The 65,410-nt window shown below is 35.7% G+C and overlaps 2 protein-coding genes across 8 annotated transcripts in view; both read right to left on the reverse strand.

Annotated features, from left to right (window-relative positions):
- Positions 1–32,593: 32,593 nt before the first annotated feature.
- Positions 32,594–56,221, reverse strand: LOC110465913 (transcription intermediary factor 1-alpha-like). 6 transcript variants are annotated; one of them, XM_021522072.1, is made up of 10 exons: positions 55,920–56,221; positions 44,473–46,012; positions 43,958–44,065; positions 42,793–42,837; positions 42,424–42,438; positions 39,999–40,157; positions 38,941–38,967; positions 38,099–38,161; positions 36,236–36,310; positions 32,594–35,594 (listed from the first exon to the last, which is right to left on the reverse strand). In XM_021522072.1, exons 2-10 carry the CDS (start codon positions 45,995–45,997, stop codon positions 34,951–34,953), a joined length of 2,661 nt encoding a protein of 886 aa, XP_021377747.1. In that variant the 5' UTR covers positions 45,998–46,012; positions 55,920–56,221; the 3' UTR covers positions 32,594–34,950. The 6 variants fall into 6 exon arrangements, with proteins under 6 accessions (XP_021377747.1, XP_021377748.1, XP_021377749.1 ...); XM_021522073.1 differs by lacking the exon at positions 42,424–42,438; XM_021522074.1 differs by lacking the exon at positions 38,941–38,967.
- A 5,873-nt stretch (positions 56,222–62,094) lies between these two features.
- The window catches only part of LOC110465904 (cell division cycle protein 20 homolog), a 16,477-nt gene continuing 13,161 nt past the window's right edge, over positions 62,095–65,410 (reverse strand). For both annotated transcript variants that reach the window (XM_021522056.1, XM_021522054.1), the window contains exons 10-11: positions 63,891–64,008; positions 62,095–62,734 (exon numbers count right to left, since the gene is read on the reverse strand). In XM_021522056.1, the coding sequence (XP_021377731.1) occupies positions 62,556–62,734; positions 63,891–64,008 (297 nt within the window). In that variant the 3' untranslated portion in view covers positions 62,095–62,555. The remainder of the gene's footprint in view (positions 62,735–63,890; positions 64,009–65,410) is intronic.

Genomic DNA, 65,410 nt, shown 5'->3' on the forward strand with positions numbered 1-65,410 from the left:
ACATACGGTGGTGAACACATTGTTACACAAAAGGGAAGTAACTCCTCCAAAGCAGATTATATAACAGTGATGTGTACAGATAGTTACACTTTTAATTAAAGACTAATAATAAACAAGTTTGCAAAAACGATTTATTTAATTTAGCTATAGCTGCACTTTTTATTTATATATTATGGAAATATTCAAAACATATATATATATATTTGGTAGATTTGGCTTCATCTCCCAAAAAGATACAGGCCATACAAAGTCCATATGTCACATATTGGCCATCCACTAATGAAGTTCAAAAGCCAATTCCAGCATATAGATATCAAGTTTACCGGTAGGGTTACACCATCATCGCTTACATATTATGACTGTGTTTCAAAAGCAGAAATAACTTCATGTAGCTAATATGGTAATACCCCATCTGTGGTGACCAGAGGTAAGTACATATATGCATACTATGTTATTTATAACCTTTTTCATTACAATGTAATACAAGGTTAAGTTCGCTGTTACAATTAAAAATCAAAAAGTTGTAACGCTCTGGATGGTCCAACGAATGTGCTTACTTCCCTTTATACTAAAACTTATATGTCTGTCATCGCGATTTTTTTCTTTGTTTTTTTTATAAAAAAAAGTAATAGTAGTTTTGAATTTATCATTTTTTGTTTCAAGTTTCTGTATTTTATCTTACCGGACCAAAGCTTGCTCTCAATATAGTTAAGTTTGATATGCCTTTATTCGTGTATTATTCAATTGATTTTATTGTCATTCCTATCGTATCACCAGTTAACATTCTAAACTTTGTTACATTCGAGACAAAAACACAAAGTAAATCTTCCTCGTGTATGGGAGCAATCAATTTGAATCACCGGTTATAACGTGTAGTATTACCTTATTTATTAAACTAGTCTCAAAATCGTATGCCTAGAATTGACTATTTTACACAAAATATAGCACTTCATGAACCTCATTTTAATCAAAACTTTCTTAAGTAGACACATGTTTGAAAGATGCGAGTTAGCGTTATTAAACCAATAAGATAGACAAGCATTAATTTAAGAAACAGTTATTCAGACAAAGTGTTTTTTTATTATATTTTTAGGTCTTTTCAATAATAATAATATAGTGTTTAAATTTGGGTTTGATGCCTGCCTATTTAACAGAGAGGTGTCATACACTTACGATTTTCGTCGTGTTCGAGTTCGACGTTTACGTTCACGAGTGAGATTAAATCGTTAGGGTTGGAGGTAAAACTAGAATCGATCGGGGTACCTGAAACATACAACCATATGACCTTTTCCAGAGTCAACTGTGAACACTGAACAAACAAATGATGTTCCCACATACTTGACCTTGTATGTAGTCCTAAAAACTCCATTCTTGACATACGATTTTGCTCGAGCAAACATCTCCTTTAGTCGATTTTAATTTCATTTATTTCATATAATCATCCCTAACTTATATAGTCTCTTTTGTTGGGAATTTGATATCTTTATCTATATCTATATCTATTCCTAAAACATTTGTTTGGGTATTGCGAGACGAAACTATACCAGAAAACACTGAAGATGTTTATAAACAATTTAGTAAATATAGCAGAAACAATGATGCAAAAACTGAGAGTCGCCAAAACGAAGGCCAAGCACAATCAAACAAATTCAAGTGGAAGTGTACAATCCACTAGGATTTATAAACTTCAATAAACAATGTCCTGAACTGGTTTCTGCCCAAGAAGACGACGAAATAATATCCTATGTTTTAAATGATTTCTTCAACAACACTATTGATGAATATTTATAAATATGACTCGCAGTGTTCCACACTAAAGGTCCTGTGTACGCTAGTCAGACATTTCCACTCAAGGTCTTGACGGACGCAATTCTCCCCCAGTATATACATGCTAATAGCAGGTATTCCTAAGGCAGATATGTAATGATGCATAGTTTAGTAAACACAACAAATCATAAATTTTCTTTTGTATAGCAAATGAATAAAAAAAAACATTAGATTAAATATTTTGTAAGTAGACATGGTATTTAAAATGTGAAGGCGGGTATTGCGAGAGGGGGGAGTCTTGTATATGACTGAATGAATTGCACTGCAATTAATAATATTTTAAGAAAACTTGTAGAGCAAATTTCCGTCTCGGTATAGGTGACATTTACTTGTTTCCATGACAATCTTTTACCTTGTAGAACTCTCAAACGTCTGCGACTACCTTCCATTTCATAAGAGGAATACGTTATATCCTTTTGTTGAACTGCTGTAAAATATTCCAAAATTTACATTTTCACATTTATTTTCGGTATTAATGCACGAAAACAAATGAATTTCGTCAATGTCAGTAGTCACTTTTTAACACAAAAGAGCAAATCAATAAGGTACTTGTCTCAGTTGTTATGAATCGAGAAGACCCACCTACATGCCACGCATGTGACAATCCATTTATTAGAATGTTCTGATTTCAGACACATTCGTGATAATTACTTTCGAGTCCCGGATATGAAAACCCTTTTCACTTCCGTGGACTCTCAGGCCTTATTTAACGTTTTGAAGGACATATGTCTATTTTATAGACTTTGATGTCTTTTAACCCACCTTACCCTCTTTGGCGTTATCTATGCATCACATTTTCTATATTATCTATTCATCATCTCTATAACTTTTATTATTTTAACTCATTTCATATTTAAATATTCACACATACCATGCTAATGTTTTTAAAACATTTTCTTTTATCTAATTTTATCTACGCTTCTCGCATCATGTCTGTTTAGCAAACGCCATGGCCCTAAATGACCGCAGTTGTCGATGGGCCGTGAAACACAAACAAATAAACAAACAAATGTAATGAATCAGGCAGCCTGACACACATCAGATAAAAAGGAAACGTTACGACTTTATACTCAAATAATTCAAGTTATAACAGGAAGAATAATATGAGCTACAAAACATCTTTCCTTGCTTTAACTAAGGACGCGTAGTGTCAGAGCACACTAGCATTTATTTACAGTTCGTGCATTTTCTTCGAAGCAAGAAGTTAGGCTTTCACCGGCAGTACTATCATAGAAGATGACATTATTACCTTCACCATGATTTCTGCCCAGAAAGAAAATGCAAAACAGATGAACCTATATCACCGCGGATAAACCTTCTGATTGGGAAAATAGATCAAGGTGTTTAACCTGCGGTTCAGGTAATACCATCGATTTTCAAAATATTGGAGGATAAAGATGTTGAACAAATTCCTAATATTGTCTTGCAGGGGTAAAATGAGCCGTTGGTCCAGGCACTGGCCCGTAGCTAGTGTTTTCTGGGTGGACCAGTAGGTTTTTCAACAAGCTATCCCGTCGGGCAAGTTGATATATTGTAAAATCTAAATTTTCAGCAGGTTTGAAAAGCTCTATTTTAAACCCAGAATGTACCACAGAGCTTCTAGATTTCAAAATTTCTGGTGAGGGGTCAGAAGAGTATCAAGTTCCTTTGGTGCTCACTTGTTCCTACAGCCCTCGTCATCTGAACCAGTACACTTCAAACAGAACGAGTTTTTATTTAAACTGGTCCTTGGGACCAGTGACATTTTCTTTTTCAAATTCCACCCCTGGTTTTGTTTGCAATATTTTATCATATGAATTACACATAGCTATTCACAAAAACCTACACGAATGTAGAACGTATAAACTAGCCTCTATATCGGCTACAACTGAGGCGGTATCGAAAACGTCATAAAGTCGACAGGTTTTTAATCCATCCTCCGAGTTGGTCACGGTGAAGGACACACAAGTCGAACTGCCCACGCAGTAAGTGGCACATTTCCGTAAAGTTGTACTGTTTTTCTGGTCCAGGTGGTTGATGCTACTTGCCAACACATGATCTGTTATTCTGCTAAAATGAGTGTCATTTCTGTGTTTATGTGCCGTCGTGCATACGACTGGGGGTGGTGGAGCTGGAGTAGTAGGGAGTTGTGAGTCAGCTACAAAGATAAATATGCTATATTATATATATGTAAAAAAAACAATATAATAAAACGAAAACATGTACCAAGAAACACCGAAGCAGTAGGTAAACCATCACTAGGAAAACGGAGAAGGAAGCACATATATGAAGATGAAGTATGTCAATTTAGAAAAACAAAAAGGTTATTTTTTGGTGGACATTTGGTCGATACGTCTTAAAAGACCTTAATTGTGTAACTAGAGGTCAAGTGAATTAAAAGTCGCACCTAAAGTCTTAGGTTTTTGAAGAAGTACAGCGCAAAGGGGGAATGGTGCCAATAACAGCATATATATAACGTAACAAATACAAATGGGAGACTTGATCATCCATACCCATACATTACCCTCCATTCCCCTATAGAAGCTTGTTCGAGATGAACTTCAGTTTCCTGGTTATTGTGAAGTATTTGCACCAAGCAACAGATTCAAAGAATATTGACATTTACTAATATTTACTGAGGGTGGTTATTTGGAACAGAGAACATGAATTTATGAAACTACAATTGATACATAAACACGTAATCAGGATACAAATCTACTTAGTCCTATAGCTGAGTAAAGTCATCAAAAAATGATGAGATTACTTTTATCCAAACAAAATGTAGAAAACAATTGGAAAAGCAAAAGATTAGATTTCAATGCATATCACATTTAGTTTTAGTTGTTATTTTCCCTGAAAAGAGAACAACGAAAATATCCCTACAGGGGCTCTCTAAAGGTCGCCTCAAACGATCATGTACTTTGATGAAGCATGTCAATTCATTAAATGCAATGAAAATAAAAAAGCAAAGACTTGATGAGAAAAGAAACTTTTTAAACAAACAAGCTTGTTGAACAAGTGGAAAACACCTACACCAAATAGGTATCGGTACATTTATTTCTTTAAAATACTTCGATAAATGCAAGTACTTCACGCACTGGTGACAGTACCATTAACATTTGATAACAGATTAAGTCAGCCAAAAAGTAATTACACTGCACCATACAGCTGTTTCGTCCTTCTAGGACTTGTCGGTGAGGCTGAGGGCCAAAACGTTTGAAATCTAAATTAGTTTATGAATAACCAATATATGGTCCTACGTGTGTTAACTAAGGAACAAAAACATTAAATATTAATATTGCAGCTACTCACTAAGATCAATAAACGAAGAGTTCATAAATTTTACAGCAGATGCCGGTTTTCTTTACCTGGAAAAGACACCCCTTCACATGAGTTCAAGCTATCGCCATAATCTGCAGAAGAAAATTCAGAGTCGTACATGGCTAGACAAATCATTTGACCTTTAAATCTTTTCTCTGTTGACACAGCCGAACCAGTGCCGTCAAATTGGCTTCCTATCCGTATCGTTCCCGGAAGTATTAAGGTTGACGGTACGCCGCTTCCTGCTTTTTCCCAGTGGCTAATGCCGTTTGAGAGGAGTATCTTAACAGCTGTTGCAGAGTCGTATATTATAAAGGAGATGAGACACCATACGTTGACTGTCAGGGCCACAGCGTCCGTCCTTACCTTCATGTTAAAGGTGTCGGTGTTGTATGTCACGACGGCATGTCCGTTTTCTACGAATATGATCATGTTTTGTTGTCCATCATCTGACCTATAATGTAAAACTGTTCCAGTGGTAGTAGACGCCTTTATAAAGACACAAAACGACAACTTATCGAATTGATTAGCATTGTTGACAGGCAGATCCATGTGAGTGTACGTTGTGCCATCAAAGTTGATTGGATCGCAGGGTATGGAGGGGTGGGGCCCTATGAATTGGTAATCAATGGCGTTGATATGAGGGTGTGTCTGTCCGCCATCCTGGAGCTCAAAGTTGAATGACTTGCTACAGACAGGCCACACGTACTTCGGTGAACTCCCTCCGGTCACGGCCTGGACAACTGTAATGACAGATATTAGGATGTGATTATAAAAAAAAAGAATACAAAAAATGTGGCAACGTTTTTCAGAAAATAGTATTTTTTTCCTTTTTTCCCCTTTTTTTTTTATATATACATTTTGGTAATAAAGACTTTGTTATTGGAAATTAATGACAGCAGTATAATAAATAATGTATGAAAAGCGCTTGTAAATAAGAGGGGAAGATATCTTTTTTTTAATTAAGTTTCGATTTATCCTTAAATGTAGGTTTGTAAACCCCACATTCAGAGACCATCTTCGTGTTGTTTTAATTTCATATTATCACTTAACCAAATTGATAGGATTTGTCTGTATATGCAGATGGTATAGATGTCTTTTGATCATATTTTACTCGTCTTGCCATAATTAATGCCGTTTACATATTCATACAAAGTAGGACCTTCAGTCCACGAAAAGTGCCAGCCACCTTGTCACGTAAAATAATCACTGAAAATACGAAACTAGGTGAAAAAAATTCACTGAAAAAATACGAAACTAGGTAAAATAATCACTGAAAATTTGAAACTAGGTAAAATAATCACTGAAAATACGAAACTAGGTGAAATATACGAAACTAGGTAAAATAAGTACTGAAGAATCTAGGTAAAAAAATCCGTGAAAATATGAAACAAAATGCTTTATTGTTTTATATAAAAAATATTAAAAATACATACGTCATTTACGAGACAATGATCGTGCTATATATTATGTAAATATTCAGACTTTTTCATAACATTTTGGAAGTTAAGGTATGCTCCCAGATAGAACAATTTCGACAGTAATTTATGTATTTAGGGAATATTAATACCCTTGAAAACACTGAAATGAATTATTGTATTTTTTAGTATCATATATACAAATGATTTCAACCGATTTTTTTTCTCAACATGAAACAATTCTATTTAAAAGACATAATTCTGCTCTGTATTTTAAAGAAATGGACTTGTATTTGGATAAACGATATGATTTAATATTTACACCGTATATTTAGATTTGCGACTATATGATGCTTGGTTTGAAAAAAAAAGTGCCTGTTTAATTAATTTTTTTTACCTTAAATTAAATTTTAACGAGTTTAAGCGCAAAATATAGCATTATTAGGAGAAGTTGACGAGGTGTAAAACACATAATAAGAAATGAATATTAAAACAATTGATGTTATCGAAAAGATACATTCGCGATTAAAATCTAAATAAATAATGTATTTAAATCACATTTTGCAATCTGTAGTCATGTAAGATATTATCTCAGTAGACAAAAATACTTCAACCGTAGCCGAACAGTATTTCGAATTCATCATCGATTAAAGTAGGACAAAATACAAACAAGAATTTTATGGAGAAATCCTTGAAAAAGAACAAAAGGATTCAAACAAAGTGTTTTCAATATGTAATAGTACAATAATGAGCATAATTTAAAAAACCCCAGCAATATTCACATCGCAAAAGGAAATATAATGTGTTCCTAATTTAATTGTGATAGCATAGCTATGGGAGAAAATAGTCGCCACGGAAACTGGACCATCACCTGTCTGTGTTACTTTCATCGTTATACACACGTTACAGAAGTATGTTTTATCGATTAACAAGAATCACTGTACAAATTTAAACTGATCACTATATCTATGGGGTAAGACAGAAAAATCCCAACCGTCGGAGTTAGATTCCCAATATCTAGCCCGAGGCTTTGTCGAGGATCTTACAAGTCGTAATTTTATGAAATGCAAACGTTGACTTCATAATTGCCGTCAGATCGGAGTTATCTTCCGTGATCTGCTTTTGCTGACGTGACCTAATGCAATTGTTATGACATGGAATTCCCCCGGTCTTTACCCTGGGATAAAACAGAGATATTTTCCATGACCGGAAGTGTCTAATAGAGAAGAAAAGAATACCCAACATTTTCCTGTTCTTACTCAACCGCTCCAACATATTCCTGGATATGGCAACATTGATAAATGTCATATTTTATTGACTTATCGGATACAAAAAAACTATAATATCGCGTCATGCAGATCAATTTTGATATTTTAAAAGTCATATATTCTAACGTCATGTATGAATAGTAAATGAGTGAAGTCGGCGATACGGTGGCTTTTTATGTCAGATATTCTAACAGCTATTCCAGCCTGGATGTTTTTTAACCGAACGGTTCTTTTCTTGATGAAAGCTAGAGATTTAAACATAGAGTTAAGAGATTATTACAAAATGAATGAGGGTGTGCTATGAATACAAAGAAAATAGAAAGTGGTACGACAAAGATCTAGTTCAGGTGGGTCAAAGAGGTATGGTATGTTAGGTACGCCGAACACCTCGTTCAGGTGGGTCAAAGACGTATGTTGGGTTAGGTACGTTGGACACTCGTTCAGGTCGATCAGGATGGTTTGTTAGGTAAACTGAACACCTCGTTCAGGTCGATCAGGATGGTTTGCGCGTTAGGGACACTGAACACCTCTTTCAGGTAGGTCAGGGTGGTTTGTGCGGTAGGTACACTGAACACTTCGTTCAGGTCGATCAGGATGGTTTGTACGTTAGGTACACTGAATACTTCTATCAGGTCGATCAGGATGGTTTGTGCTTAGGTACACTGAATACTTCTATCAGGTCGATCAGGATGGTTTGCGCGTTAGGTACACTGAACACTTCTTTTAGGTCGATCAGGATGGTTTGTGCGTTAGGTACACTGAATACTTCTATCAGGTCGATCAGAATGGTTAATGCGTTTGGTACACCGAATACTTCTATCAGGTCGATCAGGATGGTTTGTGCGTTAGGTACACTGAACACTTCTTTTAGGTCGATCAGAATGGTTTGTGCGTTGGGTACACTGAACACTCCTTTTAGGTCGATCAGGATGGTTTGTGCGTTAGGTACACTGGATACTTCTATCAGGTCGATCAGGATGGTTTGCGCGTTAGGTACACTGATCACCTCGTTCAGGTCGATCAGGATGGTTTGTGCGTTAGGTACACTGAATACTTATATCAGGTCGATCAGAATGGTTTGTGCGTTAGGTACACTGATCAACTCGTCCAGGTCGGTCAAGATGGTTTGTGCTTAGGTACACTGAATACTTCTATCAGGTCGATCAGGATGGTTTGTGCTTAGGTACACTGAATACTTCTATCAGGTCGATCAGGATGGTTTGTGCGTTAGGTACACTGAATACTTCTATCAGGTCGATCAGGATGGTTTGTGCGTTAGGTACACTGAATACTTCTATCAGGTCGATCAGGATGGTTTGTGCGTTAGGTACACTGAATACTTCTATCAGGTCGATCAGGATGGTTTGTGCGTTAGGTACACTGAATACTTCTATCAGGTCGATCAGGATGGTTTGTGCGTTAGGTACACTGAATACTTCTATCAGGTCGATCAGGATGGTTTGTGCGTTAGGTACACTGAATACTTCTATCAGGTCGATCAGGATGGTTTGTGCGTTAGGTACACTGAATACTTCTATCAGGTCGATCAGGATGGTTTGTGCGTTAGGTACACTGAATACTTCTATCAGGTCGATCAGGATGGTTTGTGCGTTAGGTACACTGAATACTTCTATCAGGTCGATCAGGATGGTTTGTGCGTTAGGTACACTGAATACTTCTATCAGGTCGATCAGGATGGTTTGTGCGTTAGGTACACTGAATACTTCTATCAGGTCGATCAGGATGGTTTGTGCGTTAGGTACACTGAATACTTCTATCAGGTCGATCAGGATGGTTTGTGCGTTAGGTACACTGAATACTTCTATCAGGTCGATCAGGATGGTTTGTGCGTTAGGTACACTGAATACTTCTATCAGGTCGATCAGGATGGTTTGTGCGTTAGGTACACTGAATACTTCTATCAGGTCGATCAGGATGGTTTGTGCGTTAGGTACACTGAATACTTCTATCAGGTCGATCAGGATGGTTTGTGCGTTAGGTACACTGAATACTTCTATCAGGTCGATCAGGATGGTTTGTGCGTTAGGTACACTGAATACTTCTATCAGGTCGATCAGGATGGTTTGTGCGTTAGGTACACTGAATACTTCTATCAGGTCGATCAGGATGGTTTGTGCGTTAGGTACACTGAATACTTCTATCAGGTCGATCAGGATGGTTTGTGCGTTAGGTACACTGAATACTTCTATCAGGTCGATCAGGATGGTTTGTGCGTTAGGTACACTGAATACTTCTATCAGGTCGATCAGGATGGTTTGTGCGTTAGGTACACTGAATACTTCTATCAGGTCGATCAGGATGGTTTGTGCGTTAGGTACACTGAATACTTCTATCAGGTCGATCAGGATGGTTTGTGCGTTAGGTACACTGAATACTTCTATCAGGTCGATCAGGATGGTTTGTGCGTTAGGTACACTGAATACTTCTATCAGGTCGATCAGGATGGTTTGTGCGTTAGGTACACTGAATACTTCTATCAGGTCGATCAGGATGGTTTGTGCGTTAGGTACACTGAATACTTCTATCAGGTCGATCAGGATGGTTTGTGCGTTAGGTACACTGAATACTTCTATCAGGTCGATCAGGATGGTTTGTGCGTTAGGTACACTGAATACTTCTATCAGGTCGATCAGGATGGTTTGTGCGTTAGGTACACTGAATACTTCTATCAGGTCGATCAGGATGGTTTGTGCGTTAGGTACACTGAATACTTCTATCAGGTCGATCAGGATGGTTTGTGCGTTAGGTACACTGAATACTTCTATCAGGTCGATCAGGATGGTTTGTGCGTTAGGTACACTGAATACTTCTATCAGGTCGATCAGGATGGTTTGTGCGTTAGGTACACTGAATACTTCTATCAGGTCGATCAGGATGGTTTGTGCCTTAGGTACACTGAATACTTCTATCAGGTCGATCAGGATGGTTTGTGCGTTAGGTACACTGAATACTTCTATCAGGTCGATCAGGATGGTTTGTGCGTTAGGTACACTGAATACTTCTATCAGGTCGATCAGGATGGTTTGTGCGTTAGGTACACTGAATACTTCTATCAGGTCGATCAGGATGGTTTGTGCGTTAGGTACACTGAATACTTCTATCAGGTCGATCAGGATGGTTTGTGCGTTAGGTACACTGAATACTTCTATCAGGTCGATCAGGATGGTTTGTGCGTTAGGTACACTGGATACTTCTATCAGGTCGATCAGGATGGTTTGTGCGTTAGGTACACTGAATACTTCTATCAGGTCGATCAGGATGGTTTGTGCGTTAGGTACACTGAGCACCTCTTTCAGGTAGGTCAGGATGGCTTGTGCGTTAGGTACACTGAACACCTCGTTCAGGTCGATCAGGATGGTTTGTGCGTTAGGTACACTGAACACCTCGTTCAGGTCGATCAGGATGGTTTGCGCGTTAGGTACACTGAACACTTCTTTCATGTAGGTCAAAGACCAGTTCAAATGGTCAAATGGTGATTGACATATATGATGGAAAAAGTCGTTTTCCTGTCGTGTTATGTGCAAAAAACGGCTGTAAAAGCCATTTGCTTTCATTGCAATGGCCTTATTCAATACATTAACATCTAGCTTGTTCAGGCATAATTGAAAGTAATGCGACTATATATGCAATAAGGTCACAAATTTAGCCGGAAAACCGGATTTATAAGGGACATAATATTTATTGTATCGCAATACACAAGTTCCGCAGACACGGAAAATATTAAAGAATTTTACTGTGTATGGACATTAAGATGTACTACATTTATCTTTATCTACCGAAATAGCAAATATAATTTTTGATTTTAGTGTTGATCACGTTTAGGTCGAAAAAGGCTCAAGTGCGCTATACCTCTGTGTAGAGTAGCAAAGAGAAAAAAAATGAGATTCAAAAATGAAAGTCCGAAGTAATGATATAACCGTTTGTGATGGTTTTGCATGTATGCTAACCATTGGGAAATTCTGTGATTGAATCGTATCAATAATTGCCTCAGTTGATGTAACAGCGATTTTGTACTTCATTTTCTTATTTTCTTGATAAGGCATTTAATTATATTTACGTAGAAGAATGTCGATCATTATCGAAAATCAGTGCAATGATATGTAAGCATCACATCAATATCGTTATGTGTCTTTGTTCAATTCATAGCGTTCAGTGGAAACACATTGCTTCTTGTTCATGTCTTGCAGAGCTTATCAAAATGATGTCAAGGGACACTGAAACGTATTTATCGTTTATATCAAACACAATGGCTGACGCCTATTTTGATTGAGATTACTTTTTTTGTCAAAACGTTACATTTTTTGTTTGTAATGTGTACAGTATCGCTTAAAATCTGAGAGAAAAAATATGTAATTTTTATAATATAGTTCGAGCGTCGTTATGTATCTAACAAGCTAATCAATAACTTCAATGAATGTTGTATGTGTTTTCAATGCAATTCTGTCACACAAACGTTATCAAATATTGAACTCGCACCCTAATAGATTTTTTTACCAAATTTGTAATACTAATAATACAAAATGCAAAAACTCATGTGTAGTATTGTTGTTAATATAAGCTTGGAGCTTGAACAAAATAACATGCCATTCAACAATATCGTACTAGACCTACCTTGGAGGAATATAAAATATTGACACCACATCACAGACGTTCCCAGGAGCTGGCCTTTACAGTCTGTTGCGATGTTGTATTATTGGATGGGAAGTACCTAATGACTGCCTCGCTGATGACCAAACATATATATATGCAGTAAGATATAGTCCATCGCTCCATTTACATACCTGGGTTTCAGATACTACCCTGATTATTTAATAATAATCACACCAAATGCCATTTGAAGACAATAAGAACAAAATAATGGCAATATTTAGAGAGTGAAATTTTAGTCTCTTAGCGGTTATTTCATTTCGAGTGTTTTATTTAGTTAGTGGGCGTAGGAACGGTAAAGTGTTCTGTAGAGTGAATCCAGAAAGGAACGTACCTAAATGTTAGAGGTATGCTGATTAACAATGTTTTTAACAACTCGTTAGAAAAAAATATATAGATATGTTATAGATTTGCGTCTTTGCAATGTTTAAGGCAAATATTGAAACAGATTTCACAGATTATGGGCCCATGATATGTCATCTTTGGAGTTCCTTCTCACTTAAATGTCATACGATGGACAAAAATAATGGCACCAAACCAAATTACATTAATAACGGGCTGACCATATACAGATATATTGATAGATGTCTAGAGACAGAAGAAGGAAAACGTCGACCTTGGCTAGAGGTACCATGTGTTGCATTTGGGGCAACAGGTAATGTTGGTGACTTTGGGATCAGAGTTCAAAATGAAACTCCGGTTCTGCAGAAAGTCCTATACATTGGTCGCCTGAATCAGAATAATCTTTCAATATGGGGGCGACTATTTGAGAAATCAAAATTATCATTGTTTAAAACCTAGTGAATCTTATAAAATCAGAAACAGGATAGGTTTAGACAGTTAAAATAGTGCAAGGTTGGTAAAATATCAACATTTAGTTAAAAATACCATGTAAAGATTGAAATGGAAAGAGATGATGTATAGTGCCGTAACGAGTGTGATGAAGGTTAATGAAATCAATTGCTATTGAACAGACCAATGTCTTTTATATAATTTAATAATGTCTCTAAATTTACGGAAGTGAAACGGATTTTCATGTCCGAGACATTTAAGTATTTATCACGAATGTATCCAAAATCGAAACATTTTATTAAAATGTACTCTATGTAAATGGATAGTCACACGCGTGGCATGTAGTTTGGTCTCCCCTTTAAGCAGATAAGCAGTACGAGGGCGAGTGAGGACAACCTCCTTGATATATCAATATGCAGATACCTGATCAAGCGATCTATTGACACGTCACGTGTAATGTGGAGAAATATTTGCATTTTCTCTGTTGACACTGTCATGCTGTATGCACGCTACATACATATGGAGGCGTTTGTTACCGGTGGAAGCATACTGTTCAATAAGTCCATATCAAGATAAAATGTTTGAATAGGGGTTGGTATTTTTTCGTAAATGTCTGTCTCATTGTAACTATTATTTCCATTTAATCTGATGTTACATTTTAAATTTGGAATATTCGGTATGCGGGATAAATATATCTGTGTTGCATGCTGTATTTTCTCTATCAGATATCTATTGAGAGAGACTTTGCTGGGTGTCACTTTTAGTAAGGAAAAGCTGACAATCACAGAAAACTTTCTTAAGTCACCATTTCATTGCGAATAAGAAAGTTGACACTTATAGAACACCTGCTTTAGTCACCATTTTTTATAGAACACCTGCTTTAGTCACCATTTTTTTTTATAGAACACCTGCTTTAGTCGCCATTTTTTATAGAACACCTGATTTATTGACAATTTTTTTAGAACTCTTGCTTCAGTCACGATTTTATTGTGATAAGGAAAAGCCTACACTTATATAACACCTACTCCAGCTGACAATTACAGAACACTCGCTTTAGTCACCATTCCATTGCGATAAAGAAAGTTGACACTTACAAAAAACCTGCTCAGTCACCATTTTAGAGTCCATTAACAGAGAATTTTCAATGTTCGTAAAAATTCTTGTTACATCACTGTGTATGAAATCGTTTCAAAGTGGGAATTAAAAAAAGCGGGAACTGCGAGTAAAGGTATTGGTTAATTATGGTGTTCCATTATCTAAATTACTGCAGAGCTCTGTCTGTATCTTCCTGTTGTGGTTATTTTGACTGCTGTCTGTTTACTTTTGTGTAATAACGACTGTGTATGGATTTATCAACACACTACAAAGGTAGGGCCTACCGCACGACAAGTTGCCCTATACGGCGATTAACAATCGTCATAATGGCATCTCCGGCAATATATTACAGTGTGTACCAGGATTCATTGTATCTCGTTAGGACGTTAATAACTTTTCTTGATTTGGCAGGAAGCTTAATGACGGTTTTATTACGTGGAACAAGAACAGTTCCCCCTGTGATATTAAGGAGGGTTCATTAAGTATTACTCGTTTGGTGAACTGTTCCAAATCTGAGGTCGGTGCACAGGTTTCCCCCTACAGTTTCATTTCGGGCTTTATGTTGTTTCTCCTTTTATTTTGGTTTCTCATCGGTTCCTGTTATTGTCTATTCGTAGCAACCTTGAGGATTTTGCAGTATTTTTGTTGTTGACGGTCTGGTAATTTGGTTTGTGTTACCTGTAACACTCCTCCCGTTTGAGATACCTTTGTCGCCTGCCATTGGAGCACGTCCGTGCTCCACTACAAAAGATTTTACAACGATGGAATGATAATGTAAAACACACTTTTAGAACTCTTATGAAATATTTAATGATAATAAAGACACTTATCTCCCTTGAAATCTTGAATCTAAAGTAGCTTTGAGTAGTTTTAAAAACACATCTTCACGATATTAAACAACCTAATCAACTGTTTCAACGCATGAACTCCTTTTGTTGATTAATTAATGTCTTATATCTACATATCTTATCTTTTCATTAAACCTTCAATACATGTGTGCCTATTTTTTTTGTATATACTATTAGTGCTTGTGTTTGATTATTTTGATTATTTTTATAATCATTTGAATCACAGATATTTTATTGATTATCTGAAAAAGTGATCCTTTAATGTCTCTCAGTACTTGTATCTTGTTTAGAATTCACACAACATGATATTATATTTAAGTTTAATTAAGTTTTCAGTGTAAGTTGATGCGCGACACCCAAAACGTTAATAATTTGGTTGTGCCAAGAAATTTGGCGAAATCGCATGGCAAGTTCTTTTTTTTTTATCATATAGTAAAATCAGATATCAGATTGATATAATAGCTCGTTTCGAGTGCAGTGCCAATAGATCGTATGTATAAGCGTGGCGAGAAGCGAAGAGGCAAAATAGTACCACATGGAATGGTAAACAAGTCAAACTTCAAACTAACTGGAATCAGACAATTAAATTGATTTTGTCCATATAACATCCAAGTTAAAAAGAAAACAAATATACAACATTTTTTGTGTAATTGTTTTATTTTTCCAAATAAATCATCAGTATTAAAGCATTCAACACCATCATACACTTCCAATATTATAATAAACATCATCTTCATCTATTCTTCATCTTCATCATTAGCATATCTCTCTCTCTCTCTCTCTCTCTCTCTCTCTATATATATATATATATATATATATATTCATATTTCTCATCATAAAACCATCGCCATCAGTCATCTTCATCATCATCATCATCATCATCATCATTGTCATATAAAATTCATCATTCACATCAATATCATTCATTGGTCGCATCATAATACTCATCAATCAACTTTCAACATTCATCATCATCATCATATCATCATCATAATATCATCATCATCATCATCATCATCATCATCATCATATCATCATCATAATATCATCATCATAATATCATATCATCATCATAATATCATCATCATGATATCATCATCATCATATCATCATCAACATCATCAACAAGTTTCCTCATCAACTTTTCCTATCATTATCAATCACGTCAATCAAGCAATGATTACATCATAAATTTCAACAATTAATTTTCAGCATTCCTAATCATTTTAAAACTATCATCAGCATGATGATGAATATGATTCATTCATCTACGCCATTATCATTATAATCAATCCTTGTCAACAATAATACATCATCATCCTCATCAATTATAAAATCATCATCAACATTATCATTGCTGACCTAAATTTCATGATCACCAACAACATCCTCAGTTTTTATCAATAATACCCTCATTAATTATCAAATCCAATTACATATATTACTGCTGACAATTTATACATATCTTTCACCATTCCGCACACATACTCAACCAAACAGCCGCACATACTTACCCACACAGCCGCACATACGCACACACAAACAGAGAGAGAGAGAGAGAGAGAGAGAGAGAGAGAGAGGGAGAGAGAGAGCCGTTTTATATCACTTGTATAACTTGAGGTTACAGTGAAATTACATAAACAACAAATTGATTAACATTCATGAAAATATCGTCTCAAAAAGTATCATAGATTATTCTTAATAAACAACATTATGATAAATGATCAATATAGAAAAACAATATACGACAATATCAACATTAATTAACAGAATAGAAAACCAATATACCACTGTCTCAACATGAAAGATCAAAATAGAAAAAACACCGATATACCACAATACATGTATCACCGCAAAAGATCAAAATAGAAAAACAGTATACCTAAATATCAACACAAAAGATCGCAAAAGAAAAACAATTAATGATTTCACTGTACTTATGAAACCTAATTCTACTACTGGGCAGTTTTCTCTAAATAATCACATCCTACAGTCATTACTTTATAGAATGTACAGGATTTAGGACAGAATTTCTTTTTACAAAAAAACCCAATTATATTTGATAAACCTTCTACAACAAACATTTACATGGGTTTACTAGAGTACAAAAACTTTTTACAATACATCTCGAGCACACACACAGGCATACACACATATAGAGATATAAGCCAGGTGGCATAGGACTAGTAGTTAGCGCCTGATGAGGCAGCTCCTGCGAATTCCTCACAAATTGTATTGATTAATGCATATGCTAATTGTATTGAACGTATACATTGTATATATTTGTACTGTAAAGCACTTTAGTGTGTATTATTCTACCTACGTAGATAGGGCCCTATATCAAATGTTGTATTTTTTATTTTTTTTTACATATGAACATTCATACACCACAAACAGGCTGTTGTTAGTGTTGGAGATGGCAAACAACACCACCAAAACTGTCTTATGATTAATATTGATTTGGATCAAGGATCAGTAAAACCTCGGTATAATGCCCACCTTTAATTTGCCATCCCGTTTACCGCCAATATGTTTCAATGTCTTTCTTTCCTGTTTTCTCAAAAATTCCTTTTTATATTTCCCTAAATTTATCGACAAACGCCTTGATAACGCCAACAAATCTAAAAACATAACGAAGTTTTACTGTAATATATTACAATGTACTTGATGGTTAAATGTCGGTCAGTCGGGTCCATCAAATAGAGTTTTAGATGTTAAATCTACCTATTCAAGTTAGACCCATCACAAACAGGCTGTTAACAGTGCCCTGCTAGATGACAAACCATGACCACTTCAGATTCCTGCCCATCAAAGTCCACACCGCATAATTATTCAATTATATGTAACACGTCATAGTTAATGCGCCTAATAAATAAATGATAATAATTAATGAATCAATCAGCATTAGACGTTTCCAATTATCGACATACATTGATAACGTACAAGTTGGTATCAAAGTTGGTCGTGACGTAGGCAGTGCTGTAGACAGAATAAAGACTGCATGTTTTGTACTCTTCCTCAGATTTGGTGACGGTGAAGTACACGCATCCGGGATAACTCACACAGTGGACTGCGCACTTCCGCAGGGAGGTATTCTCTATCTGACGCAAGTGATTTACGCTGGAGAGGAGCGCTCTGTCTTCATGGACCCGTGTGAAGAGAATGTCGTCCCTGTCATATCGTGAACAAATAGTCGGAGTGGTAGTGGTTATGACTGGAGCTGGAAATCACAAAGACAATTTGTCGTTGAATTAATTTACACAGGAAAATGGTCACAAATAATGTTGTTGTTTTTTGTTAAATAAATAAAAAAAAAAGTTGAAGAAAGCATAAACAAGCAACCTAGAAACAATACAAAACCACAAAGCGACCAATTCTGCAGGTTATCATGGACAAAGGCGGAACTTTTATTTTCGAAAAAGACGGGTTGGCACATTATTTTTGACGTCGACTTGGTACATTTTGCATCCAGTCCTTCTTTCTTTACTTCGAGTTTCTTAAGCTATCGTTTGTAACTCAAGTGTTCTAATCACGGTTTAACCTCGACTATTTTTACACATTCGGTACATTGATTGTTGATTTTATTTTGTATATTTCATCTTTTTCATAAATGATTTATCAAAAAGATAGTCATGCGTGAAGAACAATTACCAATGCATAGTAACATATTTTGGCAGTAGTACGAGGATCATCAAAGAAAATCGAGATTATTTCATCTCCTATCCCGCTTTGTGTACCTCGCTTTGGACGAACGCACTCACGCACCCATACACGCAACACTCCCGAGCATGCATGAAAGCGTGTATTACTTTGCGCATCGCTGTGAGTTACTAAGCTTGATTAATAAGTGGGTATCCAAGCAAATTGAGGAAATGCTTTATCCCATGCCTATCTTTGGACACACACACACACACAACCACGCAAGCCGATGTATTGCTTTTTTTTGCGCTTTGTTGTTACAAAATTTGATGATGAAATGAGGTATTGAAGTAAATCGAGGTACTTTTATCACCATGCCACGCTTTGTGACGTCCCTCGCTTTGGACGCAAGAATTCACGTTTCCACACACACCAACACACACAATTATTAAAGCGAATTGATCTATTTTTATCCCTTGCCTCATAAACACTTACGTCATAATAATAATGATAATAATATTTCGAGGTTCTTATATACCGCTTTATCACAACCTGGTTCGTAGGTCGTCTCAAAGCGGTTCACATACTATTATCCATGGTTATAGGGCCTTTGCAACCAGGCAATATCTTTTTCAACTCCCTGGGGAGCATACAGCCGGTGCTGCCATTTTGCCGCTCACAGCTAGACAACACAGTGCCGTGACGTGACTCGAACCCGCAACCATTCGGTCACGAGGCCGGTATTCTACCACTAGACTACGTACAATCACACGCACAAACACAAAAATAAACATATAAACACACGCTTGCACGTATGTATATACACACTTGCGCTCTTATGGACAGAACCGTATGGACGCGGTGGATAGTTTAACTATGCAGAACCCACTGTTCTTTAAGAAACCGCGTTGCAGGAACATCATGATTTGCGTTGCGGGACGAAACATGTCGCTTTGAAGGTTGGGTACCTTTGTGTCTGTACCTGTAATTTTGTTCACAACACTTTAATCCATAAAAGCCGAGCGTAATGCATTGTAAAATGGTGATTCTTTACTGCGAGGACGATCTTTTTGACCATAAGAGCCTCTCTACCTCATATTTTTTAGCGACGAAAGCAATAAGAGGCCGATATTTGGACTTTTGCTTTTGTTCATGCGATTCACTTTGACCAAAAGACATTCTATATATATCAAACCACAATATCAGATTGTAGTATATTACTGTTCAAACTGGCGTCATAGTGTAAAACCAATAAAAATTCATCCTGAAATAAAAACAAAACACCCAGCTTTTAAATGTGATGTTCTGCGTTGCATGAGGTGTTCCAAGTTGAAGGACCAAATACGGTACTAGGAATAAGATGTAATAGCCTCTATTGATCACTGAAAGTCCTTACTTATGGGCGTTTTTATTTCAGGTCGACTCGTTCAATGTCAAAGTACTGACGTCGTCCATTCTATATTGTTGTTTCACTGTTATTTTAAGATTTATATGGGGTTTTACATGGGTTAATTAAAAGGACTTCTGTGATACTGAAGATGATAAGAAATTGGCATGAACAAATTAAACTGACCGAAGCAAAGCAGAGGTTAATAGAATGATTTTGGACACCAAAATGAATAATTACTGCGGCATCTATCCACTCTAGGTGCTGCTTTTGTTTAAAAGGATGGTGAGGTGAGACGTGGTCAGTCCCACTTGGATCGGTTTTTTTTCTCTCGTTCGGTCGTATTGGTAGATGAAATAGCTTACGATTTCTTTTATCGCGCATCATGTTTTCGAAAGTTCTGACCGGTAGCTCTAGTGCTAGCTATTGTGCTGTTCCTGTTACTCTGGTTGGTGTATTGGTCGAGGCCAGGTATCTTTTACATATTCTATTATATCTTGAAATGTTAATGTGATGAGGCTGTATAATCAATGGAGTCTAGATGCAGCAAAGAGCGGTAAGTCGAAATGAAGGAAAAGTTATTGTCATTGACGGAATTATCGAGCGAAGTGACGTAACGAGTTTATCCTAGAGGCACACATAATAGTGAAAGGCACTGGGTTCGAGTTAGGTCTAACATCAATGTCTGTTTGTTGCACTCTTTGTTAGGGGAGGAGTTAAAAGAACATCTGAATTCTGATTTTGGTTTCCCCAATGGTTATGAGGGGCGGTTGGTGGAGGGCCATAAACGCAATAAAAACCATAAAGGGGCAATGGAATTGAAAAAAATATAGACAACAGAATATTTGACTGAAGTACTGCAAGGCAGGGTTATGGGTCCATTCATGAAGAATCCTTTTAAATCCCCTCAGTAGTTTCTCCATTAAACACCGTGTCTAAGTCTGCTTCGCTTGAGAGAAGGGTGATTCTTGAGCTCAGGGAGGACAAATAATGAAAACACTCCTAAAGATTGTTATTTCGGAAGGATATTTGACTTACCCAGGCATAGATAATTTAGTAAACATTTTTAAAGGTAAAGTGCATCTTAAATAAGCATATCGACCCTGGAGACTTACATTTGTTAGGTTTTAAGGTGGAAGGAGACTTTTTTGTGGCACATTTCCATCCTTGCGTTTAAAGTCTGCAGCACTAATGTGTACGCTACTTGCCATCTATTGTCACTTTTGTTTTTTTGGAAGAGGTCGTTTAAAGGTTTGAAAACATTTGACCCCCTGTGACCTTGAAAGTCGATCAAAGTCATTCATTTAATTAAATATAAATACTCCAGAGAATCTCCATTTTCAAAGAGAATGTTCGTTTCGGTTTATTATAGGTGTGTAAGTTTTTCTGTCTATTTATTTGTTTTATTATTATCATTATAAGCTTTCTAAAATCCTTGTGTCTCAAATAAAAATCAACCAGAAATATATAAAACAAATCTTCTAACTCATAAATAAATAACTCATAAATAAAAATTTCTACTTCTAGCAAAACAGGACATAACTGGGTTTTTTTCATTTCAGGGTGAATTTTGATAAACTTCACACTATGTCGCCAGCTTGAATAGTAATATTCTTCGATCTGACAATATGATTTGACGTAGGATGTCTTTTGTCAAAGTAAATCACGTGAAATATAGAAATATGCGAAAAAAGGTCTTAAAAGTGGTCTCTTATTTCTCGCGCCGCTAAAAAATTCGAGGTAAAAGGGCCCTCAGGGTCAAAAAGATCGTCGTTGACCAATTTTACACTGCATCGCATTCGCCTTTTCTGGATTAATTTGTAAATAAAGTTAAAGGTTTAAACAAAGAGATACCCACCCCTCGAAAAGGTGTGTTTTCGTCCCGCAACGCAAAACATGAAGTTCTCGCAACGTGACTACGTAAAGCACAGTGCGTTCTGCGTTGCGAGATTGCCCAACGTGGTACGTCAGATTGAAGAATTTTGATATTAATTATTCTACGGAAATCAGATCTCTCTGAGTGATGCCCCTTTTTGGAGCCCTTAATTCTGAAAACAGACTATATTTTGTTAAACGGACTAAACTTTACAGTTATTTTATATTACTGTGATATTTTGGCGCTATTCTGGAAAAATGTAATTTCACGCTAGAAGTTTGTTTAAGGATTCCATATCATTATGTCTATGACGTTATTTGACACGACATTTTCGCTGTCTTGTTGGATTCGCGAATATCTCAATATAAGGAAAGTCACTGCTGTGGATACGTACCTGGGAACTTAGCATTTTGACAGTTTGCGATGGCATTTCCGTAATCAGCTGTCTGGAATATCACATCATACATTTGGACGCATATCATCTGCCCTTGGAATCCTGCCATGGTATTATCAAGTCCTTGCTTTGTACCGTTTGGATAAATCACCTGTTGAAACATACTCCCTATACGAATCTGCCCTCTTAGTTGTAGTGGAAAAGACTTTATGTTTGTACTCTCGGATCTTGTTTGAGGTGCATGCCTCAATTGGAGCTGGAGTTCAATGTTATTGTTGCTCTTTATTATGAGAGCAACAAAGAACCAGTGTTTAAGAATGATACCGTCTAGATCCAAATTTCCTTGGCCAACGACAGCACCCTGCTCATAAATCTTCATCCCTAACTTCCCTTTTTTAACAAACAGGAGGAACTCCTGCGTCAGGTTTGTTGAGCGGTAGTGAAAGATGACACCCGTTAAGATGCCTGGATTGATAAACACGCTTAACGTCATTTTCGTAAAAGCCACATCAGAAATGACGTCGAGGTCCATATGGGAGTACACATTACTGTCGAAGCTGATTGGAATGCATGGTACAGTCGAAAATGATCCCTCAAACATGTAATTTTTGTCGGTGAATGTCAAGCCCGTGGCATGTTCTGTTTCGTACGTGAAGGTCTTGTGACAAACCGGCCACTGGTACGTCACAGATGCTTTTTGAAAGACTGCAACATTCACAACTGAAATTGGAATGAAAAATATATCAATAAAGCAAAAAAAGGCAATGCTATCGAGCTATTTCTTCAATAAGTTTAATGTCACTGGTTTTCAATATACAATACTTAAGATCCTTGGGTCTACAGTCAGCTACACACATTTTTTCCATTTCAAATCAATTTTATTGCATCGAAGATACAATTAGATTAGGCACAGGCATTGCCTTTTAAAGCCCTTTCAAGAAGAAAATACACACATTTCATACATTCATAGATATATATATATATAGAGAGAGAGAGAGAGAGTATTATACAGAAGATATGATATATGTTAAATCGAATAGGAGAATACTAGAACCAATTAATACATGTTCGACATATCTTTCAGATTTTTCAATATATTCCAGGACACATGAGAGAATAAAAATATTTGATTCAATGCTTAGGTCTATATCTTGCTACACACATTGATTCCACCAGTAAGTAAAGCGTAAAGTTGTGACTGATGCAGGTTATTTGAAAGTTGTGGTTGGAACTTATTCATGTTTAGAATAACTATATTTCTCTTTAGAAAAGATGTCATAAATGAAACCCGTATTTAATTTTATTGTTCAATGTTCCTTCAAAAATATTGTTATTTGTCAAATCAAAAGTTATCTCAGGTTCCCATCTGCCATCCCATTACTTTACAATGCGTCGATGTTAAATGAGGACAAACAGATAAACCACAGTGTCAATATGCAGTGAAAAAATCCAATATCATTGTCTACATGACGGAAAATTAACTGAAGTAGAAACCAGGCAGGGTAAGATTGTTTTTTTACACCATACGCGACACAAGTACATGAATTTAATAATGGCAGTCACTTCGATTTTATAGTTAAAAATCAAGCCATGTTATTGACTGTGAAATCTTTGAGGCATAGTTTGAATCATTTCTGATAGAAAACCTTAGCTGATCATGTAATGTATTGATCATTATGACGTGTTAATATGAAGAGTTCCAATGAGTTGAACTATATTGTAACTATTAGGAAATATATGTTTAGTCAACCGATGTATTCCAAAATAAATACGTTTCATAATTCATAAAATAGTTGTAAAAAAAACGCCTTTGATGTTGCAATATCTTCTATGACACTCAAGAAGAAAATATTTAACCAGACGCACTTCATACTGACAAAGTAACCCTGGGTGAGATGTGAAACCAAGGAGCAGAATAAATGTTATATTTATCTATGACCAAGTGTTAACAAAGCGTAGCTGAATTGAGTCATTTCGGTACATATATAACAACAATTGTACATACGGTTCCAGCGTTGCCGAAATCGACATCGATTTTATGGACAACTCGTACACATTTAACACCTTTGTGTGCATACGCTTCATTGGTCATTTGTCTGATGAAGGTGACAGTGTACATATCGTACTAGACATCGAAACGTCACATAGAAAATGTTATTGGTTGTGTAAAAAGAACTTCTCATAATCCATACTTACCAACCAGAAGAAAATGTTTAGAAATACTCCGTTAGTATCCAGACTCATTCACCACTAATCCAATGGTACCCCGATCCAGCAGCCACTAAACCGGTAGTATCAAGAACCGGCCAGTGTTTTTAGGCAACACATTGGCTTTTTGAAACAAACATTTTCAAGAAATCCTCCTATCTAACAATACAGCTAATTTTTGATGGCTTAGAAGATGGCTGGATTGTCGAGGCTCCATTGAAGTCATATCTGGTAAAGGGTCGCTCCAAAAATCTTATTGATATTTCGAACCGCTACATGATTGACATCACTTGTAACAGCAATATTTTCAATGTGCCTGTTATTGTAATTGTGCTTAGAAGATTGAAGGTCATAGACAGATAATTTAAGCTTGACTGTTTTCCAAATAAAATACATTTTCAGGTTCTATCTTACAACCTAAATAAGAAGATAACACAAACATTGAAGAGTTCGTATACCGCAATGTTTGGCGAAGTTTAATGGGGGGTACTCAGCGATAAAAATTACTGCGCAATGTTGAGTGTGTGGTGGGTTTTTTTCAAAATTCTTTCGTTTTTGTCACAAATAAATATGTTTTTAATAACTATAATCTTGAAAATGTTGTCTGTGTTTTCAAATTAAATTATAAGGAATAATCAGTATTATTTTTTTAAATATACGGCATATTCCAAAAAAGTCTGTGTGCACTTTGTATAAGTCCGCCCTTTGATGCTAAGTCGCTCCGAAACATAACTGGTTAACCCTTATTAAATACAGTATACAATGTATAACTGGTTAAGCCTTATTAAATACAGTATACAATGTATAACTGGTTAAGCCTTATTAAATACAGCATACAATGTATAACTGGTTAAGCCTTATTAAATACAGTATTGAAAATACCAATAAAAAGGGGGAAATAGAAATGGATATCAAATGAATAGCATGAAACACAGGTAAATTGTTTCGTGTCATGTTTTTTCGCACGATCATGAACTATTCTTAACAGCTATCATTTGTTTAAGAATTGCTACCGGTCTTCAGCAAATCCTATATTTATTTACATATATATATTAACAAACCGTGAAGTCTCGTGACAATAACCATTGCTTCCAATCTTCTCAGGTTTATAATTGATTTAAATTCCTTGGAAGGAGATCAAAGACAAACATTCGGATTAGTTATTCATCGCTACAAACTTCTCCCCTTGATTAATTACCGTTAAGTTTGTAGATAGGAGTAGTGAAGAAGATACTCGTTAGATCAAAACAGTCAGTCTCACTGCCAGACCACAAGCCCTATCTTAACTGGGATATCCTTTGTCCAGACACACATTCTGGCAATCTGAGAATATTTTGGAGCAAAGTAGGATGTTATCTAACTTTTTGTCAGTAAATCTACACTGATTTTTTACGAACGATTTTTTTAACCGTGAAGTCTCGTGACAATAACCATTGCTTCCAATCTTCTCAGGTTTATAATTGATTTAAATTCCTTGGAAGGAGATCAAAGACAAACATTCGGATTAATTATTCATCGCTACAGACTTCTCCCCTTGATTAATTACCGTTAAGTTTGTAGATAGGAGTAGTGAAGAAGATACTCGTTAGATCAAAATAGTCAGTCTCACTGCCAGACCACAAGCCCTATTTTAACTGGGATATCCTTTGTCCAGACACACATTCTGGCAATCTGAGAATATTTTGGAGCAAAGTAGGATGTTATCTAACTTTTTGTCAGTAAATCTACACTGATTTTTTACGAACTATAACACACAATTTTTTTTTTACATAATATAGCACACAGACACTATCTCATTCACATTTCTATAAATAATTGCACACAAAATATTGTTTATACGCTTATTTTACCATAAACAATCATACAGACATAAACATTAAATCTACATACACTTTATTACAAAACATAGCACAAAGATATAAGTATTTAACCTACACACACTTTATTACAAAACATGAAACAAAGATATAAGTGTTAAATCTACACACACTTTATTACAAAACATAGCACAAAGATATAATTATAAAATAAGACATAAGTCTTAGCACTAACGTCACTGTACCAAAAACGGGTCACTTTTTAGAGAAATAGCAATGTACTATAGACCATACTATCAATTCCAAAAATGTTTTTTAATTTTTCTTAAGTAGATACCGATCACTTTTCATTTCTATTACAAGTTGGTATTTCAATATCAGCCAAAAGGTATACACAGTTCAAATATATTAGAGTCAAACGGAGTTCTGATTAAATTTCTTTTGAAAATGATATCCAAATAAAATAGCGTCGCAAGGCACGTAAATCACGAACGTTTCGTTTTGGTAATTATTCATAATTAATCTCCATGAAATGATAATCAGCAGCCAAAAACAACAACCTTATATACAGTTAAATTGTCATACAAAAATCATCAAGTGAAAACTGCATAAAAGCACTTCTTTACATTGCATGACAGTTCCTTGGGCCGTTTTGCCACAAGTGTCCCGTTTTAGGTACAGTGATGGTACATTTACTTAATAACAAACATAGCACATAAATATAATTATCAAATCTACGTACACTTAATTACAAAACATTCAATATATAAAATATAGTAGAATGATTGTGTTGAGAGTCTAATAAATCATTCCTGACTTAATTAATTATGTAGAAAACCACTTAAATCTTCACTGACTTGATCATGTAAAGTTTCTTCTCAGAAATTGTGTTTATGCTATTTTATGCCGATATTTGGCAGTGATAATTTGTCATCAATAAATATAATTTTCATCTAAAATTAAAAAATAGAGTTGTATCAATCAATCTGGCTTTGTAGATTATCCTCATATTTCATTAACCATGGATTATTTTTTTAATTTATTTAGCATTATTTCATATATAATATAAAAAGCGTAATTGAAATGTTTCCAGCATCAAATATCTTTTGAAATTTTAATACATAACAGCAACAAAAGGTAAGTCTAAACGTAAGTGGTTGAATCATAAAAAAAACAATTCACATTCAGTTTGACGACACAGGATATGTAGCTGCATTTAGCAAAAGTATTCTCTCTTTTCTTTATATATTTCGGGTCAATCGATTACCAATAAACTGTTGGGAAGAAGTCCGCCATTTTGACATGCAGAGACGTTCGCAGGTTTTTTTCACGCCGTGTTTATACGAACAAATTCAGTATTCAGATTTTTCTATTAATTCACTTGATTTCAAGTATATATTTTTTTTTACAAGAAGAAGCGTTTAATTACAACACAGCCTAAGGGGTATACGTTAACAGCAACACAGTGATACCCAGTAATTATGGTTATATATTATTTTATGTTGTGGTATTGTTTCATAGTGGCTGTTGATCTTTGTTATATGTTGTAAAGTGTAAGTGTTCACATTTGTTCTTGAAAAAAGGGGCGGTTGCCCCGAACTGTCGCCATTACTTCTTTGCTTATATATCTATTTAAGCAATACGCATCCTACGAATGTAAATGTAAATCATGAGGACACTTGGAATTGAAAGTAGACGTCCTACACCATAAAAATTGATACCACTTCACTTTGAATGGTTACCTATATTTTCAATGCATTATAGTTTAATGTGTTCTATCGAAAATAGATAAACAGGCACACATATTCAGAAAATAAAGCTTACACGGATGATGAAATAGCGTTAGAGCGCGCACCTTAGAGTCAAAAACAGCATTAAATGCCATTGCTAGAGTGAAGGGAGTAATGCCAGAAGTTAGATAAAATTGCGACATCAGATCCGAGAATACGTTTTAGTTTATACAATTTATACAATATACAATATGTCACTCAATGAGAAAACATTTATTACCAACAAGTACGATGGGAAAGCAAGCAATGAAGTTCTTCAAAGATATCACAAAGTCAGATTGATTTTGACCTGACTCTCATCGAGGAGAGAGATTTTCCTATACGATGTCTATTCTATATTCTAAAGTCAAATAGGAAAGTAATCGGTCAATATGAAAATATAACTACAGGAACCAAAGAGACATACGAACAACGACATCTTGAACTCCTTCAATAACATGGCGGCCAAAACATAGCATTACTTAGTTATATCATGTTAGACACTCAAGTCTAAAAATGTTTCTTAATTGTATGGATCATCATTAATTATGGTAATAAAACAAACCTTTTATCAGGATAATCCAGCGAAAGAGTTGCATTCTCGATGTTCACGAACACTGAAAATCGCCTGAAGCAGTTGTGACAACTAGTATCAGAAATACTTCGCCGTGTCTTAGGATTTGTGTTGTGGTTTGAGACGAATGTCTGGGAGAGAATGTTAAATATTAATACAACATTTACATAGAGGAATGCCACAAGACCGTGACGTATTACTGACTTCGACGTCCGACAAAGCAACAAAATGTTATTGACTTTTTCTAATTGCCGTGTATGGGAATGCATGAGAGATTATAACATAAATAAATCGCAATTAGGAACAGGGAATTATCGCTGAAACTATTTTTTTTGAAGGATAGTTTTTTATGAGGGTTAATCGGGTTATTTATCAAATTAATGTATATAAATTAAACATATATTTGAAGTATTGTATTTAAGCAACAGAAAAGCTCTTTGGCAAACCAGAGGTGATTATAGTAAATATAACAGTATACATTCATTGCCCTTACTGTAGGGAAACACGATTCTTTGTTTCACCGAGGTTAATTATGTCTCACGAGGACGAAGCCTAGAAAAAAACAATAACACAAAATAAGAGATGACTTGGTTGACGCACAATTGTTGTCATCAGCCTCCGTCATTCGGAACTAGGTATAGTGGCTCTTACCGGTGTTTTTGGAAAGGCTCAGAATAAGGGAAATATGATCGGGGGAAATCGAGGGATCATTAAAAAACGTACGAAGGATTATATCAGTAGACATCATATATTTTGCTTATCGAACTGGTAGAAGAGTATACGTTTCGAATACATATGTGTTATTTGTCAATCATCCAATCTTAATGGTTTATAAAATATTCCTGACATTTAGATTTAGTTTACCAACCAGGATCTTTTGGTGAAAGTGTAATTTGTACCTATCTAATTGACAGTGATATACATGTGATGCATGTGTATAGTGACCTTCCAGAAGTATTCGATCACAAATTGATTTTACAATATATTTGATGTAAATTCCTTTTTTTCAATAAATTATTTTAATCTCTTCTCTCTTTCAATGTCGTTATTTTCATAAACTATCAAGACACATAAATCCAACATCTTTTTTGACAAATTTCAGTGGCGTCGTTTTTACGTTAACATAGAGGGAAACGGCAACTTAGAAAGTAGTCATACATTATCTATAAATACCAAGTGACCCGAAAGCGAGGGAAAAACATGGATCGATGTCTTATTAGAACATAAAGATATTACACGTTATACAGAATTTGGCCATTTAAAATATTTTGGTCACATTCGTTCGATAAATGTAGCATATTGAACAAACAGAATCCCCGAAATAATACTCTCCAAAGTTCCAGGGTGAATCAATATCCAAAAGACTTTACATGGACATTATATAAAACAATAAAATCTTTAAGATTAAGACACCGTCTACAACTTATAAGACATTTGATAATAGTGTCAGAACCTTTTACCTTAAACCACAGTACATCTTTATGGTGGACTACATGCGACTGCGTATATTCGATTGAAGTGTGACATTTTGTGAAATAGATATTTTGTATTTGCGTTTTGACAATTCAAACTATACACAATCAAACAACTTTGATCACTTGGATTATGAAGCAAAATCCGCTTTGAAGGAAATGAATAATTCACTTCAATAAAGTTATGTTGGAGATCGTTGGATATGTAAGAATAATATATAACTATTTCAGCAAACTGAGTAAATCATTACTGATATTAGTGATGACGAAAGCATCGAATGGTATTAGTCTTCAGCTAATATCTCTGTTTAGTAACTGGGAAACATTTTTTGACATTTAAGTCTAGTTAACCCCGCAAGATGAAATAAACAAAATATAATCAGCAACATGGTTCTGAGTGAAAACACCGTGGGAGATATCTGGATTCGAACCCGGAACTTCAGACTGCTGCGCTACCACTCTAACCGATGGAGCTACCTGGTTAATGGAAGTGTCCTGGCCCAATTGTTCTAAAGTTATATCCAAGCGGAAGCTAAAGGGAGGTTACTGATTATAGGAAACCCCACAGTGCAATATACATGGATCCCTTAGGAGACTGAATGAATTACAACACATCTCATTCACTTTATAATGGTACATACGAAACATCTTAGGGCATTGATGACATCAGTAGAATCTAAAATATTGCAAAATTATCAAACAGTGCAATGTTTAATGCTCTTGGGCTGGGAAGCGTATGCAGACAGGAACAGACACAGAGATAATGATGAAATATATGCATGCGAAATATTTGCCTTTAGGTAATGTAACATGCCTCAGTCCCAAGTAGCTATTATTTGTAAAGTAACAGCAAAAGTACATCTCATATGTTAACAGGGCTTCCCTGCAAAACTAGATATTGCTTTGTATTCTTTAGACAGGTGTGAATTACCACGAGAGTAACAACACACTTTGGGTACAATCACAATAGCTTTAAGACTTTATTAATTTGGGTGATTCATTATTTTAAATACATTTCTTCTTATTTCGCTTCCATCATTATAACGTCCTTTCATTTCACTCGGAAATAAATTTCAATGAAACATGGCATGAGGATATGTTATCATGCTAAGATGAGTAGTCGCCATTTTACTTTTCGATCGGACATCCAACATGGCCGCCGTGACCTTTGAATGGTCGGAATTTAGATATTGTTCTATTTTGGTAAGGAGTTGTATGCACTACGAGCTCTGGTGTGGTTATTGTTTGCATCATTTACGACAGCCAAGGAAGTAATGATTAGTTCTATTATGTACATCACATGTTACAATCATAAACAGTTTTTCACACATTAGTGTCATTGACATTAACATTAATCATAACGAATAATGATACTAGAACCAGATGAAAGTTAAAAACAAAGCATGAACAAGTGTTCTCAATAAAAACAACAAAAACAATTCGAAGCTTTTGTATCTCGCGTGGAAGAAAAATACGTTTATTAACGAACTTTTGGTGCCGCGGATAATTTACTTGTATCAAGAAACCATTATCATAACAGTAACTTTACCTCTTTTTTTTAAATAGTGTACATTTTCAGGCTGTGGGGAAACGTAATTAGCATGCTATAGTCGACTGCATGATAATCAGAGGTGACTGATTACTTATGACACCCTGAAGTATACGTGGCTCTTCCTCGCTGGTCGCTGCTTGACCACACCAAAAGGTGCACCATTGCTATATTGGAGACTTTAAGATATTTTTTTATATACTTAATACCTTTCCAAATATATAATGGACCAACCTCTTTCTACACAATATAGTTGTGGAGGTCCGAAATAATTTTCCTCTAGATTCAAAGGGAAGGACTGACAATTGGAACTGTTAGGCAACAAGGGTGGCAAACAAACAACGTCAAATCATATTAGACTAAATATATATTCTTTAATTTCTAATAATGAAAGTACGGTTAATCCACTCACATATATGTTTATTTGATAAATGTAACTTATCAATTAAATTTAATGCCAGTCATTCATTAATAGAAAATGTATGTATATGTACTCAATATGTAAAAACCGGGTTATAAAATATTATGATATTTCGATAACATTGTACGTTACTATAAATAAATTACTGTAAAATTGATAAAGACAACCGATAATATAATTATAGTCACACTCATATAAAAGTTTATACCTAGTACACGTTATAAACGTTATGAAAACATAAATAAAGTAAACTATGAGATGTTAAATTCATTTTTTATATGACCAAATGACAATACTTACAGTTATGGGACGGAAATCGTATCACAATTAATCCTATATACTATTTTTATAAGGCATATACACTTATTACGAATCAATACATTTGTGTGGGTGTTTTTTTTCGCGGATCTTCTACCAACAACAAATTCGCAATCATTGAATTCGCAAAAGAACATCAAACGCTACACATTCAGTTGCTGATGTCTGTCAAATTACTGCAATAATCTTGTTTTCGTAGTCCATAATTTTCTGATATTCGCACATTTGTCTTCTTGTCATTACGCATATTTGACAGACCGCGAAAAATAGAACCCCGCAAAAAACACTACCCTAACAAATTGTCCAATCATATCGTCTGCTCGAGCATTAACGCGAAAATAAAGGTATGAAAACAAAACGTTAATTAGGTACAACACGACTGTTTAGGAGAGGATTAAAACACATTGAATCCTTGTTTAACATTTCTTTCATACTTAAGTGTTTACGAAAATTATACTATTGTTTTTTAATGAAATGTTTAGGATGGACATCATCTCTGGTAGAATCCAGAAATATTAAGTTACACTGTATATAGCAAACATGAATACATTTACATGCTAATAAAAATCGTTTGATTTTCAAGAGATACGAATTGTTTAAAAAAACCACACAGCACAGTTTGTGACATAGACAATTAAATACATATGTATATGTATGATGAACTTTACGGAGATTTATATATAAACAGTATACTAAAGTATAGAGTTTTACAATTATGAAAACCATTTTAGAATTTTTCTACATTTACGTCTAAAAAACGTGTTTCTAGGGTTGATAAAACGACGCAAAATGACAAAATTGTTTATTGTAGAGTATAAAAAATAAAGAGCTTTATCAATAAAAAAATACCCTAAAATTACCAATAATCTATATTTTCTCTCCATTCGACGCAAAATTAGCATATGCAAAAGTGCCTTATCGCAGTTATCTCTTTGAGGAGTGACACGGTTCAGAATAAACACACGTAATTTATAACTGATTTGAAATTAACCAGTGCTCATCTTTTGAAGTTTTGTAATACAGGAACAGAAGAAGTTTTATGCATCTTCCCTTATTTTTCAACAGTAGTTCAGATCAATTGGTATATCCATCTCCTCGGCACCTAGCTTTCACTCACGAGTCCAAGAAGGACGTCACAGCTGTATGGCGCAGTGTAATTCAATTCATTTTTGGCTAACTGTATCAATTACCAAATGTTAAGGGTGTAATCTACATGTGTGTGAGTGTGTTTTGTTTATTTCTCATCTATCAGTTAGCTGCCATCACATCGAACGATGTTACTCTTCGGTTCAAACTTTCTTGTAATATTGTATCCCACAAAATAGTTCCAAACACCTGTATAAACCATAATGAATTTCGGCACTGATATCACAAATGTTCGCTAGTATTTAACATCTTACTCTAAGCGAGTATAATTGTATACAACAATAGTATAAAGTAACATCGTGTTGTAAGTGGGTACAATTGTCTACTGGTACATAGTAACAGTTTTTTTAATCGAGTACAGTTTTCTCAGAGATTAATTGATCAATCTATTCAGCATTAAATTGAAGGTGAGACCGATATAAAGTAAAATCAATAATGTTCGTGACTTTTTTAAATTCGTTGATTTCATGGGTAATCTTTATCCACGAATTCATAGATCCATGAAGTATATACAAGTTTGACATAAAGCAATTCTCCATGCTAGTGGTTACTCGTAGTACACGAATGTATGAACCCACGAAATGGTAGTTTTTTCGGGAAACCACGCAATTTCGACCCCATTAAAATATCTGATTTCACAGTAGTTATACTGATAGGAATAACTGACTTCAATCTTCCAAGCATGAATACTAGACTAGATATAAGATACGATTTATTTCTAGGAACACAGGTAACCCAATATAACTTCTCGTGACATTACCATAAATACCTAAAAACTCTGTTGTTTCTTAACAAGATATTTCCCCTGAATAGTGTTTTCCTAATTGTCTCGACATTTGTTTTTCTTTTTGGTAATGTGATAAAAAAAACACCTCTAGGGATACTGTAAAAAACGTCATGTCAGACCCCGAGAAATATTTTTTAGTTTGCTCATCATAAATCCTCTAGATATATTAGCTACCTTTTATATTGAAAATATTTGTAACACTTTCTAAATACCCTTTACACATAACAGTTGTTAGTATTTTTCTGACAATGGATTGAATTAAATATTATCTATTGATAATATATTACGTTATTTCTAAGACAGTATCAAAACATTTCTCAATGATTCATTTCTTTCTATATAATAATTTGATACTTTCTGATATTGGTTGAGCGACATCAAAATCCTTTTAAGAACGCCGGAAATGACGTAATTTCCGATCCCGTTTTAATGTTCATTTCGACGCTGACAAGGTCAGGGTTGTACGTGCCAAACACCGGGATGAGAGGTTCCGAAAAATCGATTCCAGTGAAGGTATGAAGTTTCTTCTCTCGCTTTGTGTCAGACACTGTCCATTTCCTCCTCTTTGTGTCAACCACCAGACCATACGTCACATCGACCGTCAGACCTGCCGTGTTGTCCGACAAAGGAACATAAGTCAAAAGGTCACGGTTATGCCAGAATTCTTGTGCTAGTTTTCCGTCCTCCGGGTATCGGGCGACATAACATGACCGTGAATGTTCATGACGTTCCACTGTGTGGTGTTTGTCGATGTCGTCTGCTCGACCAATCCCTAATTCGAACACGAGCCATGTTTCTTCCAGTGGTTGATGTATTGTGAACGACACATCGACCTCGTAGTAATATTTCCCGGGTTCTTTGAAGCCAAATGTACCCACGATGCCTTTGTACTTTTGAAGCTGTTTAGAGCTGTTTGGAATACCAGAAGGGCTACCCGACTTCCGATTTCGGAGTTGTTTTCCGTCAATAGATACCTCCCTCTCAGTGTGGATGGTCTCCACGTCGAACACGAAGTAAGGACCTAAAAAATTTAAACATACACATTTTTGACACTTTAGGAATTGTGCAAAAAACAACTCTCGATGTTATCTAACATTGAATTCAAAAACAACTTTGGAATTTATTTTACAAATTCGAACTGATTGGCCTAACTTTCTTCAAGTAATCAGTAAATTGAAAAAAGAATTGATGACGAAACTTGTTATAGTAGAAACTATGCGCAATAACTGAAATAAAGGGCGACAAGGCCTTTACCGCAACAGACATATAATAAGAACAGGCAAAGGTTGAATAGAGTGTTCGCATATGTTACTATTACGACTGTGGCGCCCAAGACTACATTTCTATTAGTTAAAAATATCTTGCTCTATTATTAAAATAGCTTGTCGATTGTTTCGCGAAATTGAAGTTTCTTCAGCCACAAAGTGGTCACTAGTGATAACATGACCTATACACTAAGTTTATCTGATCAAAGTGGAGAGCTCGGCAATGCGTCAATCGAGATAAAGGTATGCCCTATTCAGTATAGCGCAAACTTTTGTCACAATACTGGTCTTGACATTTGGCTTTCAATGAACTCTGCTTCGCTACCTCATTGATGGAATCCAAAGAGATTATGTAGATTTTCTCCAATTCTGTTATAGTTGAAGAACATTCACTTACAGACAACGTCCCCAAAGATAACTGCTGATGATGGAGTAGTTTGGATAGACCTCAACAGTTCTTTCCCTTCCACATCTGAAAAGGCAATATTCATTCTTATTTTTTCTAACAAACAATCGTTTTATACAATTACCTCTGTTTGTAGTAATTTCTGGAATAAGCTAAAAACCCGTCAAAAATGTTATAGAACCTTAAATATCACTTATTTTTCTTCAATATATTTGAATAATACTAATTAATGTGAAATCACTCTTTTTTTTTTTTTTTTAAATATCGGTGATTTCGTGAGTAATCTTCATCTACGAATTCAGAGGCAAACGAAATATTTACAAGCTTGATATAAAGCAATTCTACATGCGAGTGGGCACTCGTAATCGACGAAGTTGTGTACCCACGACATGGTAGGTTTTTTCGGTAAACCACGAAATTTGGCATCACGAAAACATTATATTAATAGATACGTCATATTTATTATGTAAGTCTATGGCATGAAGATAAATAAACAGGTCTGGAGCGTGAATTAGTTAGGATATAACCAATATGGTATTGGGAGGATTTTATACAGAATAGGATATAGAATTAACGTAAACGATTAAAGACCGGAATGACATGTCTTTTTATCTTTCAGAACCACAACCCGTGAAGAAGTCTTCGTTTTACTAACATTTCTACTAACATTAACATTTCCGTAAAAAGGAGGGTTCAGATGATGTCGAACACTCTTACACAACCCGGTAGCCCGTGCCAGGTTCTTGGTATTAAGATCTGCTTTAATTGGACAACTCAAGAGTTGCTGAACTGTAATGGGCTAATATGATGTTGTTTTATCTAAGGAAGTCACATATCAAATGCAAGATTATAAAAGCGAATATTTTTTCAAATTCCTTGAAAATATACATTAAATTTAGGATTTCGTTTCCTATTTTTACATCGAGCTTCACAATAAAATATCTTTAAAAAAGTGTGAATTTTAACCACATGCAAACAAAATAAAAACTCATTTGAGATACTCTATTATTTATACATAATGTGTAAACAATCCACAATGGAAAACCCTGGATACATATTATAAATTGTGATATTTTTAACACAACAATGTTAGTCATTTTTTATTCATTTAAATAAGTATTGAATCCACATTAAAATCAAGGAAGTAACGAATACATCTCACAAAATATCGAGACAGATGAAGAGGAAAGGATGAAGCAAATTAATTGGAGGAGGAAAAGTTAATCAGTGTCTCTATGAGAAAACCATCATATACGATATTTAAAATGCTACTCTGTCTTTGCAAACTTTCAGAATCTCCATCAGCATTCGATACCGACAGGCTCTATTATCGATGTTTCATTTTATTGTGGGTATTACATACTTATGCTTACAAAACTTTCATCGTTATGCATTCGCGATATTATCCTTTTTCGTTTTTATTACAAGATTACAAAATAGTAAGTGTCAGCCAGAGTGTTAGTTGCTTTGATTTAATGCAGATTAGTTGTTATAGCCTATGAGTGTGTTAGTGTTGAGTATACTGAAAGTTGTACGGAAGATAGAAAAAGATGTGGCATACATACTTTTAAGTAAATATCTAATCGAATTGTTCCTCTTATTATCGAAATTTGAATTTCAGAACACCTTTGATTTGTATAGGAATAGTATGCCTTTTTTCTACGCTTTTGATCATATCGAGAACGATATCATTTCAGTATTAATTCTTAAAATATATCCAAATGTATCAATGGTAATCTAGAATTCAAAATTCAATTTAGTTCTTACTCTAACGCAGAAAGTAAGTAGTGTTGAATAAAAATTAATATGAAGCGCCTGTGTTAGAGAGAAAGTAAACAAGTTCCGCGAGCCTACTTGTCCTGCTGCCTTGGTGATGGAATCCTAACAGAGCTCCCTTGTCTCCGTACGGATAAGCACCTGAGTATACAATGACGCATCATCAACAATAATACCTATTGCGCATGCGCAGAAACTATAATGTCAATATCTTTCCTTTTCTAAGTTATTGAGCATTGTAAAAAGCTCAACAAATATTTTTTGAAATTGAAATGTTTGTTCTGGTAACAATTCCTTTCGTGTTAACAAAACCAAACTTTTAGAATATCATTAGTCTTTACATTGTGAACCTGCAACATCTCCTCGGCTGAAGTCAGTCATGCATTTCTAATTTGTGATTAAGCAACTAATCATATACAAAATCATGCATTATTTTATCAGAAACTTGCGAATCGATTGAAGCTTGATAATATTGAGAACACGATTTCGTTTTATGGAAATGGTTAGAACTAGCTTATCGTCATTTTCCATTTCGTATTAAAGAATAATTTATGCTTCTTTTATTATTAGACATCGGAAATTTTACTCAGTTGCTTTTATGTGACCGTTTTTTAAACACATAGTCAATGAGAAAACTAATTCCTCTTTTTGAATATGACACTAAAAGCGAAATATCGTCATATCGTCATCGTCAACATTTGAATTTGACCGATCTGAAATTCAGGCATTTTAGATTTACAATAGCAATGTTAATTTTTACAGAATAGACTTGTTAAAGCGCAGATTTGTTTTCAAACCCGCGTCAAGCTTCGAGCGACTGGCCCGTAGTGATTTATCAATTTAGTTAATGTGAATAATAATTATAAAAGGGCATGCTTCTGAGGTCATGCAATCTTTGTCATATGTCATAGGTAACTTACATGCATTACTCCACATGACATAGCGAGCTACAATATTAAAATGATTAATTGATTCCCGAATCAACCAAAGTGTTAATTATTTGTGAGGGACAGGGAAGGGATCTTTTAAATAGGTTCACGTGCATTGGGTAATATTGTTGTATTAAATCTTTGTTAAAACAAGTACTAAGTACAATAATCAGAATGGCTATTAAAAAATGACATCCGACTGACAGTCTAGGTTTGCTAGGTCTAATGACACAAAACAATCTTACGATTCTCGATATCATTTTATGTTATCAATAATATAATAATATACAACATTTGATACAGCGCCCTATCTAGCTAACATAAGCCACTCTAAAGCGCTTTACGGTACAAAGATATAGAATTAATACAATTAGCATATACATAAATCAATACAATTTTGAGGAATTCGCAGGAGCTGCCTTATCAGGCACTAACTACTAGTCATATGCCACCTGGCTAATATCTCCCTATGTGTGTATGCCTGTGTGTGTGTGCTGACGATGTAATGTGTTCTGTTTGTTGCGGGACCGTGCTTCCAACGGCATTATTTATAGTGCCACCTCACTTGAATGCTACAGCACAGATACCGCAACAACTATATATTTTTTATGAATACATTTAAGTGTCTCGTACGTCAATGTTAATGTTTTACCTGACTTTCTTTAAAAATGTAAATACAATTTGTATTTATATGTATTAACACGCAACACTCATTGTGGCGTTTTTGAGTAAATGGTTTAGTTGTTTATAACATTGACCTTCACATTTGATCATCACAAACGATGCTTGAAATAACTTATTATTGTTATTTAATTAATCACGATAATGATACACTCAAACAGTTTTTTTCTTAAGTTTTCACTTATTCTTTCGGACTTGAAAAAGTATGGGGGCACTCATAGAAACATTTTGTGTGGTGACTTAATAATTCTCTATAGCTTAAATCAGCTTTTTATGACATCATTTCAGATGTTAATTCATGAAGTCATTTGTTTAAGTTTAGTTATCTTGGCGTCATCATGACGTATTGATTATACACATGAATGTACCTGAAGGATGAGGATTTCGAGGGGACTTCGGTGTCGGCAGTGCTCCCTTTGGAGTATTGTTGAACTTATTCCCCGGTGACGTAGGGTTGGTTGGGGTGATGGGTTTGAATGACCTCTCTGGGGTCCCTGGCTCTGACATTGGTGGTCGTGTTGTCTTCTCTGTGGAATAAAAACAAAGTTTAAACAAATAACAATACATTCGGAAATGTCTCAGGACAGCGCTTCAAAAATTGAGGAACTGAATTCAAGAAATGTGTCATTCCTGGCTAATCATTGACCCAGTATTATGTTATTTGCTTATATTTCGCGAGACATGGTTCTTTGAGAATTTCTGCTAGAATGAATCACAAACAGATTATTTTGGTTATATCAATACGTGGGTTAATATTCAAGAAACAAAACAAAATATGTACATATACAACGAGGGTGTGAAAATGTTCGAATCATCAATAAAGGTTAATAGCCCTTAGTGAAATTTGTGTTCATTATTTGGAACCCAAAGTTATATGTTCCATCAACACTACAAACATATGCTGATTATTTATATTCTGCCTCGCCAAGCGTATCGAAATATATGTTGTCGGTTTGATACATGTATTAATCGATGTGACAGATTTATTGGAAGTTAGATTTTGGAACAGCGTTTAAACATCTCGTTACATCTTTGACGTGCAAGATTTTTTGATAATTGTAACGAGCCATCATCACTATAAGGTACCACAAGTCCATATTTGGAAAAAAGAACACACTGTAAGTGTGCCATTAAAGACAAGGTCGTAGAAAAAAAATTGAAAATGAAATATGATTCTGGCAATTGGTGGTTAGGAGCTTTTCTCAATGTCCTCTTGGAAAGGAAGAAAGCCCTCCAGATTCTGCGGAAGAGCCCCAAAATAGAGTAACTAGAAGTGGTCAGACTGTTATAGTATTCGACGGAACCTTATAGGACTATATTAATTTATAAATGTGATATCTATGATAAAGAATGCATCAATGCAGTATTGTTCAGTGAAGATGCCATTCATCGACACAGTAGCAGATGAAATACGAGGAGAATGTACTCCAAAACGTTAGAAAACTATGCTTTGAAAAAACACTTCTTCTCATAAAGATCAGTACGACTAATTTCGAATAAACTGTCAGAAAATATGAACACCTAACGTAAATTCTTTCAAAATGAACTGGTTGGTCACTGGAAAAATCAAAATCTCTTCTTCAATTAACGTGCAGCAATGAAATTTCAGGAAAATTTGTGCATACATGGTTAAATGATGAATTGAAACACTATTTTAATTCTTTGGTGAGTATGGTTTGGGGGACATTTTGGAAATCTTGAAATCGAAATAAACATCTCTTAACTTATTATTGTTGAACTTGTAATTTCGTCTTAAGTTAAATCAACTACATATGATTAATTTGCAATTTCTCTGAAACTAATATTGATTGTGAAAAAGAAAATAGGAAAAATAAGAGAAATAGAATTCCAGAAACAGAATTTTGAAGACAGTACTTTGAATCTATACAGAACATGAATTATGTGTATGAACATATATGGCAATACTTGCTTATCACATCTTAAAATTAAGATCTCTTTAACACTGTAGCCAAACTATTAGAGAATGACAATGCAATGTTTTATACATAGAGTAACCTCCCCTTTCGTTTTGGATGTTGCTGTAGTCGGGCTGGACCACGGAACTTCAGCTGACCAGATAGATCAGTCAGTAAGAGCGATCATATTATGTTGGGGATTCTGGGATCGAATCTGGTCACGCTGCATTTTTCTCTCAGAACACTACTGATATCTTTTTTGCTAGTTAAATCTTTATTATTTTTCATAAAAGTCATACATGGTGTGGGAGTCTCTTCAGAAAGTATTTATTAAAGTTATTGTCAATAAGATAAGCATGAATATGTTTTTATATTTAAATGTTGGGTTAATGATACCTGTCTCATTGCAGGCAAAACACTGTTTTTTTTTTATTGATATATTTTTATGCATAAAGAAACCTCCTAATAATTTCGATTTAGAAAAACAACTGTGATCGGGCGGGGCCAGAAAGCTTCAGAAGATCACTTTTCTTTAAGGTTTTCACTGTGTTATGGTTATCCTTAACATGAATAATAATGATATGACGTCACACCACATGTAAACCTAAAGCTAATTTATAAAAATATAAACGCAATGACAGATTTAGGTTAAAAACAGCGTACTAAGTAACACACAAGGCATGCTTACTTACCTTAATCATTGATATTGCGAATGAAACCAACACTATCTTACATTTGTCATATATTTTACTACTAGGAACACACACAAAAAATAATACTTTCACCGTAATATTTCTAATGAAACCCTCCTTCTAATAAAATTTCACTTCAACTCCAAATATATGCCCTTATGCTCAAGCCAGAAACTAAAACTTACCTTCTTCTTCACAATCTGATTTTTTTTCAAACAAAAATGCATTCTAATTAAGAATATTTAAGAAGGCTTGGTCTTGTCACTCACCTAATTATTGAAATATTCAGCTGTGTGTTTACTAGAAATAATACGGTATATTAGTAATTGACAGAATCACTGGTTGTCCAAAGAATAAGAAGCAAACATTTTGTAAAACATTTACGATGCATAGGTACAACCAAATTTCGTTGATATCTCACAATAAAATTAATCGTTTTTACTTGAAAACTTTTCCCTTACACGAATATCTTTGAACAACCAAGCTTCTCTGTCCACTGAACACTTGTAAGCGATATTTAATTTATACAATAATACAAGATCTCTCATACATACCAACACCCATCCTAACTGGTAATTCGCCCTTGCACTCTAGATCTTCTGTGAAACATAGTGTAATAATGGATGACAGTGATGAAGAATAGTGTGAAGAATAATTTGAGAGAGAAGAAAAGAAAACGTTGGTGGATATCAAATAACAAAATGCAGAGTGCACAGTAACGAACAAGCTACATAGAATACACATGGGTAACAGACAAAAAAAATACTTTTTGCATTTTAAGATTTGTGCATCGATGTCATTAATGATTATTGATAAATATATTTACTGATTTATTTTAAAATAACGATTTAAATCAATCCTACCAAAATAGCTTAAATTAGAATGAATCAAGTTTGACATGCACTTTTTTCTCGTAAAAAACGCGAGTGTATTCAATGTCTATGTTATAAGAAAGTTTTTTGTAACAAACAGTTTTATCATAAAACAACACTTTCATCTGCTACAAAACAACTCAGGTCGTGCTATTTAATGATATACGCAACCATGAATGTGGCGAATAGTGAGTTCATGTGAATAATAGTTCTTATGAATAAGAAGGAAAATGTGAAATTTGAAAATGAAAATGTTAAGATAAAAAGTCAAATTCTTGCAATCAAAATGTAACTAATAGGAATTAAACGTTCGCATCAACCCAATACAAATATAAATGTGTTTGTGCATGAGGACTATTGTGTCTACTTTGTGTCTATCATTTCTGGTCATATTTTGAAAATTACACACAATAAACCTTTTTCATAAGCAGTAGTCATTATTGCAACGATGTAAAAACCCAAGCAAACACTATTCAAAAGTTTTTTTCGAAAAATAAAATATTCAAATATTCAAACTATAATAGATTGCCCGCCCTACTTTTAAGAACATTGGTTCATGAAAATGAAATGTTGACTATCAAATATACACTATATCTAAATTGATACAATTACGTATTAATGACACAAAATGTTGTGCTTGATTCATTGTTTCGTTTTCGAAATAAAAAATGTTAAAAATATATGGAATTTTATTAACAAATTCTGTACATATTGTGTACACATTCAGTGATATTACATCAGTACTGAAAATGGAACGATGGAACTGATCTCTAACGGTACTAGTTTATCAATGTGTAAATAAAGACGATACATCTATCGTCAAAGACAAAACACTTTGTTTACGTACTTAGGAAGTCACCCAGGCCCATTGGCGAAGACTTGGAGTCACTTTTGAAGATATTTGCTGGTGCTGGTCTCAATTTCCGCTGCAAGTCGCCATTGGGTTTGACTTGACCTGAAACATGATAATAGAATGTTGCATGTTACCTTCACAAGAACATACCAAACGAAAATATATATGTGACAATAGTATATCTTTCTCTGTCGGTGAAAGGTCTCGAATGAAATTCTATACCAATACACACAATGTATATAGAAACAGCAACAAAAATAAGGGAATACCGAAGCGCAAATAAAAAGTGGATAAATGAATCTTAACAAATGAAAGGTTTACAAAGAAACGATTGTACAAGAAGAGTGAGACCAGGTGATTCGGAAGGAAAAGCGTCTTCAGAGCAGAATTTATTTCTCAAAGGTCATTGATGTTTTAGAAGAAACTGCGATAAATGGTAAACTGTGACATCGCTTAATATATTCAAATAACCTCGCTTAAGATATTATTTAAATAACCTGTCGGCATACCAACTCTTCCACTGGGTGACTTGTCCCTCGGGTGAATCTCGCCCGAAATCCCGTTGACCGTCGGCGTCGGAGGAAGCTGTTGCTGCCTCGACTGACGAGTGGCGATGATGTCATCCCGAACACTTTGCCGGGCGTCCTTAAGTCCATGATCCAGTGGAACGCTGGTTTGTCTTTGGTAGGTGGGCTTTTCGCCTGGGCTTGGAACACTTGCTTGCTTCTGATACACTGGCTTGTCAACGACAGGGTTTGGGGCACTTATTTGTTTTGGAAATACTGGTTTTTCCGTAAAACTCGGCTGGCTTATCTGTCGTTGAAAGGCCGATCGATCGGAAGGTGCATACGTATTGAATTGTCGTGATAGTTTTTCTGGCTCTTCTTGTTTTGTGATTTCCTTTTCAGGAGGGCTTGGTGGGAGGTTGTTCGTTGTTGGGTTTTTTTCGCGAGAGGTTACTACTCCTATGTTTTTCACAAGCTGTATAAACGACTCTTCGATGAAGTTTTGGTAAAAACGCAGCGTCACATCCTCTTTGGTTGGGGCAGTGAAAGACAGGTTTTTCAGCTCTAGCAGTCGTTTTAAGATTGTATTTTTCAAATGCAGAAATTCTGTAGGATTTGTATAGGAGACAGCGCGAGATACGAACTCGTTGGCAGTTTGAACATTCCCAGCATATGACTTCAGATGGTGTAGCTTCTGTTGAAGGTCTCTTTTCTTTGAAATACACTGATTCTCAAGTTCTCGATGGAGCTGGCTTCTCCTATCGTTAACAACTTGAGCAAGGGTATTGAATGTTGTATCGATTTCTTCAACGATCTCGCTTTCCTTTTCTTCAAGATCATCTAGAAGACGCTGAAGGATGTCAATCGATTCTGTAACAGGACTTTCCTTCGTGTTAAGTTCACGAACCACACTCTCTACCACAGACTTACTGTCCTCATACACGTCAGTCAGGTTCCTAATAAGATGCCCATTTGTTTGGTTATGGTCGCAAACAGCACATAATGTGCAAACAGGCCTGTCGCATCCCCTTCGATCGCAGTAGAAAGTGTATACCTGGTCTTCGTGGCCGGGTTTATCGCAAGTGTCGCGTCTATGGAATTCGTCAAGTCCGTAGTCCTGCAAGTCGTCGACAGAAGTTATAGCGTGTTTCCTCGTTAACTGGGTACGCTTATGAGCACTGGAGCAAACTCCACACATAAAAACGAAGCATTCTTTACAGAAAGCTTCGGCAAGGTCCTGGTCCGGGCAGTCAGTACATGGTATTTCAGTTGGCTTTCGTTGGACTCGGAGGAAGTCGATGAAATTTCTAGAAGCACTGTCGACCGGGAAATCCGTGCTAGATTCATTACTGGATTCGTGCCGCGTATTACATTTTGGACACTCAACCTCGCGTTTGACCGTCAGATCGTCCAAACACGAGGAGCAGCAGGAATGTAGACAGAGAAGAACTCTTGGTACACGTTTCTCATTGTCGTACTCCTTGGTGCAGACGCTACACACGACGAAATCGTCATTAACGTCCTCCATTGTTCAGAAAATATGCTGCAAATACAAAAACGCCAAATTTTATAAATATCATATATTCACTTGCAGTGCGAAAAGTGATATTACCTTTGAATATTTGTGTGTTACAAAGATACAATGAAGATTCCATTAATAGTGTATAATTATACCATACCACAGTGTCGGCAATAAAAGGACAAAAAATATTATAATAACAGCGGACGCAAAACCAACAACATAAATCAATACGACCATCCTCGCTAGCCAAGGGTAACGATCCGGTACGATCCGGTACGATCCGGTCTACCTTGTCTCAGACCTGATCGTAATCCTTGGCTAGCGAGGATGTAAGTGAAGGAAATTCTTTACGAATTCATATCAGAACAGGAATCGAAAACAGACACTCCGAACGTATACAATATAGAGCAACATAGCGAGTCAAAGTAAAATACAAGGGGTTAGGGTAAGAATATGCACGCACTGTCATTTTGCTGTTTACATTTAACAAGTTCACTGTTAACTTTCGTTTTTTTTCGCAATTGCTGGCTACGTAGCGTAACTTACCAGAAACCAAAAAAACACGTGGCTTCAACTTACCGCGAAAATAAAACTGACGAGAAAAATTACCCTGTATACAGTATTAATTCCCATTTAGAGTTAACCCTATAGAAGTGAGGCTAACATAATTTTATCTGAAAAATATTTAGTTATGAATGAAACCCCTCACCATATTTTAATTAGTTATATTTAAAGTATGGACAACCTGTTTAGTGAAGGTAAATTACCTTTAAATCTGTAAAAGGAAATTGATGTATGAAATGAGGGAGCAAAAACCGTTTGACAATTTCCTAGTCGGGACAAACAGATAAATTTTTCATTTGTCATAAGAATAATCAAATTCATTCAGAGGGAAAATTACAACTGCAGCATATTTAATATAAGAATTAGGTTACAAGTAGATTTTTGTATTCCTTTAATATTTGTATATGGCCCTACAATGAGGTTTCATTAAATAACTATTATACATGCTAACCTTATACTCATAAATCATTCTTAATATATTTGAACGTTCCAATACTGTACCCTCGCTGAATGTCTGTCCTTTGCAAGCTAAGCATTTAAATGTCCTGAAGGGATTAGAGGTCGTTATCAAATCTTATCGAGAGAACTCTATTCAAATCAATCAATAACTGTCGGTATGTAGGTTATTTTAGTGCCCAAGTGATTGACATTTGTGAAACATGATATAGCACTGCAAGAAAGCTGAGGCCAATAACAGTTAAGATTGCTTTTTATCGTTAATGTTGATATATTAAATAAACATAAAAAATAATTGAATAAATAATATATGTGTCCTTCGATTTAAATTACATATCCTCCTTCTACACGAGTAATAGTGAAAAGGGCTATACCGTACAGGACAGTTAAGGTTTATGCAATCAAAATTCATGAACTGTATGTAATATCATGTAAATCAGTGATCTATCTAGTATACTATGAAATCAGATATTTTCGTTGGGCCCAAATTTTGTGATTTCCTGACAAACACCATTTCGTGGGTACATAACCTCGTGGATTTCGTCAGTACCCACTCAAACGTAGAATTGCCTCATATCAAACTTATTACTTCGACCTATGAATTCGTGAATGAAGATTACCCACGAAATACAACGAAATTAAAAACCCTACGAAAATTGTTTCCATCTGATAGTTCCCAGTCTAGCGGTTTACGTTAAGTAATGGTTCTGCACGTACCTCTTGTATTACAATATCTGTATAGTTTTTCTGACAGTTTAAGTTAAATAGACAAAATGAAAATAAAAATATCTTCAATACACAGAACAAAATCGTAAATTAAAGAAATAACAATCGGCACTGAGGATACACCAAAACAAAGGGTAGAGCATCATCAGCCCAGACAAAACAAAGGGTAGAGCATCATCAGCCCAGACAAAACAAAGGGTAGAGCATCATCAGCCCAGACAAAACAAATCCCATCAAAGTGAAACCACGTATAAAAACAAAAATTCGAAATGTACTCCTGGTCGTCATTTCAATATATTTTTGGTATTGCATATCTCATATATTTGTGCTCGAAAGTAGCTGAGTTACATTATGAGTTAATACGTAATGTATAATCCCTTATATTGATAAAAAGGTTGGTTGTAAAAGGTTTAACAGCTAAGGTCATCGTAAACGTCTTTAAATGGCCTTAGCTTTCGATAGGACGTTAAACCGTCTACAACCAACCATATATCAATATTAAAATTGCTATGGGAAAATATTTTTCTGGTAATATATAAATTCATCAAGTTTAAACTACAATTCAACTGGTTCTTTGATCATCAGGAGAGCGTAATATATAGGTGTTTTTGTTGTTTTATCTCGACTGCTGTCAGTCATATTGTTTCGTACGTTGATAAGAAAGCTTACGACTGTATACTTATACATATTTATTGGTGTGTGTTTAAGTTACACAAAGTTTATATATGTTCCTACATTTTTGCAGTATATTGTTACCTCCGTCCCTATAATGAAGTTAAATGACTCTAACCAAACGCAAGCAGGGCCCCACACATACAGCCATGAAAGTTTGTTTTCCTGGTTGGGCCAGTGTATGGAACTTATTAACAAACACAGTCCTAATCTAAGCGATATGCAATCTTATACACACACCTACCCATGTATAAACGGACAATGGAATCCCCTGATTGCCCAACACATTTTATCACAGCTATGCAAACGAAACGTTATAATACGTACAGGTAGGTAAATTGCTAGGTCAATACCAGATGAATGCGAAGTATACATACATTCATTGGAGGTCAGTGTGTCGCCAGGAAACCCAGCAGGAAGCGATATCAGAACATTGATAGACTATTCATCAGCCATGCGTTCAGACCCTTCAACCATTTGTAAAGTGTCGTTTAGTTAATTTGGGTTATTTATGACGTCAAAAAAAGGATTTTTTCAGGATATTTTTCACTTTGGCTTTTTCATACGATCGAATTATAGAACTTTCCAATGCGAAGATTTATTAAGAATTTCGTTTTATATGTTCCATTGCCATGATGCTGAAGTTCACATTTTGCATAGTAATTAGGTTTTCCTTCTGCACTCAAGATTCACAAATGTATCAAAAGGTCAGTAAATAAGGACAAAATTCAGCGTCAAAGTCGATACTAAAAGAAAACAACAGGAACCGAGGAAACACAAAAACAAAAGACAATAACAGGAACTGAGGAAACACAAAGACAAAAGACAATAACAGGAACTGAGGAAACACAAAGACAAAAGACAATAACAGGAACTGAGGAAACACAAAAACAAAAGGCACCAACAGGAACTGAGGAAACACGAAAAAAACACAACAACAGGAACCGAGGAAGCACAAAAACAGAAGACAACAACAGGAACTGAGGAAACACAAAAACAAAAGGCACCAACAGGAACTGAGGAAACACGAAAAAAACACAACAACAGGAACCGAGGAAGCACAAAAACAGAAGACAACAACAGGAACTGAGGAAACACAAAAACAAAAGGCAACAACAGGAACTGAGGAAACACAAAATAAACACAACAACAGGAACCGAGGAAACACAAAAACAAAAGGCAACAACAGGTACTGAGGAAACAGAAAAACAAAAGGCAACAACAGGTACTGAGGAAACACAAAAACAAAAGGCAACAACAGGAACCGAGGAAACACAAAAACAAAAGACAACAACAGGAACTGAGGAAACACGAAATAAACACAACAACAGGAACCGAGGAAGCACAAAAACAAAAGTCAACAACAGGTACTGAGGAAACACAAAAACAAAAGGTAACAACAGGAACCGAGGAAACACAAAAACAAAAGACAATAACAGGAACTGAGGAAACACAAAAACAAAAGACATTAACAGGAACCGAGGAAACACGAAATAAACACAACAGGAACCGAGAAAGCACAAAAACAAAAGACAATAACAGGAACCGAGGAAACAAACAAAAAAGACAACAAAAACTGAGGAAGTACGACAGCATAAGACAACAACAGGAACTGAGGGAACACGGAAACAAATGGAATGACGTCATTAATACGTCAAATTAACAAAATAAGTGAAACCTGGCGCTCAGGTTTACCTTGTATTGTAAATTTCAAGATGGTTAAAATTGGACTGGACTCCATACCTGTGTTTTATATAGAGCAGGCTTTAATGTTTTAGTGTTACTGTTTTCTGGCGTACGATACGTCAAAGTCATGTCAATAGCTCGTGTTTAACCAATCTCTTGTTACTGTCCAAATACTGTATGGAAAGTATTACGGATGACATAGTTATGATTTCTAATACAGGAGTTAAACACATGACTGAAGTAGGGTTTGGCATCCTGATTAGACCTCTAGGTCGAGACTCAGAAATTTCAGTAAAGACTAGTGAATCACCTAGCGTAACTAAGTGGATTTGATATCTGTTATTACACTATTTCTGACTGATAGATTATATTTTTTTTAGTATTATTGCTTAGAATAGAGGTATGTTACATACTAATGTCAAAAGGTTCTTCATCATATTTTCTATGACATAGGACTAGTAATGACGTAGGACTAATGACGTAGGACTAGTAATGACGTAGGACTAGTAATGACTTAGGACTAGTAATGACGTAGGACTAGTAATGACATAGGACTAGTAATGACGTAGGACTAGTAATGACGTAGGACTAATAACGACGTAGGACTAGGAATGACATAGGACTAGTAATGACGTAGGACTAGTAATGACGTAGGACTAGTAATGACATAGGACTAGTAATGACGTAGGACTAGTAATGACGTAGGACTAGTAATGACGTAGGACTAGTAATGACATAGGACTAGTAATGACATAGGACTAGTGATGACGTAGGACTTGTAACGACGTAGGACTAGTAACGACGTAGGACTAGTAATGACGTAGGACTAGTAATGACGTGGGACTAGTAATGACGTAGGACTAGTGATGACGTAGGACTAGTAATGACGTAGGACTAGTAATGACATAGGACTAGTAATGACATATGACTAGTAATGACGTAGGACTAGTAATGACGTAGGACTAGTAATGACGTAGGACTAGTAATGACGTAGGACTAGTAATGACGTAGGACTAGTGATGGCGTAGGACTAGTAATGACGTAGGACTAGTAATGACGTAGGACTAGGGATGGCGTAGGACTAGTAATGACGTAGAACTAGTAATGACGTAGGACTAGTAACGACGTAGGACTAGTAACGACGTAGGACTAGTGATGACGTAGGACTCGTAATGACGTAGGACTAGTAAAGACGAAGGACTAGTAATGACGGAGGACTAGTAATGACGTAGGACGAGGAATGACATAGGACTAGTAATGACGTATGACAAGTAATGACGTAGGACTAGTATGACATAGGACTAGTAATGACAAAGGACTAGTAATGACGTAGGACGAGGAATGACATAGGACTAGTAATGACGTAGGACTAGTAATGACATAGGACTAGTAATGACATATGACAAGTAATGACGTAGGACTAGGAATGACGTAGGACTAGTAATGACGTAGGACTAGTAATGACATAGGACTAGTAATGACGTAGGACTAGTAATGACGTAGGACTAGTAATGACGTAGGACTAGTAATGACGTAGGACTAGTAATGACGTAGGACTAGTAATGACGTAGGACTAGTAATGACGTAGGACTAGTAATGACGTAGGACTAGTAATGACGTAGGACTAGTAATGACGTAGGACTAGTAATGACGTAGGACTAGTAATGACGTAGGACTAGTAATGACGTAGGACTAGTAATGACGTAGGACTAGTAATGACGTAGGACTAGTAATGACGTATGACTAGTAATGACGTAGGACTAGTAATGACATAGGACTAGTAATGCCATAGGCCCCGTAATGACGTAGGACTAGGAATGACGTAGGACTATTAATGACGTAGGACTAGTAATGACATAGGACTAGTAATGACGTAGGACTAGTAACGACGTAGGACTAGGAATGACGTAGTACTAGTAATGACATAGGACTAGTAATGACGTAGGACTAGTAATGACGTAGGACTAGTGATGACGTAGGACTAGTAATGACGTAGGACTAGTAACGACGTAGGACTAGGAATGACGTAGGACTAGTAATGACATAGGACTAGTAATGACAAAGGACTAGTAATGACGTAGGACTAGTGATGACGTAGGACTAGTAATGAAGTAGGACTAGTAACGACGTTGGACTAGTAACGACGTAGGACTAGTAATGACGTAGGACTAGTAATGACGTAGGACTAGTAATGACAAAGGACTAGTGATTTATCTTTTTAACTATGACTTTGTACTACCAAGCTATATACTTAGTATCTAACCCTGCCTCAGGCCGTCTTTATGCGACATGACATTTACTCCTGACCCATTTAACTTCGTTGTTTATATATTAGTTTATTTCCTGTCTGTACCGAAATAGAGGTTTTCATATCAGCTTAAGGTCCGTATCACTTAATATTTACACTATGAGATTTAACTGAAGTACAGGTCGTCCTCATGATTTCATATTTAAACTAGTAGACACTGACGTATCATAACAAGAAATACGGTCATTGTCACGCCCGTATTTAGGTGTAATTTTAAGGCTCCTCGGTTGGAAACCCTGGCTATGTAAATTATATTGCTAAGGACAAATCTAACCAGAAAATCAGAGAGTCCTTATAAACCGTTCTTATTGTTATCTCGTTTACTTTATGGTATTGTTTACACTGTTAATTTTGTCAGCCAACATTTGAATGTATTATAAATGTACTATTTTAACACCGTAGATTGATAGTTCAGAAACCAGATTGCAACATTTAGGATAATAGTTCTGTGAATACACTTGTTGTTTATTGAAGGCCAACAAAATGTAAGTTTCGGGACCGACCCTGGTTTTTACCTCCGACCCTAACAACGGAAGCGTCTTTATGACACCTCTCTATTGTGTAGGCAGGTATACATTTTTTTTTATTTAAAACCCATATTATGATTTAAAATACCTAAAAATACAATTGGTCTGAATAACTATATTTGGTGATTTTGTGATTTCTTGAATTAGCACCCACCCCGTCCCTCAAAAAATAGATAATACAAATTAATCCTCCGACCTACCCTAACACAAATGTAAACATTTATTAGCACAGGCGTTCCAGCCATTGGTCTGTCACTGCATGGAATACATCAACATGGAAACATCTTTCCAAAAAAAATAAGAGTCTTTCAATAAATAACCTTATCCATTTGTTTTACCGTTCCATGTGGTAAGAATGTCTTGTTTGTGATGGGCGAGTGGGGTTTGTTTTTAAATGCCTCGTGTAGGTAAGTCCACAGACAGGCGACTGACACAGACCGCAGTATCATCTTACGATGTGTATCTATCGAGGCGCGGGCCAGTACGACACATAAACCACACGCCATAGTGTACCCATGTATCAATCGAACTCAGTTCTAACCAATCAAATGCATCGTTAGCTTAGTTGACACCTTGAATCGATGTATTTGAAGATCTATAAACTTGTTCCGTACATTTTCTTTTGTCTTTTCGAATCTCAACACATGCAATGTGTAAAGTAACTTTTCAAAGTGCACTGGAGAAAATCTCTCTTGGATTAATGGCTACCTATAATCGTGTTTTGAACTGGTATCTGACGTCATAAAATTTAAAACACCTTTTCGTATGACCTTGTTATCATTTCATGAACAATTATTATAATATATTTTAATTTAGACAATAATCATAATGTACGTTTTTTTAATTCAAATTTACTACCACTATTCTCAAATTTGTTTATCAATATTTATTTCATAATATTTTACTTATTTTAAGACAATACGGTTAGACAGAACGTGGTTAGTCCCCTATCTATACAGCTGGTGTATCATATTACCCTCCATTGTACAGGTATATCGAACTACTGATCACAAATCAGCTCAAAGCCTAATGTCAAATAGGCCACCGTATACATTCTTTAAATCCAATGATAGATTTGATTATATCCCCGAACAGCTCTATGAATGTTGGGTACTCGTGTGTGTGCTATCCTCTTATGGTGTATTTATTTGTAAAAATCCCTTTAAATATTCAATACAAGAAAACAACATAAGCTGAAGAGTTTAAATCTCCACAGGGTAACGCCAGACTCGTTAATAAACTCACGTCTTAGCCGCCACGGCTCCGTTGTTATACTTAATACTAGTTTTATTATTTATAAATAAACTGACAAATCCGTTCATACATCGGCATAATCCCCTAATGTAATGAATACAATTGTTTACGAATCGTTAAAGACAAAATCAAATTCCAAGCGGATTTGTTAAAATTTTAAAAAGTTACAATCGTATTTATGTACACCTACACAGAGAATTGCAAGCTGTTTTCCATGGATTAAAGTCAGAACAAACTGTCCCCTTGTTTTGTATGCATGTGTCAAGAGTAAAATATGTATGTAATTTATTAGATTTTTTTACTAATAAATATATGTACAGAACGAACAAAATCTAATTAAAATACAAGTATGTGAAGTGTATCGCAGAGGAGTGGAATTACAAGTCTAATTTTAATTAGATTGAGAACGAACAGGGTTAAATAAAACGAAGCATGTCGTCAGCGATTTGGTAAGATCAATATACCGAGATACACGTGTGAATGTCATAAAAAGTAGGGCTAGAATAAAGTGTTATCGGGTACAATCTCCACCTAGCTAACACATGCTCAATATTGAACCCCGGATATAAAATCAGTGTTAATATAAACTTTATTTCATTCCAAATTAAGTTGCATTACATCACATAACATACAAAGTACAGAGGAATGGGATCCGGAAACAAGTTGAAATAACTTATATAAATCCGTTTCCGAGAATGTATCTCATTAATTTAGGGCATGATGGTATAGTTACTGAATTCTATGGAAAGAAATATAAACACTTAAAACAGTAGCTTACTTTTATACGTAGTTCAAGGGATATTTGGAATGAGAGTAAAAGAAAAGGGGTACAGGGTGGGGGGTGGGGGTGGGGGGGAGATATAGATGCCCGTGCCAATAAGAATAGAATGAGAAGAAATAGGTGATGTGAAACAAAGGATCGTTGTATAATGAATAGAACTTAGTCAAATCTTTTAGAATGGATGATGAAGGTTTGTACAGATGAAAAAATTAAGGCATTTTCGTCATCTGTAAGCTCATTATTCCCGAACAAAAGTAAATCAGTTGAGAGTGGATGATTGATTTCGTTAAATGTATGTAACCGTAGTTGAGAAAAAAGACAACAATGTAATAGATAATGTTCATTGGTTTCATTTGCTTGCATGCAAGAACACAGAGGACTATCAATTAGATTTCTCTGGTATAGATAAAACTTAAGGGAAAATCAGTGTTATATTTTACAACCTGAACACACTTATCTTAAGAGACGGGACAGCAAAAAAAACATCAAAATGATTGATATTCATTCGTAAATATAATAGTATTTGTATATGCAATAAAACTCCAGTGACATGAATAGATTTTTTTAAAAGCTGATATCGCGAACACATCATGAGGATATGACGCATAGTGATTACTTATGATTAAAGAACAAGTTTAATTAACTCAGCGAATCAATAAAAATATAAGTCTCATAAGTAATAACGACGTATGACCAACATGGGCACTGGGTCCAAACAAATGTTCGTTGGGTGGGTATTTTTTAAAGAGATATATCGGCAAAGAAGGAATAACGACAGTGCAGACAAAAAAGGGGGCTGTTTGCGAAACAATAAACTGCATCCAGACGTTACTGGTCAGGATAGTAAGCTGTTACGATAAATAATTCACACGTAATAACAATCAGACCAGGTAATAATAAACCCATCAAACATTATAACTTGGAAGAAAAATCGTTGAGTCAAACTATACTTACTTTTCATCGCTGGTCTCCGGCAAAATAAGACTGGACACGTACGTCGTGTAGCAAGTGGTTTACGTTGAGGTGAAAATTTGATTCCATGCCAAAATTGTGACTTATTAGGTGTCCGCTTGTTAAAGCCCTGTTGTAAGCCGGTGCAGTTTCACGTACGATCCCCGCGGTAGAATGGTGACCGAGTTTGGACATGCTGGGTATACACGGGGTTCTGCCGAACACTAATAAGATATATTAGTGTGTATATACAGCTCTTTTGTGAATGTTAAGTAGACATAGATATCGCCTGCTAAAGCACTACCACCGATAGCCGTGTTTACGTACTCGGTATTCACATGTGGTGACGTGAAAAAGAAAATGAATTAAAAAAAAAATCCTAGCAGGAGCAATAAAATGCATAATCATATATTATTGATTACAAGAATGATCGTTTGATATATTAACCCCTAAAAGAAGTTGTGAATAGTTACTCGCAAAAGAACGAACCATCAGTATGTTCCTTCATACATACGGTATACAACTGTTTGTATGAACATATTTTTCATAAATGCAAGCTTCCTAGAATATATACTTATAATAGCATAAGGTATTTACTTGAAAATAAGTTTGCGCCGATTAAATAAAGGCCTTTCCTAACACAAAATCGCCTAGTTTACTCGTTGTAGGGGGTGTCGTGGATAACGCATTTGCCTTTCACCAGGGCGGTCGGGGTTCGATTCCCCGATCGGACGTGAAAGATGATGGGGTCACCTGCCCGACCACGTGGGTTTTCTCCGGCTACTCCGGTTTCTTCCACATTAATACCTCCGTTCGCCAACACCCGGGCCAACAAGAGTGATTAACATAAGTTGAAATAACTTAAATTCTTTCCTAATTGTTGTATATTATTTACACATTATGCCATGTAGATGTAAAATCATGGTTTTCTTATTTATGAACTCCCAGGCCCGTCACTGGGATCACATAATTTCTCTCCGCATCGATATGGACCGAGCTCTTACGTCATACCTAGTACACTTAGCAATGTAACGATGTCGTCTGACAAATCATATAGCCCATCCTTAGTGCCAGCAAACAGTCATCTTGAATTAAGAGAGCAAAAATGTGTTACCGTTATTTCTCAAACTGTACCTAAGGGATCTTTCTCAAATTTCCCAGGAAGGTTCCCAATCGTCCTTAGTTGTGCACATCGGATTTTGGGACTGATGAAAAAACAAAGATGGCCGACAGATAGCCACCTTGAACTTTGAGAGTTAAAAATTTTGAGTGCTATTTTTCAGAACGTAATTGAGGATTTAGGGATTTTTTTAAGATTCCACATGTACATAAAGGTTCCCCGTGGCCCGTGGTTTTGCATGTTGCGTCATGGGACTGATGAGAAAAACAAAAGGCAAATAGGCGACCATCTTGAAATTAAAGAGTTAACAGGTTGTTAGGCCCTTTTTTAGGAAGTGCTGGAGGGATCTTTCCGAAATTTCATATTTAATTTCCTCTTGGTCCTTTCATGTTTCTTACATAGCCTAGAACCTATGATGATGGTACGATGGTGACGCCAAGATCCCTCTGGGATCTCTTGTATCAGCCTATGACGATGGTATGATGGTCGGCGCCATGATCCCTGTGGGATCTCGTGTACCAACCTATATGATGATGGTACGATGGTTGGCGCCAAGATCCCTGTGGGATCTCGTGTATCAGCCTATGATGATGGTACGATGGTGGGCGCCACTAAGATCCCTGTGGGATCTCGTGTACCAACCTATATGATGATGGTACGATGGTGACGCCAGGATCCCTCTGGGATCTCTTGTATCAGCCTATGACGATGGTATGATGGTGGGCGCCACTAAGATCCCTGTGGGATCTCGTGTACCAACCTATGATGATGGTACGATGGTTGGCGCCAAGATCCCTGTGGGATCTCGTGTACCAACCTATGATGATGGTACGATGGTCGGCGCCAAGATCCCTCTGGGATCTCGTGTATCAGCCTATGATGATGGTACGATGGTGGGCGCCAAGATCCCTATGTGATCTCTTGTTTAATTACGCATAGGTCAATGAATGAATGACAACATCTTTTATGTTCACCTGTCACTTGTGGAGTGTACATCACTTCTAAATCTAAAGTTTTTGTTAAGTCCTTGGTAAACATTTACTCGTGAAAATATAACACAAACTTCTCGATACACCACTCGCCAGATCAGGGTGTTTACCAACATAAGTGGTTGTAGCTATCTCAATAATGGGTGTCATCACCCATGCTTAGTGTATATTCACTATATAACAACGTAGGGGTTGGTTTGGAATGCCCAGAAAGTTTCGCACGGACCGACTTCAAAATATTTTTTTATGAATAACTTCAAACACAATACCAATCTGACATCGATATTAAATATAACATTTGACCCAGAAAAGATTTAAGAAATATGATCTGAGATTTCACGTGACAAAGGAAGGTGTCAGATGGTATTGACGGGTCCTTTGTCGACGTGTATCGGTATGTACCCCAGACATACAGGGTGGCGTGGCTTTGTGATCAGTGTTAATGAGATAGTGTCTGTATTACAAAGTTATCAGATGGTCTCATTAACTTGTCTTTTAAGACAACTGACACAGTACAGTGAGAACAGTGTAATGACACAAGCTCTGTCATTTTACGTTGACTATTGGCGTAGGTCATCTATTTTCAACTTAGCCCAGTTATTAAGTGTAAGGGAATTAAATAATGTACGTAAATTTAATATCAAAGTTTTACTTTCTACACAAACAATGTCCGTTTAAACGTGTCGCAACATTTCAAGACAGACTGGTCCCTTTGTCAAGCTACTTGTATGACTATCACTCAGTCCTAGCTTGACAAAGGGACCAGTTGGTCTTGAAATGTTGCGACACGTTTAATACGTACATTGTTTGTGTAGAAAGTAAACTTTGATATCACATATTTCCAAACTGATGAATCTTATCGAATTTATGTAAGTTTATTTTTGAAACTATAAATATTAGATTAAGAAACCATCCTTACGTCCTTATATGTACAGTCGTAAGGGTATACTATTATACTACACGGTCTTACGATATAATATCCACCGGTGCCTTTTTATACTGTATCCTCTTAGCGCTGAATAGTGCATGCTATGACATATTTTGTAATTGGATAGATTATGAGCAAAATACTGAAGGCCGGATAAACAACTTGGACTTGATTAGAACCTAATTTCTTATCACACCTTACCTACCCGTCGCTAGCCCGAGCTTCATCACGTTAAAGGTGGAATCAGTTAAAAAAATTACAGATGAAAAATTCTCACTTTTTGGACGTGAAACTAACAATGCTTTTGGTATTGCGGGCCTATCTGGTAAATCGCTTTATTATTCCAGTGCATGTCTTTTTTTTTTACCAAAATAGTCGATGCTTGAAGGATGGAAGCACGAAATCTAATTATAAACTGATGATTGTAATTACAATAAGATAGTCACACAATCACATATATATCGGATACACGGGTCTATATTGCTGTGAAAAATATCTGTATCCAGTTATGTTTTGGGATTCCAACTGGCTAACCCGAAATTCGGGTGGAGGGGTAGGTGCATCATCGATTCTCGAGGGGTTACGCTCTCTGTGAATAGTAGGGTATAAGTAGGTGGGGTTTGTTGTTTGTGGTTTAGCTTACGATAACGTGCAGCGACTGTGTTGTTAATGATCTATGGATTATTGTTCCAAGATATCTTTAAAACAAGTGTTACTTAACTCATCATTTGGTGTCTGGGCCAGAGGAAGTTTGCGCTAATAGCTTTGATATGACTTTTATAAGAAAGAATAACAAAGATGAAATGAAATATAATCAACAACAGTGTTCCTAGTATAAAATTCAGCAGGCTAAACCGAGATTTGTACTTAGGACTGCATATCGTTATACTATCGCTCTAACAGACTTAAGCTACCTGGTTAACGAAAGCGTCCTGCCCCAACTGTTGTATCCAAAATGTAATTAAGGGTTAAGGACATTCCAATATGGCTGCCACACCAAACTGTATATCAAATTCTATAATGCATTCCGTTAGCATTAAACAATCCCTGTCACAAAATAATCCTCCTCCAATATTTCTCAAACATAGTTGAGGTACATGCACACTAAATTTCAGAAAAAAAAATTCAATAACTGTTGAAGCATTTGACAGGGCTTGTTCAATGCTAACGGAATGCATTATTGAATTTGATATAGTGTGGTGTGGCAGCCATATTGGAATGTCCTTAAGATCTATACACTTTCTTTCCTCACTTCCTGTCCGTGGTGTCTCCCTATGACCTTAGCTGTTGGGAGGATGTTAGAACAGTTTAGGAAAAGCAACTTTGATTCTGGTAAAGATAAACTTAAATTGTCATTAGATATTTGCCAGTGACACTTTCAAAGTTAGTTAACAGGACAATTTCACTATACACTGAAGAAGATCCAGATTAGGTGGCCAAAACAATCATTAAACTAGATTTAACTTGAAGCTTATTTACAAAGTTTGAAGCCCATTCATAGACAGTGACTAAGATTTGCTGGGGAAAGCTGTGTTACACTGTATTTTGTGAATTGTGGTCAATGTCAAATTGAGGGCACAGTTCCCGCGATGTACATGTATCCAAATGTTGATGCCCATTCATGAAACAGCAGCTAAGATATGCTCCAGAAACCATCATTTCAGCACTTTAGGTAAAGGTCAAAGGTCAAATTGAGCTCACAGTTTTAGGATGCAAACACACCCATGATGTACCCATGTACAAAGTCTGATGTCAATTCGTGAAATAGTGGCGGAATTTTGCTCCAGAAACCAGTCAGCACAGCCGGACAACAGAGACACAGACAAAGGTATAAATATTTACAGTAACAAAATAAGTACAAATAACAAAACAAGAGCATTTATTCAGAAGAGACACAAAATTTACAAGTATCACAAGAGATCTATAATACAGGAACAAGATTATACAATTAACATATGATTATGATATTCCTGAGACACCCAAATGTTCTTAGTCCAAACACATCTTTGATTCAGCCTATAGCACAAGTAATACTGAAAGACATTTTTTACAGTCACCTCATCAGGCAAAAGTATACCTGGAAACATAAAAATTGAATACAAACAATGAGATCAGGATACAAACATACTTAAATCACTCGGGCATAAAGGATGCATACAACCTTAAACTAGTTGGGGTTGAACACATTCAAAGGGTAGAATACCCTTATCCCACATACCTACATTTGATAAGACTTTTAATAACGATGATGTCAACAATTGTGCCATCTTGTTCCTAGCTGTTAGGATTGTTGGTAGGACTATAGTGGATTGTCATCACAGCAGTAAACAAAAGGCCTATGTATAGCTAGAAATCACAGGATTATCATTACCACAAGGATTTATGTCAAATTATCACAGACAAAAGTCTATATCAATCAATATATCTCGCTACATTTTGGTTAGAACTAGATAAACTAATGGATTTCTATATCAAAATCACAGCAACAGTACAAGGACTGACTGAACCACAGGTTTTCATGTCTTACAAACACAAGAAATATATATTACACTTAAATTATTGTACTGTACATCTGGTTCCTGTGTCCAACTGTTTCAGGAAATATCTGAAAAATCCCAGTGTTCAGGAAATATTAACAATGTTGAACTGTTCACTTCACACCTATTTAATGTCTAACTAATTTAGTTTACATCTGTAAAATCTCAGTGTCGGAACTATTTCAGTAAGAACTGTATACTGGATTTTTTTTGCTACAGTTCAATTTTTGCCTTTTTTGACCTCCGCAATAGAGGGGAATTTATCGTAAATGTTAATATCAGCAGTTGATCCTCTATAGTAATTACAGTGACGGGCAAAGGTTTCCTGGTATACAGTACCTAAAATGTCAAAATGTCCACCTTTTCAGTAATGCATGCCAAACCATGTTCAGTAAATATATGTACAATGTCAAAATATTTCAGTTAATATATGTACAATGTCAAACTGTATTCAGTATATATATGTACAAAGTCTAAATGTCAGTAAAAACATGTGCAATGTCAAACTGTATTCAGTATATATATGTACAAAGTCTAAATGTCAGTAAATACATGTGCAATGTCAAGCTGTTTCAGTAAATACATGTGCAATGTCAAGCTGTTTCAGTAAATATATGTACAATGTCAAGCTGTATTATTACATATATGTACAAAGTGAAAATACGAATGTATATGTATGTCAAACTCGTTGACTGTTTCAGTCAAAATCTGTAAAATGATAAACTGTTTCCAGCAAATATTTGAAAGATGTAAACTTGTTTTAGTAAATATCTCTGCGTCTTGCATTTCAGTAAGTATCAACCATCTTTTGTTAGACAGGTTCACTGTAGAGCCTAGTTTGTTGTCAGATAACACAGGTTTCAACATACCAGCAAACAGATCTAGATGTCCTATTGATATTATAACAGAAACACAACCTTGATTTGCTTTCAGAACAGTTGGATCTCAGCTATGACGATCTGTTTTAACTTTCCTTGAGACTTCTACTGAGGATTCCTACAGGCCAATGAACAGTTTACCAGTAGGGTTTGATTGAGTTCACACAAAGCTGTTCTGTGCCACACGTTATCGAATCCCCCCACGCATCTGGCTGAAGCTACTCGGGTCTTTGGTGGGTTTTGTGATGGCTGTTGTAGGTTTAGCATCAAAGCACTTCCAGAGTCGGATGGTCTCGTCGGCTGCGGCACTAGCTACTGTGGTGCCATCTGGGGACAGTGTCAGACACAACACCCTCGCAGTATGTCCTGGGATAAAAATGGTACACAATATCAACTTACACATCACGTTCAAGAAGCTGTTTCAACATTTTTACCCCAGAATGACTGTTAATGTTTTAATTGTAGAGTATTATATATGTTATAAAGATTAGTCATTCAATCAGTAGTGGACTTTCTCCCTATAATATGTTGATATGTTTTGTTGTTGAGAGTTTGGTCTCTAGCTTCTATAAAGCAGGTTTTTTTGTATCCCTGGATAAGGGAGATTAAAAAAATAAAACAACGAAGCATCACAGAGGAAAATACCTTTGTGCTTGGAGTGATCTGAAATACTAGGTGTGTAAAGCCACCGGAGGTCTATGAAGTCAAATATTTCATTTAAAGTAACTGACTCAACATGAACTTTCAAAAGAGGTAATGTTTGTGAACATCTTATCTACACTGACCTTGTTTTTGACGCAAAACAGTCAAAACACAAATTTGTACAAGAGGTGATATCAAAATTCTATTTATAGTAACTAGACATTCTTATTTTTGACTCCAGAAGATTGAGATGTGAACTCATACAGAAGATGATGTCTGTTAATACATACAAGATGTTTCATGAAAACTAGAAAATGCCTGTAAGACATGAACCCCCCTGCCGCTATGTGAAATTTGTTTCAGTGTTTGATAATGTTCTATAAATAGTTACAATGACTTTGATCTTGACACCCGGAAACATGTATGCATTCAAGGTATTATCATCATACTAAAAGTTTATAAACGGAGAAATATATAGCAAAATTTTCGATAAATAGCAACTGGCAGTGATCTTTGAAACATGAACCCATCCGAGGTATTTTCACATTTGAAATCTGTATAAACTTTTACAAAAAATCTGTTAAGAAATGAAGTAGCTAGGGTGAGGGCAATGAAGAAGGGACAGGACAGGATAATAAGATAAGAAATAAAGTCTGTAGATCAATGACGTCGTTGAGGACACATACTAGTACGTAAATAGATACAGGTGTGACACACCCTCAATGACCTGTCATGATCGTATAAAAATGTCTGGAAACTTACAGTAAGTGTAACTTCAAATAGCCGGGTGAATTCAATACGGGGAAAAATATTTTGAAATGAGCTGGGACAAAACTTGAGCAGGAAGAGTTGTTGCGTTCTACAATGAATTCTACAATACCTGTCAGTTCAGCCACTCGGGTCATTGTCGGGTATTTCCAGATGGTCAGCTGATTCTGTGAGTAGCCGTGGCCGGAGATGAGTTCTTTGTGTTCCTTTGACCATAAGATGGAGCAAACCTGAAGCAAGCATATTGTACAATATATATATTGAGTATTATGAGATAGATGTTTCAACAAACAAGAGGCCCATGGGCCTTAACGGTCACCTGAGTCCTACAGTATTTGTTTTTGATGTTAAAATATGTACCAATTCGAGTAAAAAATAGTTAAGTATAATGTTAACTTAACTTTGTCAGGACCATGAGCTGATCGTTCCTAGACCAATTTTAAGTGAGATCGGCCTATTAGAACTTGTTTTTAAGTTAGAAATAGGTATCTACAAAATAGCGGCTATGGCAGCCACATCATATTTCTGATTGACCCGAAAAATAATAACACTTTGTCAGGACAATGATTCGATGATTCCTACAAAGTTTCATTTCAATCAGCCAAGTAGAACTTTACTTTAAGTTTGAAATAGTTTTTCAAAATGGCGGCCGTGGAGGCCATATTGGATTTCTGATCGACCCGAAAAATAACAACACTTTGTCAGGACCATGAGGCGATCATTCCTACCAACTTTCAGTTCAATCGGTCCAGCAGAACTTGACTTTAAGTTTGAAATAGGTTTTCAAAATGGCGGCCGTGGCGGCCATATTGGATTTCTGATCGACTCGAAAAATAACAACACTTTGTCAGGACCTTGAGGCGATCATTCCTACCAACTTTCAGTTCAATCGGCCCAGCAGAACTTGACTTTAAGTTTAAAATGTAAAATGTTAACGGACGACGGACGACGGACGAAAACGGATAGCAATAGGTCACTTGAGCTAAAGCTCAGGTGACCTAAAAACGGCAAATGGTGCTACAGCTGCCTGATTGCTCATGTAAACCTTGTACAAGTTTAGTTTTTAGAATGATTCATTTTCATGAGATACAGTGGAATGACATTTTGTTTGGGGAAACGTTAATGTGTTTTCTGTGAAAACATATAATAAAGACCAGGATGTTGAAAAGTCACTGGACCATGAAACACGTCACATTTTACCTAGAAAACATCACATGTGCTAAGCATTTGTAAACATGTATGTTTTGTAAGGTTAGGTGATGGCAGTCATGTAGTATCTTGGAATCCTGACATTCTTTTATATTAAATATGTAAAATGATTTAATAAATTCATACTTTTGACTTCAAGTAAAAGCCACTTAAAATCTTGTTCAATTATCAAGTATATGTAGCGAGGGCAATTGAAATCTGAATTGACCGCCATGATTGAAACTTCGTCTCTCTTCCAATATAGGCAAGATGTGTATATATGTGTGTCATGACCCAATAGAGAAATTGTAGTAAGCATGGCGGCATCAGTAGTACTAAAGTCAGACTATATTTGTTCATACAGACCATATATACAAATGGATATTTGAGATAACATTAGGTTTGATCAGTCATGGCATGCGTTTCTGATTTTGCCCCCCCCCC

This window comes from Mizuhopecten yessoensis, unplaced genomic scaffold (genome assembly GCF_002113885.1).
Source record: "Mizuhopecten yessoensis strain PY_sf001 unplaced genomic scaffold, ASM211388v2 scaffold11105, whole genome shotgun sequence".
NCBI classification, from domain to species: domain Eukaryota; kingdom Metazoa; phylum Mollusca; class Bivalvia; order Pectinida; family Pectinidae; genus Mizuhopecten; species Mizuhopecten yessoensis.

Excerpts from the sequence above, each read along its gene's own strand:
- LOC110465913 (XM_021522072.1), bottom strand. The coding sequence starts at position 45,997 with ATGGAGGACGTTAATGACGATTTCGTCGTGTGTAGCGTCTGCACCAAG. Across the intron at positions 44,066-44,472 it reads GTCACCCAGTGGAAGAGTTG|GTCAAGTCAAACCCAATGGC; the intron begins GTATGCCGACAG and ends ATCATGTTTCAG. Across the intron at positions 36,311-38,098 it reads TCACCAAGGCAGCAGGACAA|ATGTGGAAGGGAAAGAACTG; the intron begins GTAGGCTCGCGG and ends TTGCCTTTTCAG.